The 72,089-nt window shown below is 37.8% G+C and overlaps 1 protein-coding gene across 1 annotated transcript; it reads left to right on the top strand.

Annotated features, from left to right (window-relative positions):
• The first annotated feature begins 29,521 nt into the window (after positions 1–29,521).
• Bpnt2 (3'(2'), 5'-bisphosphate nucleotidase 2) lies at positions 29,522–59,987 on the top strand. The gene is made up of 5 exons (XM_069990761.1): positions 29,522–30,148; positions 43,751–43,913; positions 45,075–45,170; positions 53,616–53,777; positions 55,523–59,987. The coding sequence occupies exons 1-5, from the start codon at positions 29,765–29,767 to the stop codon at positions 55,792–55,794; spliced, it is 1,077 nt and encodes a 358-aa protein (XP_069846862.1). The 5' UTR covers positions 29,522–29,764; the 3' UTR covers positions 55,795–59,987.
• The last annotated feature ends 12,102 nt before the right edge of the window (positions 59,988–72,089 follow it).

Below are 72,089 nucleotides of genomic sequence, written 5' to 3'. Positions count from 1 at the left end.
ACACTTCTGTACATCTTCTGCCATCTTCCCTGACTAAATAGATGGCCTTAGATTAAATATAGAACATTCAGGGCAGGAGTTGAGAAAGAAATGCATGGTAAAAACAGTATCTAATAGGGCACTGGTGGCTCACTCTATAATACTAGCTACTTAGGAGGCTGAGATCTGAGGATCAAGGGTCAACGCCAGCCCCAGCAGGAAAGATTCCCTGAGATTCTTATCTCTAATTAACCACCGGAAAACCGGAAGTGGTGCTTTGGCTCAAAATGATAGAATGCTAGCCTGCTCAGGGACAGCAACCAGGCTCCTAGTTCAAGCCCCAAAACTGACATAAAAGAAAAGAAAGAAAGAAAAGAAAACAGTAAGAAGTCACAGCTTTGATCAGCTTGACCATTAGTTTGGTGATTAACTCCAGAAGTAAATTTGGCTGTTCTTCAAGATGATACGATGGAATTGTCTGATTGAAGACAAATTTGTTTATTGTTCTAAGATGCTTATCAGTGAATCTTGTTCAACCCTAGATGGTTGTAGAGCAATAGGGAATGGTTTAGATCAAACAGCACAGATTCAAAGGTAGAGTGCCAGTAGGGTTGGGGTGAGAATCCAGCTTTTAATTAATTAAATAGGTAATTCACAGGCCCAGCAAAGCCATCTTTTAAGTTCATATGAACATGTATTTGTGTGTGTGTGCGTGCATGTGTGTGTGTGTGTGTGTGTGTGTGTGTGTGTGTGTGTGTGTGTGTGTGTGTTTCGTGTAACTTGAGGTAGTGAACCGAACTTCTCCTGTGTCCTCTTACACCTTGCTGCCCTGGTTAATCTCTACCCAAAGAGAAATCACTTACCACTTGGCCAAAACAAGGAAAAAGATAGCTTTTTCCAAATAATAAGCAAATGATCTATAGTAAAACAAAAACACTAATAATTATGTTATCAACCACAAATAGCATTGTTACAGACCATGCCTATATCAACATATATTAATGATTAGCAAAAAAAAACCCCACAGTGCCATAATCTCATACTAGAAATGAATGTGAAACTCTCCATTTTGTTCTGCCTCCTTCATGGGCCCTTACCCACTGCTTCTCTCCTTGCCTTGCCTTGCTATTTTCCTTCTATCGTAAAGAATGAGCCTAAGAAAAGAAGATCAGGGAAAATGAAAGGGATAAGAGTCTTCACATCTGACAAGCCGCTTTGGATGCTGCAGTCTGTCCTGTAATTGGATGGGATTTGTGTGAAACTAGAACCCAGCAGGGAGTTTTCTTAGTAGTTTGTGCCTGCTACTCCCTTTCTCCCAAAAGGAAATTTTGTGCTCAGTTGCAGTAGCTTCATTTGGTATAGATTTTCTGGTACAGATTGTTCTCCAATCCATCTAACTTCAGTACTTGATCTTTATAAAATGTTTCAACTCAGTATTTGGAGATATGTAAAAAATAACAAATGCATTTCAAAGAGAGATAAAAGCACTGTAGCAATTCTCTCCTTGAACAGGTGCCAGGTAGTGGTTCCCACACTGATATCTGAACTAGGGATTCTGAGCTTCTCATTTCTTTTGACAGATTCCTACCATCTGTAAGTGAGGTCATCCTGATGCTTCTAGCCACAGATGAGCTGGATAAGACCAAAAGCAGCCAGAACAGAAAACAGTGGAAATGAATAGTTGTGTTGGCATTGTGTGTAAAACATCAACAATTGTGTGCTAAAAGCAACTGGATTTTCTCTCATTAAGTGTATAAAAGTAAATACATAGCTATGTTCTAAATCTTGTCTAAATAAAATGCTTTACTTCTCACCAGTGTAATCTGCTCATAATGTTTAGTAATACATTCCTTGAAGTGATAATACAAAAGGGGTACTTATTAAAGGTGAAGGAAAGAAAAATTGCAAATATCAGAAATGAGGTAACTTTTTTAAAAATTTAAAATGGTAAGATACATCAAAGTTGAAATTTGTTGCTATAAAATAGAATTGTGTATTTTCATTTATAATATCTATCCATAAGTAAGAGGTGGCTTGTTGAATTATGACTGGAGTATCTGTAGAATCTGAAGCAAATTCTCTCAATTCAGAATAATTGGAAAAATTCAGAAGAAATAAAGAAAAGTTCTAAGGAAATAGCAGAATCATTTAAAGGACATCATGGGGTATTGCATTAGTTACAATTTGTTCAGTGCTCTGTAACTACATCCCAAATTACATGATTTCCTATACACTAGAGGGGACATTTCCTGCTTATGCATCTGCTGGAAAGGAGCAAATTGGGAGAGAAACCTTTATCTATCCATATTAGTTCTTTGGGAATCCAAGGTGACAGACACTGCCTATTTTTACTATGTGGCTTTGATGTTCCTCAAGGTCTTCTTTATTTCATTTTTTTCTAGTTCTATTTCCTATTTCTAATTTCTATCTTGATTTTCTATTTTTATTTTCTATTTATTAATTTTTCTCCTAGAAGGAGAAGGATCATGAAAGACTCTAGTTAGACATGTGCATAAAATAACAATCATTAGTCTTTCAGTCTCTTTCCATGGATTTGAATCTGGTTCCATGACACCCAATTTTCACAGAAAAGATGAGAATTGTAGCCTAGCAATGTGTTCAGGGAGAAAGTAACATGAGATATGGAGAGCAATCAGTCTTTCCTACTCCAGCTCCATCAAAGTGTGTTTCTACCCTACATTCCTTCTCACCTGATCTTCTGATGGGCCTGTCTTTTGCCTGCCCTGAGACACTGCCATTAAATGCCCGTGGGATTTCATTCTTCTGATAAATTGAAGAGGAAGCTCTTAAACCTCATTAGGTTAGGGAGAATTATTCAGTATAACTGATACTTGATATGATTATAAACAAATATGAAGTATCATTCATACCAATGAAGTGTCTAAAAGGCATGAAATGTATGATCCACTTCATAATTACCTCAGACATTAATTACCTCAGACAAGTCTAGTCAGCTTTCCATATCTGTGATTTCCTGGTCTTCAAATGTAACCAATATTCAAATTAAATATTTGAAAGAATTTTATGTCTACTGAGCATGTGCTGTGCTCTTATCATTGCACCCTAAATAAGGTAACAACTATTCCTATAGTGTTTTATTTTAATAGGCAGTTTAAGTGATCTACAGATTCCACAGAAGAACTGCATGGATTTTCCTGAAATATTATTGCCACATCAGGCAATACTTCAGTATGTAAGGGAGTCCTGGGATTCACTCCTACTGAGACCATGGGTGTGTTGTTGGTACCCTACTTACAAAAGGATATGAAAGGGCTAGGAAGGTAGCTCAGTGGTAGAGCACTTGCCTTGCATGCATGAGGCACTGGGTTCGATTCCTCAGCACCACATAAGCAAAAAAAAAAAGAAAGAAAAAGCCGGAAGTGGCGCTGTGGCTCAAGTGGTAGAGCGCTAGCCCTGAGCTGAAGAGCTGAGGGACAGCACCCAGGCCCAGAGTTCAGGCCCCACAACCGGACCCCAAAAAAAACAAAAACAAAAAACAAAAGGATATGAGAGGAATACAGAAGCCCATGAAAAAGGAATAAAATAATTGGAGTTATTCCAGAAAAAATAAATAAGAATTAGTGAAGTCACAACAATCTGTATACGCACATTTGAGGAGGAAAAAAGCTTTTTCTGACTACAAAAGAAAGAAACAAGAAAGGTTACCCAGATCCCCACCACTCAAACACAAGCACTATGAAATACACCATTTATAAAATATTTCCCTCAGGATTATTTTCCATGCATTAAATCTAAAACATTTTTTATTGATCTTTTAAGTTTTCATTGTGGTGTTATTAGTAAGGACATAGCCTTTGCTCAAGTTTTAAGAATTCTTCATAAACAACAGAGCCTAACAACACATACTATTTCACTGTGAAGATGCATTTTGTAAACACTTGTTACTGAACATTTAAACTGCTCCCAAATTTTCATAATTGTAAATACCACTGGAATGCTTACTGGCATGCAGACAAAGTCTTTTTCACATTCATTCAATCAAAGAACTGTTTATATGGATAAGTGTTATTCATCAAACTAATGCTAAATTGCTTTCCAATATTTTTCTTCCACTAGTAAATAGACAAGAATCCATAATTTACTAATCCTTCTCCAACATTTAATTTTACTTAAAAATATTTTCTGAGTGAGAAAATTCCATGGATTTTTAAAATCTAAATTACTTTCTTAGTGGGGACAAAACATTTTCTAAGTTCAGTATCATATACATGATTTTACATACAGACACACACATACAGTCACACACAGTCTCTCTTTCTCTCTCCCTCTCTCTCTCTCTTTCTCTCTCTCTCTCTCTCTCTCTCTCTCTCTCTCTCTCTCTCTCTCTCACACACACACACACACACACACACACACACACACACAGAGGTATGTATCAATGTATATGTATCATGTATCACTATATGGCCAAGACTGATCTCAAAAATTGCAATCCTCCTGCTTCAATCTACCAGCTTCCTGAATGTTGGGATTAAAGATGTATATTATGAATTTTTTTTCATGGTTAAATGTCTAATCAGAGTTTTGCTATTTTAATAATTTGTCTGATATAATGACACTAGCCTTTTAGAATATCTGTACAATTTACTTCTTCCAATTTCTTTACACATTATTATTATCATCGTTAGGACTGCTTGGAAGAACAGCCCCTCCCCATCCCTTCCCCTTCCTTTATGTGAAGGACAACAGGCAACCTTACCAGAAAACCCCAGCCCTCCTGAAACTGGCAATCACCAGTAACTGTTAATCACCTGTCAATTACCCCCGACTGGGAGTCAGCAAAAGGACCTGAGGTCATGTCAAGGTCCAGTGCAGCCACACCCCTTCCTCTCCTTTTCCTATATAATCTCTCTTCTCCCATCAGTCAAACTATGTATTACCTGCTACATGCTACTCACTACCAGTCACATGCTATACCCTACTTTTGAGTGCAGGCCTGCAGTTTGGTTCTTCCAATAAACTCTCTTCTACCTGAGCCACGTGCTAGTCTCCTTTTGGCAAACCTTACAATTATTATTCACTATTGTTATAATTTTAATATAATCAAAATTAAGAAACTATTTACCTATGATGTGTATTAACCTAGAATTATTTTATAATTTAGATAAGAAGTATACATTGACATTTTCTTCTACCTTTTTAAGTGTTTTTGTTGTCTTTGTTCATTCACTTGTTTGGAAGCACTGAATGAAACTAAAATTTAAAGATGATTTGTCCCCAAATAGTTATATTTCAATATTAAAATGAATCCAATATGTACAGATGTGGCTTGGAGAAGCAAATTGGCTTTGCATGGCTTAAGTGGAGAGAATTAGAGCCAATGGGGTCTATGAAAGAATATTGCAAGTAGTAATGATATTTAGAATGTTAGACAACTCTCACAGTTTTTTCACCAAGTATTCCAGTAGACTAACTGTAAAGGATAGGTAAAGGCCTTTAGATGTGTCAAGAAATTAGCCCTAATTAAAATTACTTATGTATGAAATGAACCACTTTGGTGTTAAAGATGCAGTTAATGCAAGAGATCCTGGTTTATACCTATTGTCTAAGTATGCATATTTTGAGTTCTATTATCACATTTAATATTTTTCTGATTTAGACAATCCTGATTAGATGGTGCTTTCTTTTTTTTTGGTGTGTGGGGGGGTTCTGGTCATGGGACCTGAACTCTGGGCCTGGGCGCTGTCCCTCAGCTCTTCAGCTCAAGGCTAGCGCTCTACCACTTGGGCCACAGCACCACTTCCAGCTTTTTTCTTTTTGCTTATGTGGTGCTGAGGAATCGAACCCAGGGCCTCATGCATGCAAGGCAAGCACTCTACCACTGAGCCACCTTCCCAGCCCCTAGATGGTGCTTTCTTAATGAAAGTATTCAACTGAAGTGTAACAACATAACTTATTGGGCATGGAAGAAAGAATTTAGGCATTTTATTATGGGATTGCAGTAAGGATTTCTCAGAGTTAGATTCTCATAACACAAAATTATCCAGATAAGTCCTGATCCCTGAATCCTCTCCATAATTTGGTGAGAGCTCATGTGTATCTACTCATAAAGTGAGTTACTAAGTCATATTTTAGCTTTTGGTCTGATTTCTGTTTGTTTGTGCTGGCACTGGGACTAGAACTCAAAGCCTGGGCACTGTCCTGTAGCTTTTTTCACTCAAAGCTATCACTTTACTACTTGAGTCACATCTCCACTTCTGGCTTTCAGTGGGTCACTTACAGATAAGAGTCTCATGGACTTTCCTATCCAGGCTGGCTTTGAACTCCTAGTCTCAGAGCTCAGTCTCCTGAGCAACTAGAATTCCAGGTGTGAGCCACAAGCACCCAGAGATTATTGTAGCTTTTGCTTCCACTAATAGCCCTCACTGATGCCAACATGAGGCCAACACAATATATGCTAAGAACCTCTGGAAATGCATAAGTGAGTTGTAGCTTGCCTCTGTCTTGGCCAACACTCATCTACACTATGCTAGTGAGACAAGAGACATCTCCAGTAGGGAGTGAAGATACTTAAAATTGATTCACCAACAACTGTGAGATTTCTATGGCCTGTACTCACAGACCATTCAGAGTACTGAATCCAGTATTAGAGAAAGGTTACAGGTACAGTTCCCAGCAGTTGTATCTTAACTCTACCTCAGAATCTGACAAAAAGGATTTGAGCCCTAAGGATGATCAAACAAAGAGTCCCCACCACAAATAAACTTCCAAGTGGCTAGAGCAGTCTATAACCTTCTTCCGAGGATCCCTGAAGGATAATTAAGAGTGGGTACAAACATGACAACTTAAAGGAAAGAGAACTAAGCTCCTTGAGAACAGGGTGCATATAATTTTAGTTTAAGCAATAAAGGTGGAGAGCTTCCTAGACTAACCAGTTAAATCTATATAACTATTTTTTACTCAGGGGCTATGAGAAATCAAGTTCACATTGCACTCAGATAAGACTTCCTCCAAAAACCTAAAGAAAAGTGTACAGTGAGACTCTAGCTTCTTTAAGAGTAATTGGATTTTGACACAGCTGTATCCACTGAGTCAAGAAGGTAGGGCATGGTTCCAAAAAGAAAGTGCTGACCAATTAGCTGGGCAGAACCATCCAATAAGGTCCATGTTTTCACATGTTTGACAGGGTATAAACATGAGATCCTGCAAGAGATAAAATATTTCTTTAGGACCAATAAATTCCTTAAAAGAAAAGATGCAGATAAGGATCCTCAAAATGTAGTACAGAACTATGTTTATGGCAAGAGCAGAGCTGCATGCTACTGGTTCATAGGAAGCCTTTGTATTTTCTTGACGGACTTTGTCTTCTTATTCAGGGCACTCTAATCTCCTGGCTTTTTACAAGGACTTGGGCATACTTTGAAGTGTTAGCTTTTCTGCAATGTCTAGCTGTAGGTTTTTCCATTTCAGGGGCTTTCCTGGGATTACTAGGTAAAAGGGCACAGCCCTTTAGCTTCTTCCTTATAGTCCAACTTTATCCTCTGCTGAAATTCACAGTATCTAAAACTGGAAAACAAGAATAAAGCTCTTACCCGGATTTGCTGTTCTCTCACACCACAGTCACTTAAAGCCAGAGGAAGTGAGAAATTCCAGTTGTTCACTTGTGTGTATGGCAAAAACCTTAGTCTGACACTAGTGGCTCTCACCTTTAATCTTAGCTACACAATAGGCTAAGATGTGAGGATTGTGATTCAAAGCCAAGTTGAGCAGGAAAGTCCATGAGACACTTTACTGCAATTAACCACTAAAAAGTTGGAAGTGGGACTCTGGCTCAAGTGATAAGAGTGCTGACCATGAGCAAAAAACTCAGGGACATCACCCAGGCTCTGAGTTCAAGCCTCAGGAGTGTCATAAATGAATTTAAAAAATTTAAAAAAAAATTCCAGGGAGAAGTTCGACTCTGAAAATCCATTCAGAAGCACTTCATTCCTCCTCAGTATATTCTGAGAAGCGGCTTCATTTGTTTGTGAAAGTCATGTCTAAGTTCTCTTAAGACAAATTGTCCCTGAAATATAGTAGCTTTGATACTCAGGGAAATAAATACCCTTGATTTATAAATTCCTGAATAAGAACCAATTCTTACAAACAAAGATAAAAATATATGAGCCAAGTAGGCAGTAACAACCCACCAGAATTCTCAAGGGAATTTCTTGTAACATTTTGCTCTTTCTAAGTCTATAAAGCATCATTAACTCTGTAGAGCAATGATTTGTAAGCAGTAACAGTGACTTTACCTGAGGTTTTATCTTCCGAGTTTGTCAAACCACTTAATGTGAATACGTTTTTAGAGGATTCTCCAGTACTGTTACCCTCATGGTGAGGATTTGTAAAGCTCACACTTCTCATACCCTGTTGGCTAGTTCTAGTCACAGGGCACTAACTTAACTGCAAAGGAGCCTGGGAAATGGAGTGCAGCACCTGAGTGGTGTGCATTGAATCTTTCTGCTGTAACCATTTTCTGAGTTAGGGAAAACTAGAAGAAACACTTATAAGAGAGTCAAATTTAACAATATTAGATGTGGATGACTAATACTCCTATGCAATGCCAGATTATTCAGGCAAACAGTAGAAAATATGGAGCTATTCACACATCAACTGCTAGAGAATTGTTGCCTTTGACAAGAGCTTGCTAAGTTCATTTACAATCCTTTAGATCTCTGATTATAAATGATAAGTTTTATTGCTTTTTTACAGTCATCAGGACGGATTATAATGTACTTCTTAATGTTCTCAGCTTAATTCAAGCATGAAGGATGGTTTATGATGTTTCTACAACAAATCTTATTATTAATTGATTGTTTATTCCATCCAATATTCTCGTTTTCCCTGTTTGGTTTAATTAAAGATCTATTAAAGAACTACAATCATAGCTGAACTGACATAATATTTCTGAAGTTCTATGCTGCATGGTAAACACATGAACCATTTCTCTAGATTGAATTAGCTTTTTATTGTAACAGTAGGATTTTTATTATTATTTAGCACTTACTAATTTAGGGAGAAAATCATGGGGCTCAAAACTTATCTCATGCTTAATGATATCATTATAATTTTAGTAGGCAATATGTGATTAATAAATTAGATGATAAGCCTTTAGGAAAAATTACTTATAATGCTTTCAAGTCAATTGACAAAATAAGCTAATAAGTCTTAAGTAATATCAAGCTGATATGATAATAAAATAATAATATAATAAAGTAATGATAAGATTAACTCTAACTTTCTTTATTTACTTTGTAAATATTTTCTTAGACAAAATAAGCTAATAAGTCTTAAGTAATATCAAGCTGATATAATAAAATAATAATATAACAAAGTAATGATAAGATTAACTCTAACTTGCTTTATTTTCTTTGTAAATCTTTTCTCGTCTGAGCTGTTACTCACTCAGATTTAAGACTGATATTAACTCTTGAGTAGTAATTATCTATGTATATGTAATATATAAGTATCTATGTATATATAATGGCACTTGAAGCAGAAAGCCATATTTTGATGTTGATGAGAAGAGAGATGTTACGTTTTTAGTCATATACATCATGGTCCTCTGGAGTTGGTAAGGCTATTAAGGGTCATTAAAGTCATTTAGTTGACATCAAATCGCCACATAATTCCCTTTGTAATAGCATTGTCTAATGATGCTCCATTGAAATGCTTCTAATGAATAAGGGTCCACAATATCTTCAGGATATTTTAAGAGCAAAGTTCATTGTTGGAGTAACCTATTTTATTTGAAATAGAAACTTGTCTTTGTACAACTTCTTCCAAATGGTTTTAAATGTATCATCTTTACCTTACTAATTACTACATTGATCATCCTCTGAGTTAATGATTCTCAAATGGATAAGGATATTTGCTGCTCAAGGGGGAATTGTGTTTGCCTACATGTTCAGTAGAGTTCCCCCCCCACAAGGTTCTCTCCACCCCAAAAAGAAATTGTGCTTCTCTTCTGCTCTCATGAATTGGGACAGGTACCTGTAACAAAAGACAGATTAACAGGACAAAGACAAGTAAGTTTATTAATAAGTTCAGTGTACATTGCCCAGGAGAAACTTCAGTAGAAGTTAAGTCCAAGACTTGAACCCTGGCTAACTGTAGGAAACTGTAAGAAGGTAAATTTATGAGCCTGAACTATGTATTGTTTGTTTTTAGGTTCTTAGGCTGACATATCTAAGCTATAAGAGTTATTTCCAAATCTATGTATTACAGAAAGAATGTCCTACAACCAAAGTCTTAGTTCCAGAAAATCCAAAGCAGTCTTTCACCAGGAATCAGTCACATGTGATGGAGCTAGGCAGGAGTCCTGTCTACCTTTATCACAGTGGAGGTGGTCAGGATGATGATATGTAGATCTCCTCCAGATGCCTGTCAGGCTGTCCTTGAACTTTACCCAAATTGAATTTCCAAGTTGGAAGGGATGAGCAATAGCAACAGCAGTGTCTCCCAGCAGCTGGATGGGTGGATGGTCACACCTCCTGCTAGGTTGTCTGCAAATTTCTACATAGACTGGTTAAGGATACATTAAATAGGGTTGGCAGGCACAGGCACCACAGGCTTAAGGCAATTTTAGGCAGTGGCCCCTGGATAATTTTACTGGGGTGACAACTTTTGGTAGCCAGATATTTTAAATAAGGCTGGGATTTCCTAGACAGATATAGAAGGCTTAGGCCTGTACCCATCTCTCACGAGTGCAATCTCTACACTTACTCAACCTGACCTAGGAAAGGAAGTTCAAAGTCCCCTGACTATATGAGGACCAGTCATATGGAGCCAACTTTAACTGTTGGAAACTCCTTAAATTACAGGAGAAAATAGCCCAGGCAAAAACTAAGGGAAACTTAGGGAAAACATATTGTCTTACAGGAGAGCCTTCTTTGTAAACCTGGTTAAAGTAACTTAGTTAGGCTTTTGGTTCTTAAGGACAGAAATTCAGCTCTCTTACAGAGAAATCAATGGTTTGATTTTATGTACATAGAGCAATGGGGGATGAAGTAGGGAGAATAAGTCTGGCCATTGCCATCTTGGCCACATGATAGATAATAGGATAAGCCCTCCCCCCACCCATAGCCATGCCTGAATTCCTGGAGACAGGGGTGGGCGCTTGGCTGAGGAGTTACTGAACCTGTCAGTCCAGTACCTGGGACTGGGAGCATCCTATGACCCTGCACCCTGACCTGACCCTATTTAGGCACAGACTAGCTCAGGCACCATTACACCATGCCACATGTCTCCATGTTCCTGTCCTGTGTCCTGTCTCTTGGCTGTTCTCCAGGCACCATGGTGTCCCAATTCAGCTCTCCATTGGAGCCTTTGTAACGATTGGCTGAAAAAAAAAAAATCTTTATTCTGTCTTTAGATAGAAATGGAGGAGGAAAATGAACGCTCTTCCACTGCTGTTTCTTAATTTCATTTAAATCAAAATTTTTTATGTAAAAGAGGCATATTTTGGGGGTGACATAGTCTACCTTCCTTCACTAAGGAGGAATATCTTTTCTCCAGGCTAGGATTGATTTGGAGCAATTCTTCATGTTGATGAATTTATGTCCACTGGAATTAACACACTCTTCTAATAGGTTACCCTGATTTTCATATAGAGTTTCAGACATAGTTTTACAATTATAAAGTATAATTTAATTAAATTATTAACTCCCCTATTATTAGATTCTAACTGCCACAGTATAGCTATCACTTGAATGTTGAGTATTTTTAAGCTTTATAGACACATCAGTATACATACTTTCTTATTAATATTAAAAGGAAAATTTGCTGACTTTTCATCTGAATCCCTGTGAATCCAGTGGGAAGTCCATGGGTAACTTGGAGTTTACTAAAATAAAAAGAAAACATACATGCAAACTGGAAGTCAAGAGTAGTGCAAGTTTTTCCAAGTGTATTTTATCATCTGATTCCCAAAATAACTGTTATATGAATTATATGCTTCCTTTACAAATAAAACATATTAGGAGGCTGGAAAGTTGGCTCAGTGGTAGAGTGCTTGCCTTGCATGCATGAGGCCCTGGGTTCGATTCCTCAGCATCACATAAGAAAAAAGCCGGAAGTGGCGCTGTGGCTCAAGTGGTAGAGTTGAAGAGCTGAAGAGCTGAGGGACAGTGCTCAGGCCCAGAGTTCAGGCCCCACAACCAGACCAAAAAGAAAAAAATATTAGGGAAATGTAGTGATTTGCTAAACTTCTGTGTCTCTTTAGATAGTATATAATTGTATAAATGATCATGATCTACTGTGTAATAGGATAAGAGGGAACGAAATTATTCTGCATGATGGTTTTAAATAATTTTGTCTCAGATTCTTAGTAACCTGGAAGACTATGTCAAAGCATTGTTGTTTTCTTGTTCATTTTTTTCTTAGCATCAATTACTTGCAAAAGGAGGCTTTCTTTTTTGTGGTGAAATTTCTACATGCATATACAGTGTATCTAATTCAGTCTCACCATCCCCCAAACATGGTTAGTATTCATGGTTGTATTTTCATAGAACTATGGATCTCCATAGCTCATATAGTTCAAGGCTGGAGTCAGGGACTTCACATGGCTTCTTAAGTTAAAGATCATACAGACTTAAAGCCATGTATTCAAGAAAAATGTAAGTAAAAGTTTATAGGATATGATGACCATTTTGAGAAAATAGGATCCAAGTTCTCTATCTCCCTCACTACTGCCTCAAATGTACCTTCCAGCAACATTGCATAAACTTCCTCAGCAGTATGAGAGCTCTTCCATCTACCATACCATGGCTCCTACATCTTGGGTGCAAAATGAGTTGTTGCTGCTGCTGGTGGAATGTGACTGCCACAGGTTTCTTGAATGAACTTTTTCATATGGCTCAGGAAAGGTCCAACAAATACTAATTGCAGGGAAAATGCTTCAGTGTTTAAATCTGAGTATGTTCCCGATAATTACTCTTTAAGTCTTTCCTCATGTCCAAGCGGCTTATGACCGAGGACTTTGGCAAGACAGAAAAACCAGTCATAAAGCTATATGCAGACCATGAAGCAGTTTAATGGCTTCTTTACAGCTTAAAACCCAGCTAATCATGAGTCACCCAGGAAACATATTGAGTCTTTTTCCTGGAGTTTTGGTCTAAAAGTGTCTGTTTTTTCCCAAAGCTGCTACCTCAAGTAAAAAAAGATTGCTCCCTAGAAGGAGTAAGCAAAATATTCTGGATTAACTTGTCTTTCTTGGACTAAATTTATACATATAGAATCAGTAGTAACTTTTAATTTCCAAAAAGATTATATCTGTCTTTAGCAATGTTTTAGTTTAATCAATTTGTAATTCTTTTTTTCTTTTTTTATTGTGAAAATACCGTACAGTGGGGTTACAATTACATGAGCAAGGTAATGAGTACATTTCTTATCAAGCATTGTTGCCTCCTCCTTTGTTTCCCCTTCCTATCCCTTCCCATCTCCCCCCCACAACTCCCCACCAAAGTTGTAAAGTTTGTTTTCTGACATAACGTCTTGTATGTCTCATTGTTGCAATGAGTCCAGTTGTATCCCTATTTAAACAATTTGTTTTTTCCCTTCCCCTCCACAAAGTATACCAATATCAAATACAGTAAATTTTACATCTCTGAACTGGTTGTAATTTCCCTGTTAGAAAGATAATAATAAATAACAACAGAATAAATCACCACCACAAAAGCAGTTCAAGGCATAGATCAAATTAAATAATATAAAATATATTCTAGTTGAAACTGACCAAGCAGAAAGAGCAAAGAAGTAATCAATAGTTGAACAATATAACTGTCATGCAAATTAAAATGCTCTTTGGAACACTGTTATTAAGTTTAAATCTCTTAGCTGGGGACTGGGGCTGGCGGCTCATGCCTATAATCCTAGCTGCTTAGAAGGCTGAGATCTGAGGATGGAAGTTCAAAGCCAGCCCAAACATACTCTTATCTCCAATTAAAAACCAAAAAAGCTTGAAGTAGAAGTTCAGTTCAAGCAGTAGATGCTAGGCTTGAGTACATAAGCTCAGGGACAGTGCTCAGGCCCTGGATTCAAGTTCCAGGACCAGCACCACTCCCCTTCTCCCCCCCAAAATTTAAACCTCTTGTGTACAACAGACATATAAATGTCCCTGCGTATGTGGTCAATTAACAAGTATGCCAAGTGCCTGTAACTTAAACAGACATAAATGATCTGTATTCGTTCTATCTTTGGCAACTCAAAACAGTTGTTCTAATCAAACATATGGGTTTGTTTACAAAAAAGAGAGTAATTTTCTGCTGCATAGTTTAAAAGTTACAGGGCAGCTTCAGTGACAAGTTATTTAAAGTGTATCTGTTTACCTTGAGATTTCAGGTCTTACTTCTCATCAAAACTGGGGGGGGTTTCACACTGAAGTATTTGTCTTCATGGGAAAGCAGAGGGAAATGGTTACCTGCATTTTTTTGACATGTGCGTCTTCCTAGGGCCCCTGATTTCCAGTTTGAAAAGATATAGAATGAATGGGAGAGAGGAATGTTAAGTATTGGAAATATCAATCTCTTATGTGATTAGCTCAACTCAAGAATAGTGCAACAGAGGCATGCTAAGACCAAAGCCTAGCAAGATTTTTTTTCTTGGGTATTTTTTATTGTAAAGCTACTGCACAGAGGGGTTACAGTTACTTGAGTAAGGTAATGAGTACATTTACTATCGAGCAATGCCACCCTCTCCTTTGTTATCCCCCACACAATCCTTCCTTGCCCTCCCTAACAAGATATTTTGTGTGTGTGGGAAGTCTGATTTTGAAGAAGCCAGGGGAAAATAGGGAATACAGACACAGTGGAGAGATGTGCCCTGCTGAAGAATGGAGGAGGTTTAAGCTCTTGCTTCCTTGTGGGCTGTAGCCTTTGAAGGCTGACTTGGTTCCCAGCTACCATCTCTCCTAGTGAAGCATGTAAGGTGGCCATTTCCAACCACACCTTTCAGAGGCTGGAGATAGCTATCTGAAGTGCTAAGATGGAAAAGGCAACTTATGTTTAATAACTTAAGGCTGGGAGGAGAGCGAGTGCTCTTTTAATACAATAAGAGTAAGAGTATCTGTGGTCAGCTCTCCTAGCGGAGGAGGAGATAGTCAAGGCTTTAGCACTAAAGTAAAAAGCAAGATTCTATTTCGACTGCTATTTAGTTGTACTGTAGACATTTGCCAGTGCCATTGGTTTTTGCCAATTACTTATAGGCATAAAATTAGAAAAGAAGTAATTTAGCTCTACTTTCAGAAGATATAACTGTAGATAACATTGAAGAAGCCACAGAAAAGCACTATAAAATAATATTTGTTGACTGTAGAGAAATTTTTAGTCTTTATACAAATACTCAATAACCATCTAACAAAGATAAAAAGGAACCAATGACTATTTATGACAATAGTAATAGCAATAGAATACCTAAGCATAATTTAACAGCATAAATCTAATACCTAAGTCTGAACAAATATATAAAATATGATGAAAGATATAAAATATGCTTGAATAAATGGAACAACGTTTTGACTTGGAAAAGAAAGCTCAATACTTCAAGTATGTAAATTACCCATAAGCTATTTATATGGTGTATACCTAACAAAATAATTATACAACTTCTTCTAGAACAAGAAAAATAATTATATTTTTGTGTGTATGGATGTGGTTGTGTGTATACATAACAGATAAATCACAAAAAAGGAAAGAGGCAAAGAAATTAACATTGACTTTAGAAATGACTTCATAGTGTTACACAAAGATGTTTTCTAATATCTATACATGTTAAAACTCATAGCACTCTCTCTATAGGTACATGTCTGTCTTATTAAGGGCAAACAGACTAATAACTAATAACTAATAGAAAATCTAGAAATCAGTTTTACATGATAATTTGGTGTGTGACAAATATGGTATCTCAAACAAAGAATTATGGGATCAACATTTTATAAACAAAACTGTAACCACTGTGCCACACACTGACATAAATTAAAATATATTAGAGACTAAGGGTTAAAACCTAAAAAGGCACTATATCTTCCACTTGAACTCTTGTTTGGTTTTTGTTTGGGCTTGTTATTTTTCATGTAGCTCTCAAAATTTTCTTCTCAGAATGGCTTCATATTGTGATCCTTCTGCACTCAGTCACTGAAATAACTAGGATTGCAATCATGACCCACTACATTTCAGCTAAAATTTGAAAGTTTGGCACCACAGTCCTTTTGTCAAGGCTATGAGGAAATAGTATTCCTTGATGGTTAGAATATAAGCAGATATATTGATTCAACCATATCTGGGAAAATTATATATGCATTTATTGTATGACCTACCAATTCCAACTTTAAAAATCTACTTTACACATAGATCGAACAAAGCTATGTAAAGATATTTGTGTTGAGAAAAGTATTTGTAAAATACCAGTTATAATCCTAATATCGTTCTCTGAGCATTAGGTAACAAAGTTATGATATGCTCACAGGATAGAACATTGGTCTACATAGCCACATAGTGCATCACTGCTCCAAGGAATGAGGAAGACAGTGAAACACATTTCAAGATAGAATGATAAGAGAAAAATGAAAATTGTATGTGGTATATAGATAGTGTAGTACTTAAGGTTGTGCATCAGCTTGACTGGGCCATGGCATGCTCAGATATTTGGCTAACCATTATTTATCAACATGACTTATGAGGGCATTTCTGGATGACAACAAAATTTGAGTCTGTAGTGAGTGAAATAGACAGTCTTCCCCCAAGTGAATGGGTGGCTGGCCCTTATTCATTTATTTGGCTTCTGAATTTTTAAAAAAAGTACAGGAGGATATTTTTATGGTCCTAGCATTGTAGGTCAATATTTAAGTTAGTTCTCAATGTGTCTTAAGGAGATACTTAGTTCAAAAAGAAATATTTAGATTCACTGAATTCATTATGTTTAAAAATTGCAAAAGCTAGCTAGGCTGTTAGTGGCTCTTGCTTGTAATCCTAGCTATTCAGGAGGTTTAGATCTGTGGATCATGGTTTGAAGCCAGCCTGGGTAGGAAAATCTGCGAGACTCTTTTTTTTTTTTTTTTTTTTTTTGTCGGTCATGGGGCTTGAACTCTGGGCCTGGGCGCTGTCCCTTAGCTCTTCAGCTCAAGGCAAGCACTCTACCACTTGAGCTACAGCGCCACTTCCGGTTTTCTAGTGGTTTATTGGAGATAGGAGTCTCACGGTCTTTCCTGCCTGGGCTGGCTTTGAACCGCAATTCTCAGATCTCAGCCTCCTGAGTAGCTAGGATTACAGGCGTGAGCCACCAGCGCCCGGCTATCTGCGAGACTCTTATCTCTAGTTAATCACCAAAAAGCCAGAAATGGAGCTGTGGTTCAAATAATGGAGCCTTGAGTTCAAGCCTAGTATTGATATTGACATATATACGTGCGTTCTTCTCTCTCTCTCTCTCTCTCTCTCTCTCTCTCTCTCTCACACACACACACACACACACACACACACACACACACACCTCATACATTTTTGTTTCAAAAACAAGTTATCAAAGGGACAACTGGTTAGGTTGTATAAATCATCTCTGTCTTCCGTTATAATTGTGTTAGTTGGCCTATTAGGATGTATGCCTTTAATGAATATTGAGGCAATATCAGCTGGACCCAGTTGTTTAACATAACTCTTGCCTTCCTACAGTTTTCTTTCTCTATTCTTCCACTTTATTTTGTTTTGCTTCCTTCCCTCTACAAATTCTAAGCAAATGTTAATAAAACATTGACAAAAATGTCAATCATATATATATACATATATATATGTACGATATGTGCGTGACTTTAATTTTTGGAGTAGTTTAGGTTCACTGACAACACAAAAAGACAGAACAGGCCCCTGTCATTCTGTCCACGCAGGCATAGTCTCCCCATTATCAACTTCCCCCAACATTTATTGCAATTAATGAACCTGAATGTCGTCCACAGCCTATAGTTTACCTTGCATTGGTGGTAGTATACCTCCTATGGCTTTGGATGAACATCAGTGCATGTATTTATCATTATGCCTTCCTACAAAATAATCCCCCTGCCATACAAATTTTCTGTGCTTGGCTAGTTTATCCCTTCCCACCATTAATCCCTGGCAACCACTGAAATTCTCTACCATCTCCAAAGCTTTGCCCTATGTCAAATGATATACAGCTGGAATTGCATAGTAATAGCCTTTGAGGTTCTGCCATATATATTCATGGCTGGATAGCTTTTATCTTTTAGCTCCAGATAAAATTTCATTGTTTAGATGTGACACAATTTATTAATATACTGAAGGTCATACTGACAGCATCCCAATTTTGGCAACTAAAAATAAAGCTATCATTAAAAAAAAAACTTTATGCTGGTCTTTCCATGAGCATAAATTCTCAAGTCATTTGCATAAATATCCAAGAATTTAATTGCTGCATTTTATAAGTAACAGCATGTTTTGTAATAAGCTGAGAAACTGTCTTGGTGGGAAATGATGGCTCTATTATTTTGTACTTCTACCAACAATGAATGCATTTTGTCCCATATCCTCACTGATGTTTGTGTTTTGGATTTGTGCCATTCTTGTAGTTTTGTAATGATAAATCAGTGTTTTCTTTGGGGGGGAGGGTCCAGTCGTGGGGCCTGAACTCTGGGCAACTCTGGGTCTGGGCGCTGTCTTTCAGCTCTTCAGCTCAAGGCTAGCACTCTACCACTTGAGCCACAGCGCCACTTCCGGCTTTTTTCTTTTTTCTTATGTGGTGCTGAGGAATCGAACCCAGGGCCTCATGCATGCAAGGCAAGCGCTCTACCACTGAGCCACCTTCCCAGCCTCTAAATCAGTGTTTTAATTTGCATTTTGCTCATGACATAGGATATGAAACATGCTTACTTGCCAATTCTTTGTTTTCTTTTGTGATTTGGTGTCGTTAGTGTTTGGGGCCAGTTTTTATTTTGTTTTTGCAGGTCTTTGTATATAGTTCATGCTAGCCTTGCAACCATGGTCCTCCTGCCTAAGCCTTCTGTGGGCGGGGATTACAGGAATGTGTCATGCTCCACTTTCACCTATTTTTAGTTTGGTTTCTTATTGCTATGTTCTCAGAGTTCTTTGTGTATTTGGATGACAGTTCCATAGCAAATATATCTTTTGCAAAACTTCTCTCCCAGCCTGTGATTTCTTTCTTCTCTTGACATTATTGTTACAGTGCATAAATGTTTAACTCTAATTAAGTGTAGTTTATTAATTCTTTCTTTAATGGATCAGGCCTTTGGTGTTGTATTTTAAAAGTCATCTCCAAGTTCATAAACTCTCTTCTGTGTTATCCTCAAGAAATTTCCATTCATATTGTACAGCTAAGTTTGAATTATTTTAATGTATATATTTGGATTCTCTCTGGGTTTTTGTATATAGATATCCAGTTGTTCCAGTACAATTGTTGAAAATGCTCTCTTTGCTCTATTATTTTGTCTTTGCTCCATTGTCAAATATTACTGATTTACTAATATGGGTTTATTTCTGTGCTCTTTATTCTGTCCCATTGATCTCTTTGTTAATTCTATAATCAGTATTACAGAATGTTGATTAACTAAGTTTCATAGTAAGTCTTGAAATCAGAAGTCTATCTCTCAAATTGGTTCTTTTTCAATATAGCATTTTTTGACTCTCTATGTAAGTTTTAGCTCATTGATAACTACAAAATAAGTTGCTGGGAGTTTTGGAGAAGTGGTAGTATTGAATCTATAGGTCAAGTTAGGAAAAAGTGATATGTTGGGAATATTGTGTCTTCCTATCCATAAGCATGGGATGTCTTCAACCTTAATACTTTAAAATTAAGAAATATATTTTAGGCTGACACTGATGGCCCATGTCTGTAATCCTACCTACTCAGGAGACTGAGATCTCATGATTGTGGTTTGAAGTCATCCCAAGAAGGAAAACCTATAAGATTCTTATTTCCAATTAACTACCAAAAAAGCTGAAAGTAGAGGTGTGGCTCAAGTGATAGAGCAAAAACTTTACAATTTAGGTAGGTGGGGTGGGTAGAGGGTGGAGGGGTGTACCTGAAGAGGTGGGAGGGAAGGGATGGTAGGGGGAAAGCAAAGGAGGAGGCAACAATGCTGGATAATGTACTCATTACCTTGCTTATGTAACTGTAACCCCTTTGTACAGTATTTTCACAATAAAAAACTTAATTTAAAAAAATCCTCAAGGACAGCTCCCAAGCCCTGAGTTCAAGTCCCAGGACTGGCACAAAAGGAAAGAAAAAAGAAATATATTTTAAGTCTATGTTTTCCAAATACTTAGTATGTGGATAAATTATAAAATCATACCAAAGGTAGTGCTCACATTTAGTATAATTTCTCTATGCCATTTAATCTGGTCTCAGACCCAGAAACCTATAAAGGAATAGGGGGCAGCATAAATGGCTTTTCATTCTCTCATAACTGGCTCCAGCAGAGGGAGGAAAACTAGTGGGATACAGAAGGGTTTATATGATGGTCTTGGTCTGGTTCTACTGTGATCTGGATATTAAAAGCCCAAATTGTTATTCTCTCTTGGGGACATTTTGGAGGGTCTCTGAAGACCTCCAATGCTTATTCTCCCTGCTGAATTTCAACCCTATATTCTGGGTGGGCGTGAAATGCTGTTTAGTCTATGGCAATGTCTCATAACCAAAGCACTCCGTCTCAATCACCATGGCCTAGTAAGCAGGCAGACCTCATAGACAGTGCTACTTCAGAGAACCCCAGACAGACTAGGACATTGCAGTCACTGTGTCTGGGGCAAAAACCTTAGTATTTTGCTCTATGCTTTACCCTTGACTCTATGATCTAGAGCTACTCAATTTATGCCTCTCTTTTGAGTTGGACTTTCCAGGTCTCACATGCCAAACTCTCATCTTTATATATTTTTCTATACTCTGTGATTCTGCACTACAGAGACATTTTTGTTTTGTATGTTTTATGCCTTTTCAAAACCCTTCCTAGAACTGCCAATCCCCACTCCCAACAAATCCAAACTCTTTATTCCATCAAAGGTAAAGATGAAAGAAGCATTGTGATGTTGAGGAATCTGTCAGTCAGAAGCTTGCTTTAACAAAATCCATGCTCACCAACTCCTTGGTATAGGTGGAAGAGAATATGGATCAGATTTTTTGAGACCTTGACAGTAAATCGTAAGGTTCAATTAATTCTCTCTGGTTATATTCTAAGAATGGATACATCCTTCAGATCCTTGTTTACATCTTGTAGGTCTCAGACAAAATTCTAAGACAATTAAAATAGTACAGTTAAAATCCTGCTGCACATAGTTAATGCATGAAAGTACCTCTTTCTTCCTTCTCTTTTTTATTCTACTCTTCTCCTCTCTCTCTTTTTAGTCCTTTTCCTCCTCTTCTTTCCTCTACCTATCTCCCTCTCTCATATCACAAAGTATGATATAATCAATCAACAATGATATTTAGGCATGCTAGGGAAGATTCTGATGAAGTTATAAAGGAAGACTGTAAATCCTTGAAAAAAATGATCAGTATAATTTACAAAAAAAATGGCTTCTGTTTAAAACATGTGTTAAGAAAGTGCTTTTACTAACTGGCTCAACTTTGTCATGCTAGTCAGATCAGCCATGATGAAAGAGAAATATGGGAGCTGCCCCCAAAGTCAGAACTTTTAGAGAGGGCAGTTGGAAGTTATGTCAGCCTTGGTAATAAGAGTAGCCCCAAGTACACCACAAAATAGTGGCCCAGAAACCAAAGTAAAAGCCTGGAAAGGTGAGAGGATACAGAGAAGGGAAACCCATATCAGCATGCCCAGTTTGCCAGGCAACTTCTGGGCATGGTGATACAGGAAGCCTCTACCTGTCAGCCAACCCAATAGCCACTGGGTCAAGCAGACTCATCCAATTCCATGTCCTCGAGGAAGGGACTCTAAGGGTCTCAGGAAGATAGACTGGAAAGAAAAATGTAGCTTTCAGAATGTGCAAGAAAGGCAAGTTAAAAAAAATGAGAATTTGAGGCAAAGGATCTGTTTAAATGCTTCACGGTTTTGATTTGTTTGTGTAAGGCCACGTCATGTTTGGGGAGTGTGATGAATGCTGGGAATAAATAATTAAGATAATACAATGCTCAACTGGACAGTAAAGATGAGCACAATAGAAAGTCAGACAATGGATGATAAGGGTAGGCAACAGTGGGAAGAAAGCCAAAGTTAGGAGGCCCAGGACACTGCTTAGATTTGGGTAGGCAAAGAAGGGAAAGTGCATAGCAGAAGGGAAAATAAGTTCTTTTGATAAAAGTAACATTCTTTGTTACAAGTCTCAAATCAGTTAAGGAAAACAGAACAATTCTTTTTTCTTAATCTTTGTTTTCTCTTTAGACTCAGCCTCAGGATCTCTTCCGAGATGCTGCAGTTTTTGTTGAAGTCTGCTTAAGTTCCCCAGTTAGGAAGCAAATACCAAATACCAAATACCTTAGTGTATATTTGTTTCCTCTGTCAAACTGGCTAAAACTTTGCTAGAACTGACATATACACATGACTCTCTTTTAAATGTTGCTCTAGGTTTTCTTATCGAGGTCGATCTTTGAATAACCATAGGCCACAAATCCAGCCAGACTAAGGGTCTGTATTAGTTTCTCATGTACCCTTTTAAAAGGAATATAGATTCTCCCATTTCCTAGCCATCCATACTTAGCCTCATTAGAGTCTTTTCTCCCTCCACCCCTTATTCTGAATTTATTTCCACCTTCATAAATCCATGGGTAGAATGAGTCTGTAGACCATGCTAGACAGCAATAAACATTTCTAAACTTCTAAAAACATGGCACCAGGACAACTCATTTGGGTTTATAGTTATAATTTGATAATTTGACAACTGTAGAAATACAGATGTCAAGTCCATCACCATTTATCTCCAAAGTTTTATATTAGCATCACATACAAGACTTGTTGTATAAAAGACTCAGTCCTTTATTCCTTGTTTCCCTTCTCCTTTCTCTTCCTTTTCTTCATTTACTTCCTTTATTTATCCCTGACCCACTTCATTCTTTCCTTTCTTCCTTTTAAAACATCAGATGGAGGAATATAATTTATATGCTAAAATTCACCAATTCCAAGTGTTCAACTGTTAAATTTTGGCAAATGTACAGTAAGGCAGCCACCTTATAATCATACTGTAGAATGCTTCCATTCCTCTACCAGTCCCTTGAGCCCCCTTGCATTCAATCCTTTTCTCCCAGGTCCTTGGTACACTTGGCTCTTTTTTTGAATATGAAGAGAGATGTTAGCATCTAAAATCAATATGGTAACATGAATATCCCCTAGGGTTACTTAATCTAAAGTAGTTCAACTTTCTTGGTATTTCTATGCTAGCATTCTGAAGAATCAGAAATCGTTAACGTCAGTCTGCTTATCTTTTCTGCTCACTTATGAAGAGCCAACAGCAAGAGTCTCTTGCTTTGTTGATATGTTTTTTTTTTTATGTCAAAGAAATGTCTATGCCATGTCTCCAAATATATATCATGCTAATTGGCATTTCCTTGTAGGTGGAAAGAACATTCTGAGTGTAATTAGAAAGAGATACACAAATGCAATTAAATATAGTAACCTCTACCTCTCACTTCCTCTTATATTTATTTAATATTTGTTTGTTTGTTTGTTTGTTTATTGTTGGTCCAGAGGCTTGAACTCAGGGCCTGGGCACTGTCCCTGAGCTTTTACACTCCAAGATAATGCTCTACCACTTTGAGCCACAGCTCTACTTCTGGTTTTCTGGCTGTTAATTGAAGTTGAGTCTCCTGGATTTTCTTACCCCGGCTGGTTTAGAATCTCCTGATCCTCAGATATCAGCCTCCTGAATAGTTAAGATTGTAAGTATGTGTCACCATTATCTGGCTCTTACTCTATTTTTTTTTTTTTTGCTATATTTTGATAATCTTTTGTGTCTGAAAGATTATCAGCTTTGTTTTGTTAATGTGGAGATAAGAAGAGATAAGAAATAATGAATGATAAGGAGGCAGTTTGAAGCCAGACAGCCAGGGAAAATCCTTGAAACTTTTTTTTTGGGGTCCAGTTGTGGGGCCTGAACTCTGGGCCTGGGCGCTGTCCCTCAGCTCTTCAGCTCAAGGCTAGCGCTCTACCACTTGAGCCACAGCGCCACTTCTTGCTTTTTTTTCTTTTTGCTTATGTGGTGCTGAGGAATTGAACCCAGGGCCTCATGTATTGCAAGGCAAGCGCTCTACCACTGAGCCACCTTCCCAGCCCAGTCCCTGAAACTTTTATCTCTAACTAACCACCAGAAAACTTTTAGTGCAGCTGTGGTTCCAAGTTGTAGAATGCTAGCCTTGAACAAAAAAGTGCCTAACCTTGAATGAAAAAGCTCAGGGACAGTGCCTAGTTCCTGAGTTAAAGCCCCATGACAGACCAGACAAAAAAAAGAAGGAAAGAAAAAAAAAGAAAGAATAAGGATGGATAAGAAACCTGGAGAACTGATAATGGCAAAATAAATAGGACGAAATGAACAAATGTTTTTATAAACCATTTCTTGTGCATGTGCCAAGCACTAAACAAGAATAAGCCATGGGTATTTTCTACAACTCGCAGTCAATTAGGACAGCCAGGTAGCCAGGGAGAGGCCTGCTGTGATCCATCTAAGGTTATAGCCAAACTTTCGTTATAGAAGCAAGCCCACGTAGAATAAAGCCAATGAATGCTGTGGCCAGGGAAGCTTCCTGGTTATTGTGGTCTCAAAAACCTGGTTTAAAAAATAAGAATAAAACCAGAATTCATCAGGGAAAGATTTCTGATCTCACTAATAAGTGGTTCATAAAGTAGAAATAGGAGAACATTTAAAATTAAGTGGTAGGATAAAGGGTGAATACTTTTGAAAAGCATTGCAAATATATATGTAAATAGAATATAGAGCTTCAGTGAAAGCTGTTGATCAACAGAAGGTTGGGGAAGGAAAAAGAGAAAGCTCTGTGGGGACTAGCATACAGTGAGGATGAAAGAGATGAATACTTGGAATACATTGTTTGCCTCTTTAAAAAAAAAATCAGAATAATGCTACCTGTTGACATTTGAGGGAGGAGTTAGGTCTGAAGAGTGATGACAGGGGTGAGATTGAATAGAATATTGAAAATATGGGAAAATAACAATAAATACCTCCCTGAATAACTAGTATAAGCTGAGAAAGAGGGGGAGAGAGAGATTGAGAGAATTTTATATATGGAGACAGAGAGAGAGAGAGAGAGAGAGAGAGAGAGAGAGAGAGAGAGAGAGAGAGAGGGAGGGAGGGAGGGAGGGAGGGAGCGCTGGATGCCAGTAGCTCACATCTGTAATCCTATCTTCTTAGTATTTCCTTAGGCTGCTGAGATCTGAGGATCATGGTTCCTAGCCAACTCAGACAGGAAAGTCCATGAGACTCTTATCTCCAATTAACCACCTGGAAGTGGAGCTGTGGCTCAAGTGGTAGAGCACTAGCTTTGAACACAAAAGCTCAAGAACAGGACCCAGGCCCTGAATTCAAGCCTTAGGACAGACAGGTACAATTAATTAATTGAGTGGTATTATTCAAAAGCATTTAAGAGCTGGGATAAATTTAAATGCATTCTGAATTTGATTATATGAAAAATCTAAGTAATTTAATTGAACATAAAAAACTAAAAGAGAGAAGAAATGGGCAGAGAACGAGAGAGAGAGAGATCATCACCAATGGAGCAAGTGTTGTATTATAGGTTGAAATATTCAAGCTCTATGTTCTGCAGGTTAATGGTCTAGTAGCTTCCCTAGGAGGGTATTGTCATATATATGTGGGCATTGGATGGAAATTGTGCCAAGTAGAAAGTGGAAGACTAGAGTTGTTGATCTGGTTTGGCTATTGGGTAACTCATTCTAATCACCTATAAAAATCAGTAGGTGGAGGGAAATTCTCTATTTAGTACTATAATCTTCCTACATTTCAGATTTGATTTTCATTCAACAGGTGTTGCTTTGTCATGAGGCCTATCAGAATGTTCTGAGAGAGTTTATCAGATAAGCAGCAAGGGTCATACCTCTCATATCTCCTTGCAGGTGAAAACAATTCAGGCCATTACTTTTCCCTCTGGCTTTGCCCATGTGTAGATGGCAAACAAAAGAAATAATGATACCTGGCTGAAAGTACATGACCAGATCCAAGGAAAACTCTGACAGAGGCAATTTCACGTGAAATACAGCCAAGATGATGACCAAATTGGAGCTCTTAGTGATGGCATGAACATGATACCTGTATGAAAAAGTGGTAAGTGAACTACGTCTGTATTCTTTGTACCAATGAGTCATTCACAACCTGCTTCCGGATCCAATGAGCATAACAGTTTTATAAGCCCTGAGACACAGAATGACCCTACAGTGGCTGAGCGTGCTTTTGGGGTTTCTACTACTATAGAATCTTGCTTACCTATCTGACTTGATGTGGTACATATGAATTAGGGAATGAAATTATGTTCAATTTTCTCATGACAATACCTAAATATTCCCTCTATTTGGCAAAAAGCTACTGCTAAGATCAGGGATATAGAAGAACATTATAATGCTAATATATCCCTTTACATTAATAGAAAAATTTATTTAATTCTAAATGTTGAAGAAAATAATGTTAAAAGATATAGACCAAGTTTCAGAAACAGATTGCCCACAGTCTTACTCTATGAAAGAAATGGTTCTCAAATATTATTACCTGCCAAAAATAATAGCAGAAAAAAAGTACTGCATCTATTGAAAAGCAGAATTATTATTTCTATAATGTAAAAATGTAGGAAATTCTTAAAGGAAGAAGATGGAAGAAATATCTTCTTAAAAGATTTATATTTTAAATAAGAAAATGCTATGAATTTGGTTTTTGTTTTCTTTTTTCGGGAAGATACTAGAATCACTTTTGGCAAAGGCTCAACTAGACATTCATAAATCATATTGCCCTCAATGTACTCACTGTTCAAAGGGAAGTACAAGTAAAGTAACTGTTCAAAATTTTTAGTGGTTTTCCAGGGTAAATTTGGAGTCAAGCCACTCACCATTTAAGATTCTAATAATGTTTCAAAAGCGAGTGTGGTGGAAAACATGAGGAAAGGTGGGACTTGTAATGAAATCAAATGCAAATATTCAGAAGAGGTCCTCTGCCTGATATAATGGAATGCCAGTTAATTGAGAAATTTCAAAGTGGGAACTCTAGAATAAAGTCTAGACACCTTACACATTTGAACTTAAAGGATGTGAATGTAAGTTCATGTACCCACCTCTACAAAAAAAAGGCAAGGGCTTCGCTTTAAGTATAATCACCAGTTGCAGTTTCAAGGTTTCTTCAACCCATTGTGTAATGTAATCTCTTAGATTATCAGTTTTGCTCAGTTGTAGAGTTCTTGCCTTAACTGGGGTAAGGCTTAAGAATCTATTCCCAGTACCCACTCACTCCACAAATCCATATGTAATTAATGTTTTCTTCTTTGCATAGGTTCTCTTAATAATTGAATGTTAACAATATTATCAATGCAGAGCACCTCTTAGAGCTAAAATTTATAATCTTTTCATATGTCTTGGTATTTTCTCCTGTAGTTGAAATGCTCCAGAGCTTTTGCTCTCTCCTCCTCATGACCTCAAGTCTTTTGGTGATGCCACAGTGCAATCTAAGGTAGTTCTATTTGTATATCACAACCTGATCTTTACCTGTATTCCAGAGTTCTTGTGTAAGCAGTTTTGCTTAATTGTGATACTGTTGTTAACAGAAAGAAGATGCAAGCTCCTTAAGTTCTGGTGTTGTAACACTAACACTGTCCTTTCCCTGATTCATTTATACTTCATTTTGTGCTGTGCTTTTTTTTTTTTTAAGCTACTTATAAAAAGCTGGCAGGGAAAGCAAGGGATGAATAGTCAATATTGATTTTATCTGTATAAATATATGCAAATTCTAGAGATTTCCCAAATTCTAGAGATTTCCCAATTTTTAAGGAAGTATGAAGATCAGGCTATACAAATCCTGCTTAGCAATGGATATTCAGAACTTCTGTATAGTTCTAATTTTTGAGGTGGTTAATATTAAATCTTACTTAAATGTTCTAAAATTATAAACAATACAATGGGCTGCATTTTGTTAATTGTATATAAACGTTGTAACATTTAAGAATGAAACTGTAGCCAGGTGCCCTTGGTTCACGCCTGTATTCCTAGCTACTCAGGAGGCTGAGATCTGAGGATCACAGTTCAAAGCCAGCCCAGGCAAGAAAGGCCGGGAAACTTTATCTCCTATAAACCACCAAAAAACCGGGAGTGGCGCTGTGGCTCAAGTGGTAGAGCAGTAGCCTTGAGCTGAAGAGCTGAGGAACAGCGCTCAGACTTCAGACAGCGCCCAGAGTTCAAGCCCCATGACCGACCAAAAAAAAAAAAAAAAAAAGAAAGAAAAAATAACTTATTCAAATTTAATAAATACTACTTTTCAAAGATTAGTGGAATGATAGAAGGCTATTACTTCTGCGGAATATGTCTCTATTGTGGCACATTTGGTGGGCATTTATTGACTCAAAGATTTTGCATTTTAGATCTACTGATTGTCTCGGGACAACCTTCAAAAATCAAACGGATTTCGTCAAGCCAGTCTACCCTTCTCTTGACTTCTGGGAGGAGGGAAGGACTAAACGATCAGTGAAAGTGAGAAAAGTCTGCCAAGTTTACTTCATTAAGGGAAACGCAGATCAAGCTATGCTTTTTCCGTTTTTTTGGAGATGATGTGTTCTGGTGGGTGGAGGCAAATGGGAAAATCTACACAGATACAAGTGGCTAGGTTACAGGGCCAAGCATGCTTTTTCAGTGTTTTAAAGGATGATTTATTCTGGCGGGGGGCGCGCGCGCGCGCCCACACACACACACACACACACACACACACACACACACACACACACACACACACACACACACACACACACACACACACACACACACACACACACACACACACACACACACACACACACACACACACACAGAGGCGGTTACAAGGAGGCTAGCCAAAGAAAGAGCCAAGTAAAATCCCTCCACACCTCCCCCCGGCCTGGAAGGACACGGAGGCAATTAAAAATATGGACTCGTGTCTCAGCCCAGGCTGGTGGACAAGGCTCATTAGATCTCTCAAAAAGGCTTTCTCTCTTTTCCAACGTTCCTCAGTACTCTGAGCGTGACCGGGGAGAGACCACACTGCCACCACGACTTCAGTCCACCCACACGTGTGGTACAAGGGAAGATTTCACCCAAATACCCCTCAGTACTGCTTCCTGCGTGAGCCAGTCACAGCCCCCAGCACTGCAGGGAAAACCCGCACCGCAGGCGGCCCCAGGTAAGACCTCAGCTCAGCCCCGCGCGCGGCCGGAGCCCAGGGCCCCCAGCCCCCCCCCACCCAGGTCTGGAGGCGGGGCATGGCGCGCCCCGCCCCCGACCTCGCCCCGCCCCCTGCGTAACCCGGATACACACCCACGCTACCCTTTCACCTCTCGGTCGTTGGCTAACGTGGAAGTCCGACCTGCCGGGGCCGGCGGAGCGATCCCGACCGCGTTCCCCGGGGAAGTCGGGGCGCGCGGGAGCGGCGCTCGCGGTCTTGGAGGAGCGGCTCCGGGAGGGAGCGATGGGGCGCGCGGCCGCCGGGGAGCGGGCGCCGGCGTAAGTGCACGCGGCACCGGCCCGGAGCGCGGCGGCGGCGGCGGCGGCGGCGGCGGGCGCGGGGAGGCCTGAGAGGGCCGCCGCCCGGAGCGCCCCGGCTCCCGCACCATGGCCCCCATGGGCATCCGCCTGTCCCCGCTGGGGGTGGCGGTGTTCTGCCTGCTGGGGCTCGGCGTGCTCTACCATCTCTACTCGGGCTTCCTGGCCGGCCGCTTCAGTCTCTTCGGCCTGGGCGCCGAGCTGGGCGCGGCGGGGCCCGCAGCCGCGGCCGACGCGGGCGCCGTGGTGGATTTGCGCGAGATGCTGGCGGTGTCGGTGCTGGCGGCGGTGCGTGGCGGCGACGAGGTGCGGCGCGTCCGCGAGAGCAATGTCCTCCACGAGAAGTCCAAGGGGAAGACGCGCGAGGGAGCCGACGACAAGATGACCAGCGGCGACGTTCTGTCCAACCGCAAGATGTTCTACCTGCTCAAGACCGCCTTCCCCAGCGTGCAGGTGGGCGCGGGCGGGGAGGGCGCGGGGGCGCGGGCCTCGGTGCCCGGGGGCGGGGGGACCCTGGGATCGGACTCCTCGCTGCGCCCATTGAGCAGATGGAGAAACTGAGGTGAGGAAGTTTAAGGTGCGGAGTCATGGAGATTACTTAACTAGAAGATCTGTATGCCAGGCTCTTTTGGAGAATCAACCTGGTTGTGCATCAGCTGTGAGTACCTAGGACCGTGAGATCTGGCCTTTGGGTGGGATGGGATGCCCAGAGGCTGAAGAAATGAATTGACCCAGGTTGTTGGGTAAATGAAGGGGGTGGACTAGAACCCCCGCAGGCCTGGGCTCTGCCTTGATTTCATTAGGAAGGAGGTAAAGAACTGTTATGAATCTTATTGCAGAGATGGTAGTGTCAGAGCATTTGGGGGACCGGGTCTTCTTAATTAAGACCTCCTTAACGGCATGTAGTTCGGGTCCTAAAAGGAAACATCTGGAAATATGCTTCCCAGCAAATTCAGTCATGAATCCCTGCTTTGCACTTGATTTACATTCTCTATTTACATCAGAGAATGAAATTTAAATGACATTTACCTTTTCTTTGGTTTCTGGAGCAATTGACGTTTTCTTAAGGAAATCCAGACATTTTGAATCTGTTATTAAATATTTCTGGAATTCATCAATGGAGCTATCCTTCAGTGGAATGTACTTTAAAGTTTTTTCTCTTGAAAGTGTTGTGGTTCCAGAGGAAGAGTTTAACGTAATGTAGCTTGTGCATAGTGTTACCTACTAGTAAGTTTAGCTACTAGAAACAAAAAGTGTTTCCAATGGAATTTTGTTAATTAAATAAACAGTGATAAGTAAACCCAAGCTTCTGTGGAACATATCTGACCTTTTATTGTTCTAGGAAGATTAGGAGACTATTGTCTTTGTAGCATTTGTCTTATGTAACTCTCCTCATAGGCTTGGACTCTGTCTTTCTTTTCTCCTTTGCCCATCTACTTGCCCTCACACTTCCTTTCATTTTTCCCACATGAAACATTACCTACCAGATGTGATTGGCATTAACATAATTTTTTTCAAATGTCTTTTCAAATAAAACCCTTGTGTATATCTGCTTTCTCTTCTTCTTTACTCTGCTTTACCATCTCAAATAATACTTACCTTTGTTTGCATCTAACAGTATATTCTAGGTGGCTGGATATTGGCTACATTTGATCATTCCAGCAACTTTAAGTAAATTTCATTTATGTTCCCACTTTCCAAATGGGATATGTCTGAGTATAGTTGATCATGCCTGTAATGGTAGCTATGGAGGAGGATAAGAGGATCTTGGTCCAAAGACAGCCCTGGCAAGATCCTAGCTGAAAAGTAACTAAAGCAAAAAGTAGACTAGCGGTGTGGCTAAGCCCCTGCTTAGTGTACTTAAGGTCTTGAGTTCAGATCCCAGAACTATCAAAAAAAGCACACTGTCAAATGGGAAATCTTGACGAACATAACAGTAGTCTACAGCATACGTTAGCTTTGTAGCTCTTCATTTTAGGTAGACTATTTGAAGACTACTTAAAAGTTATACTATAACTTCCTGGGAGTGAGATGGGGGGGGGATATAGAGCTATAGAAGCTTAAAGGTACAAATAGTGCACCTTAGCAAGCAAAGTATGTGTCTCTATGTATGTATGCATGTACTTAGAGCTTGAACTCAATGGCCAACAAGAAAATAGCTGCCAAAGATAGTGTGTAGCATTTTATTAACCATAAAAGCTGAAGTTTTGGGTTTGCAGATTTAAAATCTAGGAAAATGACTTTTTTTGTTTGAATGTTTGTATGTGCATCTTTAGTGTTCAGGTTGGGTTTTGATTAGTGGCAGAGAGGAAGTTGTGTTTGATTTTAGTGTCAGAGTAGGGATGGTGTCATATTGGCCTATCTCCTTTTACCCTAGTTTTATGAGACTAGAGTAGAGGTCAGATGTTGCAGCCCTCTAAGTAGAGACTCAGATTTTTTTTTTCTTTTTTTCCTCCTCTCCCCTAATGACCAGATGCACAACCTTCAATGCTTAGTTGTTTTTGGAGCCTCATCCCAAAGGCTTTGTTAACTAACTTAACCATATTCCACTTAGTTTATTTCCTAATGGAAAATGACCATTGAGAAACCACAAGTACTCTTGCAAAAGAAAAAAAAAAAGCCCATGTCCTGTACAAATGAGAGAGATCTATTTTCTTTCTCTCATTACTTTGATGTCTTAAAGTCTGAGCTTCACCAGTTAATATTCTTTCATCAGTAAAAGATATACCAGGAGTCATTCTAGAATACTTGGAGACAGTTTTGTTCCCCTAAGAAATATTTATTTGGCAATGTCTACAGAAATCTTTGGCTGTCACAGCCAGGGATGGAATCTTAACTAACAACCAGTGGGTAGAGAGGAAACATCCTAGAATACATAAGACAACCTTTATAACAGAATTAATATGACCCAATTTGTCAATTGGTGACCAGATTGACTTCAAGAGAAGTATATACTATCCCAACAAAAGTCAAATTTGACCTTGGATTTCTCATTCTTTCTCAAGTCATAGGTCTTGAGTGTACCTTCAGAGAAGCTGGTCTTACTCCTAAGCAATTGAGGATGCCTGATGGCTCAGTATCAAAGTAGTAGTAACGGTAGCCATTTTTATGACATGTTCCCTGATTATATCCTTGTGGATAATGATAAAACTGAAGGATGAATGTAGTTTTGTGGGATGGGTTTGTAGTAACAGGACAAATTTAAGATTATTACTTCTATCTGATGTGTACGGGACTCCATCTATGAGGATTCTGCCCTCAGCTTGTTTATTTGACAGTAACTTATTTGAAGATTAAGCATAGTATTACTAATTGGTAGCCGAAAGTTGGGGCAGTACCTTTCTTGGTTTGAGGGATGGGAGTTTAACTCATTTCTTTGAACTGAAGTGATGGCTGGAACAGTTAAGAAGCACTAATACAGTGCAGAGAATACCTTTGTTTACCTCCTGTCTAGTCACCAGCTTAGGTCCTGGTTATTTCTTCCTCTTCTGCAAAATCAAGATAACTCTTAATAGGTACAGACATAAGCACTATAGACAAAAAACAAAACAAAATCCACCTAGTTCAAAGGAGCACTCCCAACAGATTCAACACACAACAAATTCAAGTATTGCAATGAATTCATCTATTGGTTTGATACGCTTTGGGAAGAATCACAGTGGAAATGATTAGGAAGAAGGAGTTTGAATGTGATCTTTAATACTGGTATACCAAAAAGAAGCCAGACTTAAGCTAATTTTTCTTGAGGCCTGTAATATGCCATACTCTATTCTTTGGGTATTTGGACATGATTGAGACCAATTAGGAGATTGTGAGAATAGTCCATGTGGGAGAAGATCAAACTCAAGGCAAGCTTTTAGCAAGTAACTTAACTTTTTTTTTGTTGGTTGTGGAGCTTGAACTCTGGGCTTGGGTGCTATCCCTGTGCTCTTCAGCTCAAGGTGAGCGCTCTACCGCTTAAGCCACAGCACCTCTTCTGGTTTTCTAGTGGTTTATTGGAGAAAAGAGTCCACGGACTCTTCTGCCTGTGCTGGCTTTGAACTGTGAACCTCAGATCTCAGCCTCCTCAGTAGCTAGGATTACAGGCGTGAGCCACCGGCGCCTGGCTCTGTAACTAAACTTTTTAATGTCATTATTAATTGATCTGTAGAACAATGTAGGTTAAGAAATGTAACCTTTGTTTTGCCGATAAAGGAATTGACAGTTGGAGGGGCTAACCAATATACAATGATTACACACTAGAAAACCACCATAGGCTCACTGTGATTCATTGAGAATCATCTCGCACACACCTGTCTTAATTCTGAGTACAAGCAGTATAAGAGGAATGACAAAAGTGTACTTAGAACTTTAAAAGTGTTTTGAAGAAATGGAAGTACTAAGAGTACATATTTGGGGATAGTTTGAAGTGAGAAAAGTGAATACAGGGACACTGGTTAAAGAGATTACTTCAGTGAGAGACAGTGTTCTTCAAATTAGGATTGTATTTATAGGAAAGATATGGTAAAGAGAAAAATAGTTGCATTAGAAAGGGGTCTTTTAAAAAAAGATAAGCACTTTTGGCTGGAGGTGTAGCCCAGTGATAGTGTTTGCTTATAATGTGTGAAGCCCATCCCCAGCACCCCCACCCCACCTCTGAAAAAAAAAAAAAACTAAATAAAAATAAAAAGGGAGGTGTGTGGTAATGACAGGATGGAGGGTTAGATTATGAGGGTCATTTTAGACTTGTGTTAGAGATGTCTTTGGTGTGTCCAAGGGGAGATGTTAAGGAGGTAGTTGAATATATATGAGTAAGGCTGTCAAGAGACTTCTAAATTGGAAGTACAATTTAGTAGTCATCTGTGTTGCCATGTTAATGGAAACTGGTTTGGACAGGATTGTGTAGGGAGAGCATATAAAGGATAGGGGAAAATCAATGCCTGGGACCAAGGAAGGATAATGAAGACTAAAAGCATCATTTACCAAGAATAATAGCAGTCAGTGTTTATTCAACGCTCACTTAGTATTAAGGACTATACTCAGTTTTACTCTCATACCTACTTTGAACACAGGAAATCTATAATTAATCTCTTCATCATAGTTCTGTACTATATCATTGGCCATCTTTGTGAAAGCTTTCTTGGTAACATGATGTGGAGGAAGCAAAATTGAAAATGGGGAAAGGTAAGGAATGGAAACATGTAAAAGTAAGTCCTTTAAGAAATTTGACTTCTAAGGAAGTTGGCAATGGTGTTAAATTAAGGGAAGATAGTTTTTGTTTTGTGCATGTGTGTGGTACGTGGTATTTATTTTTAAGATAATAAGACAGTAGAGTATGTTCATTTGCTATAGGCAGTCCAGGCAAGAATGTCCATAAGACTCTTATCTCCAGTTAACTACCAGAAAACCAGAAGTGTCACTGTGGCTCAAGTGGTAGAGTGCTAGCCTTAAGTGAAATAGCTTAGGAACAACATTCAGGCCCTGGGTTCAAACCCCCATGATTGACAAAAATAAAAAAAGCCAGGAGCTGGTGGCTCGCACCTGTAATCCTACAGGAGGCTAAGATCTGAGGATCAAAGTTTGAAGCCAGCCTGGGCAGAAAAGTCCCTGTGAGACTCTTTTTTTTTTTTTAATTTAATTTAATTTTATTTGTGAACATACTGTACAGAGGAGTTACAATTACATGGGCAGGATAATGCGTACATTTCTTACCAAGCATTGCAGCCTCCTCCTGTGTTTACCCTTCACATCCCTTCCCAGCCTCCCCCCTCCCCCCCAATCCTAATCCTAATCCTCCCCCCCCCCCCCCCCCCCCCCCCCCGTGAGACTCTTATCTCCAATAAACTACTCAAAAACCAAAGTGGAGCTGTGGCTCAAAGTGGTATAGAGTGCTAGTCTTGAGAAATAGAGCTCAGGGACAATGCCCAGGCCCTGAGTTAAGCCCCACAACAACAACAACAAAAGTAAATAAAATATTTAAATAACCTTAGTATTCAGTAAGTGATTATTGAGCCTTGGCATGGCTTTGCTTGGATTTTGCCTACCATGTGCATGAAACATTTTTCATTTGCAAAATTATAGGCTTCTCTACCTGGCCTCATACTTAACAATGCCTTCTCTAGGCTGTGCTTCCTTTCCTCTTCGAACCTGGACCTAACATTCTTCATGTTTTTTTCTTATTTCATGTATTCTCCCTACTTTCCAACTCATATGTGAGATTATTTGCTCCAATCCCGCAGAATTGTTGATCTATAGTTAAATTAGGAATAAGAGAATCAAACTGACTTGAAGTACTTATATGCATTTCTTCTGGCTTTTAAACTGCTTAGGAATATTTACATTAAATAAAAGAGAAAATGCATTTAGCCTGGAAAGTCTGAGTAGGTAGAACTAAAGCAACCACAAATCTTGGAATTCTAACATAGTCCAAGGTAGCTGTCCTGTATGCCGTGACTGTGACTCTATGATCTTGTTCATGGCAGGCAAAGAGAAGAGATTTAAAACTTGATCTCAGTCTTAGCCAAGATGTGCATCCACATTTTGTCATATTTCACATTTTCTGTCCACATTTCATTATCTAGATCCTTTGTCATGTGTCTCTGACTGCAAAGAAGATAGGGACTATAATTTACCATATGCCCAGAAAGGAAAAGAAAACTGGATTTGTGAGCTATAGATATGTTTAGATAGGAGACAAGTTAAAAAAAGAGAGATCCAAGCCAGGCACCAATGACTCACACTTGTAATCCTAGCTACTCAGGAGGCTGAGATCTGAGGATCATAATTCAAGGCCAGCCAGGGCAGGAAAGTCCATGAGACTTTTATCTCCAATAAACCACCAGAAAACTGGAAATGGCACTGTGGTTTAGGTGGTAGAGTGCTTGCCTTCAGCTGAAGAACAGCTCAGAGATAGTGCCCAGGCCCAGAGTTCAAGCCCCATGACCTACAAAAAGTGGGGCGGGCACTCACTTGGTATGCTTACAAATTAAGAAAAGCCTAAGGAACGTTTAGACAGTTGGCCATACATAGATCCAACATGCGGCGTAATATATGAGTAGAGCTTAAGCTCAATTTGCAGTTTTCTGATTTCTAGAAGCTTTTCATGTTACCCCGCAAAAATCATAGGTTCTCTATAAGCCTCATTTTTCATTCCTCCCACTGGGCTTCTTTGGGAATGGGCAAGGCAGCATAAAGGTGGTGATTGGTTGAGGCTATTGTCTATAAGTAGATGTAATGCAAGCTTTTTGTAAGGTTGCAGTTGATTTCTCACACTGCCTTTCCTTGTTGAAGTCTTTGAAAGATAAATAGGCAGTAAGCATAAGGAAAGCAGAGTAAACAATAGAAGATTATGAAGAAGAAATGAAAAAAAGTACTGCAGCTAGAATAAGAGCCTCAGTCAAGAAATGTTTATTAGCCAAGTGCTGGTGATTCAAGTCTGTCATCTGAACTACTCAAGAAATTGAGACAGAGGGTTGAAGTCAGCTCAGACAGAAAAGTCCACAAGATTCCACCTCCAAAATCAACCAGCAAAAACTGGGCTGGAGGTTTGGTTCAAGTGGTAAGCTGCCAGCTGAGCAAGAAAGCCTGAGGGAAGGGGGTGGGGGAGAGATTTTCACTGAACATCTACTTTGGTATAGACAGTGGGAATGAGGATTACAGTAATGAAGCAAATGAAGAAAATTTTCAGAAATAAAACTCTTTTGGAGAACTGATCATTTTAGATACTACAGGCTTTGAGAAAGAAAACATATGGGAAGAACATCTGGAAATCTTACTTTACCCTTGGTAGTCAGAGAAGGCCATATATGAGATGCTGTCATTTGAACTAAGATCTGGATGATACGAAGTAGCCCACGATATAGAAACCTGGGGGATATGTATGTGAGAAGGGTATAAAAAGTACAAATGCCTCTGAAGCCAGTGGTTAAGTCTGGAGTGCAGAAAATAAGTTTGCATGTGGAGAGAGGTACTGAATAGTTGTTCCTGGCTTCAGATCATCTGTTGATCCTGATCATGATGATAAGGAGTCTGGATTTTATCTGCATAATGAGAACCATTGGAATATTTAACTTGGAGTGACATGGTCAGCTTTAAGAAGAGTCAGATTGCTTGCTTAAGAAGGGAAGCTCTGGAAAGCTAGAAATTTTTCTTTGGTTCATTGATGTATTTTAGTGCCCAAAGGAGTTCAGTGTATGGTAGTTATAAAATAACTGTTGAATGAATGAGTCAGTGATTCAGTACACTGTTGAAGGCTAAGAATTCATATTAGATTATAATAGCTTAAACTAGCCTTTTTTTTCCCCAGAATGTTGTGCATATGTACTTAAAACTGGGAAGTAGATTTTTCAGGACTTACTCATTTCATATGCATTGTTAGTTAAAAAGGGTTAATTTAAAAAGGTTTTGAATTTAGTGTATACCACAAAGGCTGTGTATACTGGTGGACCATGGATTTTTTATTGGTAGATGGTAGTAGTAAAAGAAGTTGCACAAAAGCAGGTTGTGTAATTGAGTTAATGTTCTTGTCTTTCTTCTTGATTCTCAGTGATCTTATTCAAATAAAGTTCTACAATGTGTTGATGGGATATTGTTATTTTTGTAACCTATACTGCACAAGATTAATGAAATGCTTCAACTTTTCTGAGACTCATTCATTATTTTATCTGTTTCTTTTGATGTTATTACTGAATTCATTCAGTATATATATGTATCTTATTCTGATTCTGAACTAATATGCTACAAGATTAAGTCTTGATGTCTGCATATTTTTACCTTACTTAAAAATATTTTGACTTTTGTATTTTTGCTATATTATGTAAGTTTTGGAGTGGCTTTTCCAATTTCTGAGAAGTGAAAAAAAAAACCTAAGAGTATTTTGATTAGAGTTGCAATAACTTTGTAGTTTATTATGGGAAAATTGACATTTTTTGTCTTTATATTAAAATTAAGCTTTCCTTTTATGTAGGTTTGTGTAAGTGCCTTATAAAGAGGTTTTATTTTGTCCATATGTCTTGCATAAACTTTATTTCCAGATAGTTTATTTTTGTTATTAGCTTACATGGTTTTCTTTTCTCATTTTTGGTGCCTGCCCTAGAGCTTGAACTCAGGATTTGAGCACTGTTCCTGTGTTGTTTTGTTTTATATTTTTGTTTTTGTTTTTTGTGGGGGGTTGTTTTTATTTTTAATTTTTGCTTAAGACTAGTATACTACCACTTGAGCCACAGCTTTACTTTTGACCTTTGTTGTACTTAATTGGAGATAGAAGTCTCACAGGCTTTCCTGCCCAGGCTAGCTTCCAACTATGAGCCATAGATCCTCTTAGCCTCATGAATATCTGGGATTACAAGCATGAGCCACTGGCACCCAGCACATGATTTTCTGTTTTGAAAATTAAAAATTTGCTACTGATATGTACAAATGCAATTAATATCTTAACTAGAAATTTTATTATATAATTATAAATTGTTTAAATTTTTATTCAGGTTCTTTGTATTTTCTCATTGCTCAGGTACTCAGCTGCACATTATGGTTTTATTCCATCTATTTGATTTTATTTATGGTTTTATTTCATTTTATTTATCTTTTTTGTACCTCCCCACATCCTTCTACCTCCTTCCAGCTTGCTACAATCATTAGGACCCTCTGCATATTTATAATAGATGCTATGATAGGAAGCAGATGGCTCTGTATTGTGGCCTACAAGGTCCTTCACCATCTGGATTCCATTACTCCTCTGACCTCTGTCCTGTGTCTTTCTCATTAACTGCCTCTCTGCTGCTTGCCTCTTTGCTGCCTAGGGAACATACCAGGCATACTCCTATCATAGGGTCTACAGTTGTTACTCTGTGAGCTAGAATGCCAGAATTCATGCCAGGCTCCTTTTCTACAAGAGCTTCCTTAGATACCCTCTCTTTTTTTTCTTTATTTATTGTTGGTGTTTTGACAGAGGGTCTCTGTTTAGCCCAGGCTTACTTCATAATCCTACCTTTAGCTTCCCGGATAATGGGATTACAGGTGATGGAATTACACCATCTTGTCTGGCTGTTGCTTTCTTCTTTGTCTTCTTGTTCCTCCTCTTTCTTCTCTTCTTTATTGTAGGAAAAGTCAATATATCATATAATTTGCTGCCTATAATTTAGTAATTTTTACTAGATTTGACAAATCACACAACTGTCATCATTGGTAAGTTTTAGAATACTTCATCACTTTAGTAATATCCTTGTGCCCACCCACTCACTATTAATCTTTCTTATTAATCCTTTCCCCAGACAGCTACTAATCTGCTATCTGCCTTTATTTCAGTACCTACTTTTGTCATTAGTAGAATCATATAGTAAGTATTTAGTATCTTTTTAATATTTTTTATTGTAAAAATATTGTACAGAGGGGGTACAGTTACATGAGTAAGGTAATGAGTACATTTCCTATCAAGCATTGTTACCTCCTTTGTTTTTCCCCTACTATCCCTTCCCTCCCCACCTCCCCACTTCTCCAGCGTCTCCTTCCCTCCCTCCCACAAGTTGTAAAGTTCATTTTCAACATAGTGTCTTGTACATCTCATGGTTAAAATGGGTCAATCTGTATCCCTATTTAAGCAGTTTGTTTTTTCCCTTCTCCTCCCCAAATTAGAAAAATGTGTATATAAGATGCAGGGCACCGAAATCAAATACAGTGAAAACAGGGTTGATACCATGGGGAAAGAACATACAAAGGAAACAGAAAAATCACAAAGTACCTCATAAGTACGTTAAAAACAATAGCAAGAAAAAAATTACTTATGTCCCTGTCTTGGAGTTCATTTCAGTTAACATGTTATATTAAGTGAAGTAAGCCAGGCCCAAAGAAACATAGGTCCATGGTTTCCCTTATTTGCAGTAACTAGTATATGTCTAGGACAAGCAGAAAAGGTCAAAAGCTTTGTACATATGACCATATAAGTATTTAGTATCTTGTACCTGACTTCTTTTAGAAAGCAGAGGTTCATCAGTGTTCCTTCAGGACTCAGTACTTCATCTCTACTCATTTCAGTCCTTCATTTATGGCTGAATGACCTAATGGATATATCATAATATAGTTACCATTTATCAATTAATGGATATTTAATGGATATATCATAATATAGTTATCCATTTATCAGTTAATGGACATTTACTTATATAGTTATCAGTCAATAAATAGTTACTGAGTTAACAAGCTCTTCAGTGACCAGTTGAAATCTTCCAGTTATTGCTAGTAACTGCTGAGTTTTATGCTCTTAGTGCCTTTTTACTAGTGTGTTCTTAGTGCTGTAATCACTCTGGCACAGTATGGCATCGTGCAGTATTACAAAAGACCTAGGGGCTGGGAAGGTGGCTCAGTGGTACAGTGCTTGCTTCGCATACATGAGGCCCTGGGCTCAATTCCTCAGCACCACATAAACAAACAGAAAAAGCGAGAAGTGGCACTGTGGTTCAAGTGGTAGAGCGCTTACCTTGAGCTGAGGAGCTGAGAGACAGCACCCAGGCTCAGAATTCAAGACCCAGGACCAACAAAAAGAAAAAATAAAAGAAGAAAAACCTAGAAAAAGATCTTGTCAGAAAGTAAAAGACGCCAACAGCTTTCTTCCTTCAAATGTTAGCCCTTAACTGAAATCTTTTGGGGAGCATTTTTCTTATGTGTGTATCTTATAATTAAAGAAAAAAGAAAATCTTTTAATGGAGCCAGTATTTGAAATAGGATTGACAGGTTTTTGTTTTGTTTTGTTTTGTTTTGTCAGTCCTGGGGCTTGAACTCTGGGCTTGGGTGCTGTCCCTGCGCTCTTCAGCTCAAGGCAAACGCTCTACTGCTCTACTCCACAGCGCCACTTCCGGTTTGCTAGTGGTTTATTGGAGATAGAATCTCACAGACTTTCCTGCCGGGGCTGGTTTTGAACTGTGATCCTCAGATCTCAGCCTCCTGAGTAGCTAGGATTACAGGTGTGAGCCACTGGTGCCCGTCTTGACAGGTTTTTATTAACTATTAAAATGTAATAAATTATTAGATTTGCTACACTGGGTATATCCTAATTTCTAAAGGTAAATTGAGTTCTAAACACTTTGAAAACTCATTAACTTACAAATGAGACTATGTACCAATAAGCTTACTACTTAGCAGTGTTCTGTACAAAAGACAGAACAGGGACATACTTGACAATGTCAAGACATGTTTGGTTGTCAAAACTAAGGGATGGGGCAAGGCATAGTAGGACACATTTATAATTCCAGTTACTTAAGAGACAGAGATTCCTAGTTATTCAGGAGGCTGAGATCTGAGTGAGGATCGTGATTCAAAGCCATCCTGGGCAAGAATAGGTTCTTAGTGACAATTATCTCCAATAAACCATTGAGAAAAAGCCAAAGTGATGCTGTGGCTCAAATGGTGGAAAAAACAAAAAACAAAAAAACAAAGATTGGAGGATTGAGGTCCATAGCTGGCCTCTGGGCAAAAATAATGAGACCTTATCTGCCTAGCAAGCACAAGGTGTACAGTCCAAAACTCCAGCACCCCGCAAAGTTCTTTAAAAAAATTAGGGATGGTGCTGTTAGTATCTATTAGATTCTATTATTTAGCCAGGAATGCTTTTAAACATTCTTCAGTGCACAAGATACCTCCACAATAAATTACCCAGTTGAAATTGTCCATTATATCAAGGTTGAGAAGTAACTCAGTTTTTTGGTTTTTTGTTTTTGTTACTGTTTTTTGTCGGTTGTGGGGCCTGAACTCTGGGCCTGTGTGCTGTCCCTCAACTCTTCAGATCAAGGCTGGTGCTCTACCACTTGAGCCACAGCACCACTTCCGGCTTTTTCTGCTTATGTGGTGCTGAGGAATCGAACCCAGGGCCTCATGCATGCAAGGCAAGCACTTTACCACTGAGCCACCTTCTCAGCCCTGTAACTCAGTTTAAAGAAATCTAATGTATGCATTCTTTTGTCCTTTTTTATTTTTTTTTTTTTTTGCCAGTTGTGGGGCCTGAACTCTAGGCCTAGGCACTGTCCCTCAGCTCTTCAGCTCAAGGCTAGAGCTCTACCACTTGAGCCACAGTGCCACTTCTGCCTTTTTCTATTTATGTGGTGCTGAGGAATCGAACCCAGGGCCTCATGCATGCAAGGCAAGCACTCTACCACTGAGCCACCTTCCCAGCCCCTAATGAATGCATTCTTAATAGAATGTATATATATATTCATATACTCTACACTTTTACATATCCATAAACCATTTATTTTGTCTTTATTTTGTCTCCTGCTATATAAAACAAAAAATTTGACTTTACCTCATTATCCTGTGAAATGTCCTTGCTGTATAGTTAAACGATACCATTTTTATATCTATTTGATTGCTTATGTCAACTTTGTATTTTATAATATAGCTTATTATAACCTTCAATTTTCTAGATTTGCTTTTCCTTATGTGCTAAAGGTATAATCACTTTCCTAGAGCATTTTTTCCCTTTACCATTTGTAATTTTCTATTTTTAAGTTACATTGCTTTTTGTAAAGTACATGTCGCTTTGCTCCTTTTAAGACTTCTTTGAATCTCTTAACTACAGTTATATTCAGTATTCCAAAACAGTAACTATTTTCATATTTTAGAACCTTAAATATTTTATTTTGCTTGTTTTTAATTTTTTGTTTTTATTTGTTTGGAGACAGGGTCTTGCTATATAGCCTGCTGACGTGGAGCTTGTGCTCTGCCTGCCTCCGCCTCTAAAGTGTCAGGATTAGAGGTGGTGCTGCCACCACGCCCAACCTTTATATATATATATATATTTTTTTTTCCTCAATAAACCACCACTAAGCTTTAAATTCCTTCCTTCTTTGATGCTCAGTTTCATTTTGTCTGCATTTGAATTCTCTCTATTAAGCAAAAAATTGAACTTGAATATTGACGGAAAGTATTTAAAGACAAATGCCACTGTAATTTTATTTTTATATATTTTTATTTTACAGTGAGTGCCCTGAAATAAAATTAAGAATTTGTTTCTGTTATTTCTGGCTAACATTTCTTCTTTCATATTTTCTATTTTTCTCATTTTTCAACTGTTCACAATTTTTGGTGCAGATAAACACTGAGGAACATGTGGATGCAACTGATAAGGAGGTTATCTTATGGGATCATAAGATTCCTGAGGATATCCTGAAGGAAATAACTACTCCTAAAGAGGTACCAGCTGAGAGTGTTACTGTCTGGATTGATCCACTTGATGCTACACAGGAATATACAGGTAATATACACTATATGCATGTATATATTTATATATATATATATATATATATGAGACAAGTATACTAGTAATATGCACTATATACTATATATAGTGCATATTACTAGTATACTTTATATAATGTATATAGAGAGAGTGATTTGGCTAAACTGAGATTTTTTTCCAGTTAGATTTTAAGACAGGAAAGCTAGGTTGGCCAGGAGTAAGTGGCTCATGCCTGTAAACCTAGCTACTCAGGAGGCTGAGATCTGAGGATCATGGTTCAAAGCCAGCCTAGGCAGGAAATTCCGTGAGACTCTTATCTCCAGTAAGCCACTCAGAAACCAGAAACCCGGAAGTGGCACTGTGGCTCAAGTGGTAGAGCGCTCACCTTGAGCTGAAGAGTTCAAGCCCCATGACTAACAAAAAAACAAAAAACAACTATTGGACCTGGATTGAGATTTGAACCTTGTTTTGTTTGCCCCAAAATATAGTGACAGTAGCTCAGAATCAGTAAAGGAACATCTTTTTTTTTTTTTGTCTGTCATGGGGTTTAAACTCAGGGCCTGGGCGTTGTCACTGAGTTATTTTTCTCAAAGCTAGGCTCTACCACTTTAAGCCTATATATATGTATGTGTTTGTGTATATGTGTGTGTGTGTGTGTGTGTGTGTGTGTGTGTGTGTGTGTGTGTGTAAATTATCCATATAATATATGAAATTACAATATTTTACATGAATAGCTAATAGGAATAAGTTTTTTTTACAAGAAGTTTTTTTAAACTGAACTAGATTGATCACATAACATTTAGTGAGTGCATCTCTACATGATGAATGTTGTACCTGCCTAACTTGATTTTTAAATTAAATCATAAAATTAAAAGTTATTTTGATGTATAAGCATGAATAATGTGTTTTATTGTCTGTATTGTGTATGTAGATGAAAAAACTGAATTTAAGTAATTTGACCAACAATATATAACTAATAAAACTGTGGGTTAAGGATGTAACCCAAATGATCTCTGTTTAGTCCCTGAATCTGGCTCTCATCCCTGGACTCTGTTTGCTTTTTGAAGATTGTTATCTTTGAAAAGCATTTCTTTTGTATGAATTTATAATAAAGTGACATATATCTTGAATTTATGTTCAGTACTTAGATAATTATGTGTATGTGTTTTTTCACAGAGGATCTTCGAAAGTATGTCACCACTATGGTGTGCGTGGCTGTAAATGGTAAACCTGTTCTAGGAGTTATTCATAAGCCATTTTCTGAATATACAGGTATGACATGTATGAAAGTTTTCAAGAGTAATGTTACTGAACTGTTGAACTATTTGCCATCATGTTAGAATCTCACCAATTAGAATCTCAGCAATTATTGAAGATTGTCCCCTACTTTTTCATACCACTTCATTGGATACAGTGAATATTTTATAGTTGGTACTGATAATACATGACAAAATATGGCTTCCCAAACAATTTTTATTCCCAAGGATGTCTGGGCCCATCAGTGAGAGTTATTTTGGACATAAGAGTGTATGGAAGATCATGCATTTGAGCTCTTGTAACCTTGCTAGCATCAGCAAATACACAGACAATATTCTGCTATCACTATAGACATATACTAGCTATTAGTTAGCCAGAGAGGCTAGCTGTGGTCTTCCAGGTAGCAGTAATAGTACTGGTTGCAAGTTGAACATGACCACACTGGTTCTCAATACAAGAGTGGTATTGGCCTCAGCGTCGTTGCTGACATCCTAAAGGGAATTGTCATAAATTCAGTTAGTAACTCTCATCAGCAACACAGGGCAAAGGTTATGGATCTTTGACTCTATTCTTACCTGAGATAACAAGATTCTTATGGTAACAATTGCGCTGTACCAAGAGCAAATTATACTGGATTACATAAAGTCCTTAAATTTAGGTCTACTTTATAGTAGCCTAGGGCTACTGTAATGAAAAACCATAAACTGTATCTTGAAGAATAGCATTGTAGTTCTTACAGTACTAAAGGATAGAAGTCCAAAGTCAAGGTGTTGGCAGAGACATTGCCTGTAAAGCACTGTACTTTCATGTTTTTCTCTTAGTGTTTGGTAGTTTGTCAGAAATCCATAGAATTCTTGCCTTATAAATACATAACTCCAACCTGTGTTTCCTTTATCGTATAGCCCTCTTTGTGTATGTCTGTGTTTCTTCTCCTCTCCTAATAATTAAACCAGTCCTGTTGGACTAAGGGAATATAAGTCAGTGTGGCCTCATCTAACTTGTTATGTCTCAGCGATTCTATTTCCAGGTAATTACAGATTCTGAGGTGCTAGAGGTTAGAACTCCATTATACTATCAGGGGAACACGATTCAACCTATAATAACGTACAAACTTTGGTGTCATGAGATTATATTTAAGAGTAGGACTTTAACCCCGGTTTTCACTGTATTTGATGTTGGTATAATTTGTGGAGGGGAAGGGAAAAAACAAATTGTTTAAATAGGGATATAGGTGGACCCGTTGCAACAATGAGGTGTACAAGATGTTATGTCAAAAAACAAACTTTACAACTTTGGCCAATGGGAGGTGGGGGGGAGGACAAAGGAGGAGACCACAACAATGCTTGATAAGAAATGTACTCATTACCTTGCTCATGTAATTGTAACCGCTCTGTATACGGTATTTTCACAATAAATAAAAAAAAATTAAGAAAAAAAGAGTAGGACTTTAAACCAGTGATCTTGTCTGTATAAGAAATAGAATGTACACACACATTGGTTAACATCGTATGAAGTTAAGAGACAGACACCAGAGTAAAGCCTTGAAGAAGCTAAGGATTGTCTGCTACCAAAAGGAAGAGAGGAAAGGGTATAGAACAGATTTACCCTCAGAGCCTCTAGGAATTAGGAACTAACCCTATTCATTAACATCTTGGTTTTAGATTTTTAGATAAACTTCTTTTGTTGCAAGCTACTGAGTTTATGGACATCTTACACTGCTGTCCCAAGAGTATGTAACTGATTATATTGGAGTTATTTATTCACATTGCCAAATGACCAGGATCCCAAATTTTAGCTGCGCTGAGACAGGCTAACATGTTATTTGAGTGTTGGCTCTGTATTTCAGAATCATACTTACTTTGTCCTATCTGTCTTTATCTCTTTTCATAATTTAGATAGTTCTCAGAGATATCAGCTATTAAAGGTTTGTGGCATTAGTGTTCTGATATTCCTTAAGATACTAATTGTACATCTTACCTGTAATGCTCATTGAATTTGTTAGGATACAATTTAAGCTGTTAATTTAGGCTGAAGTGATATTTGTAAAAATGTGTAGGAGTTGAACAAAATAGTTTTATTTCTCTCTTCTGTGAACACTGGCCTGTCCCTCCTGCTGCTTTTGCTCCCTGTGTTAGCAAGATTCTCTGGGAGTGCGTGCGTGTGTGCGTGTAAGAGTTTTGTTACAAGGAAAGCTAAGTAAGAAATGCAGTGGCTATCCAAGTGGCTATCCAAGGACAATGAAGAAATGGCTATCAAGTACAACTTACACTGTGTACTTAGTACACAGGAAATAGACTCAAATTTAATACATTCCTTCAGAGCATTCAGTTAAATTAATGACAGAGGCAATGCCAGGAATTTTATGCAAATCAGTAATAGATCATTACATATATATTTGTTTTGACTATATAAGCCTTAACAATTGTTTAATAACAATTTGTAATTAATGTTATTTTATTTGAACTTTTTGATAAGTACATGATAAAGAAAGACTTCATTTTTTATATGTTATAGATAAGAAAATGGTTTTAACCTTTTATGAAAACCATGTAGATCAAAATATTTCTGGAAGAACTAACACTTGATTAGTAGCAATTACTTAGGCTGCAGCAGCAACTGCTGCTGCTGCTTCCTCCTTCTCTTCCTTCTCGTTTTCCTTCTTTGTCCTCTTTGCCTTCTCTTCCTCCTTCTCTTCCTCTTCTTTCTTCTTTCTTCTTATTGGCCAGTCCTGGAGCTTTAACTCAGGACCTGGCTATTGTTGCTGGGCTTTTTTTGTGCATGGCTAATGCTTTCTCACTTGAGGAACAGCTCCACTTCTGGCTTTTTTTTTTTTTTTTTTTTTTTTTTTTGATAGTTTCTTGGAGGTAAGAGTTTCACAGGCTTTCCTGTCCAGCCTGGCTGCAATTCTCAAATCTCAGCCTCCTGAGTAGCTACAATTATAGGTGTGAACTCCTGATGCCAAGCTATTTAGTATTTTTATAGTTTATAAAAGTAAATTGAAAAACATTTTATAGTCTAAAAATAACTGGAAGGGATATAAAATGGAGGTTTTCATGACTCTTAAAAACAAACAAGTTTATATTTGTTAAGCACAGAGTTTGAGTCTTTGAAACCATTCTTTTGATACTAACCCATGTCAGATGGCATTGCACATAAATCTGATTACAGTGGCTCAACAAATAAGGGCGTTTTCTCACCTAACAGGAGGACCAAAACCACAGATAAGAAACAACTCCTCTCGTTGCTTTTTTTTTTTCTTCAGTAGGTTTTTTTGTTATTTGTATACTCACAAGGTAAGTCTGCCCTTTCCTGGTTCTTTTCCTCAAGAAGGGGAAACAAGAGGAACAATCCTGAATAATGTTTGTGTTAGAGAAAGATAACATTAAGCTCTATTCATTAAATCTCTGCTCTGTTTCATTGAATGAATGTCAAATATTACCCTTAGCTAGAAGCAGAGCTGATTTCACAAAGAAAATTGGAACCTCAATAAAGGAAACAAGGAAGAAAGTGATACTAGATAAGCAAATAGATTTACATTTTGGATTTTGGTTTCCCTATCTATTTTAGGGGAAAGAATAGAGATAAGTGGCCATTTTCAAACCTTCATTGCACAGGCTTCATTTGCCAAAGGCTTACCCAAATAAGCCAAAAGTCTAACAAGAACAGATAAGTGTCTTTATGAACTAACAATAGAATGCCACATTCTTGTATGATACAGCTTACAAGTCCAATGTGCTGAAGCATAATAGCACATGCCAGTCATCAGGTTTGCTGAAAGAATCCAAACTTCATAGGTACCTATGGACCTCTGACCTCCCATTCCTGGAGGAAGGTTTACTCTGTGGCTTTTGTTGGGAATGTTACTGTTGATCTTGGCAGGGTAGTAATACTGAATAAAGTATTCAGTATTTATCATATTTAGCTATTCTTGGCTATAATGAGAACTACAGATTGCTGGCAACAGTTATAATAGAGTTGATTAAAATTCTTACCACATAGTCTGGGACTCTGGGCTTCATCTTCAGCACCACAAAAATATTCTTATCACCTGATTATAATTCCTTGAGTTTGAAATCCCTAGAAACAAGAAATACTTGAATAATATTTTAGAGAAGTAATATGTAAATACTTAAGTAATTGTACATTCACTCAGTAGAAATATGTAGCTATTAAAAATAAATTACATTGTCGAAAATACCAACCATTTTTTTATTTCTTGCTGTGCTTTTTTTAAAGCATATCTTGCTCGTAAATAAATGCATTCTAAAAACAAAACAACGCATTCTAACCTTTCCACTGTTACTTCCTAGTAGTCATTTATGTTTAAGCATCTATTATTCTTTAAAAAATACGTGTTCCATAAGGGACACCCTTATATAGGTTTTTTTCTTAATAGGATTTAACATTTATATAGGATTTAACATCACTGAATTCGAAAATTTTTACCTAGATTTTTATCTCTAGTGTCAACAGATATGCTGTTTTTATCCATTTACACAATGCTGACCTCTAGCGGTAGAGTATTATAAGTTCACTCTTTGTGAAAATGGTTGAACATTTGTGAAAGAATTGAATTTTTTTACTTCTTGTATGTGTTTGGCTGGTTACTTTAAACTCTGCTATCCAGCCAATCACATTTAACTGATACCCTTCAACTCTGTAGTCAGCTGTGAGAGTACATTTACACACCTTTATTTTCATTCTCTTATTCTTTGGTGTACTTTTAGATTGTCATATTCATGCTAGGCTAGCTAACAATGCATTTATGAAGAGTTTTACAATCATCTCTTGGTTAGGTGCTCTTCACAAATTACTTCAGAAGAGCTGGCCCATGAGTGCAGTATTAATTGAAAAGTACACTGTAAAAACCATTTTCCATAGCATTGCTATTTGAAAGTTTGACTACTTATAGTAGCATCAGGGAGCTTCAATAACAAGTTGAGTGGTGTAAAACAATAGAAACTTACTCTGGAAGTTCCAGAGACCATAAGTTGATATTAAGAAAAAAAACAAGACAACAGGACTATACTTCTGCAGGCTTAGGAGGAATAGCCAACCTGCTTTATGGTGGCTATAGATAGTCTTGCCATTCCTAGGCTTTGTAACAAGCTGTACCACTTTACCCTGCCTGTTTTCATCTAGTTATCTTCTCTGTCTCCTCTCCTTAAAACCATCAATCTTTGGATTTAGGGCCAATCCTAATTCAGCATCACCTTAAACAATTACATTTGCAAGGACCCTAGTTACAAATGAGATCATATTCTGACAGTCCCAGATTGTCCAGGATTTTAGTAGAACTCTATTCAATTCATTATGCACTTTTTTTTTCTTGACTAAAGCATGTAGAAACTCTTGAACTGAATGTGGATCTTTATGAGTTGAATCTCACTGACTAAAAGACTCATTATACTCTTATTTTCTTTCCTTTGTAAGTGGCTTAATCTTTTTGCTTGGACTACATACAAAAGAACTTTATTTCTAAAAATCTAAGATTTAACTGATGTTTCAGAATCAGTACTCTGTGTAGATTCCAAGCTATTCAGTATGCTTATCAATAGAGATTTTTAGGACCTTAGCTATTTTAAGTACATTTTCTTAAATCATTTAGACAGATTTCTTGTACCAATTTATCCATCTTTAGATACTCAGTGTTGACTTTTACTAATATCCTTCTCTGTCCCTTTCCCTGGAGTTCATTTTATCTACTTAATTGGTTAAATTACTTTTGGGTTTCCAGTTGTTTGCTAAACTTTTGAACAATTCTGTTTTCTGTGCATTTTGTGATTTACTGATAGGTCTGCAATGATTTTGTCCCTTTTTTGTTTGTTGTTTCCTATGTGACATGACTTCATTTCACATCTTTTTATTGTCTGCCCAACTTTTCTGAATCATTACTTTTATTTTTTTAATTGGTATTTCTTTCATCTGTTGCTTGCTTTTGTTTCCGCTTAGGTTGTTAAATACTTTTCCTCTCTTTTATGAAATTTTCAAGAAGCTTGAAAAGTTATAATCTGCATTGTTTGTATATATGTGTATCTTCATATACACATGTACACACAAATACACATATGCAGTTTCATATTTCTTTTTCAAAGTTTGGGCCAGATACTGTGGGACTGATGAGCAAATAATGGCTAATTGGGAGTTTGATCATTCTCAGATTAGGAGCTTGCTTTTCTGTTAGTATAGGGAAGGCTTTATTATCAATTTTTGTTTTGTGTGTTTAATGTTTCAGGAAGTCTTTTCTTCGTGGGTTTTTTTTTCTTTTGGTCGGTTGTGGGATCTGAACTTTGGGACTGGGCACTGTCCCTCACTCTTCAGCTCAAGGTTACCACTTGAGCCATAGCACCATTTCTGGCTTTTTTTCTGCTTATGTGATGCTGAGGAATCTAACCCAGAGCCTCATGTATGCAAGGCAGTTTACTCTACCACTGAACAAATCACCTTCCCAACCCCAGGAGGTCTTTTCTTGAAGCCTTTCTTTAGCAATAATTTCTTCACCAAAGATGTCTTTTATGGTCATCCCTCCCCTTCCCTACAGCGTTCTCAGGATTATATTCTGGCTCTGTGTCTTCTCCAGGCCTTTTCTTCACAGTGCTTTGTTAAGTCAAATTGTAGGCCTGCTTTCACTAGTTTCCAATTTAAATAGGCCTTTTCTTCTCAAAAGGAATCCTAGCCCTTTTTTCTGAATTCTACCACCACTAAAAGTCTGTAGCCTCTTAGCATCTCTGTGAAGCTCCTGCTGTAATTCCCGCAGCATGGTCATATCCAGCTCTCTGCTGACTCCGCAGTCATTTTCTTGCTAGTTCATATATTTGTGTTTGTGACTTTCAGTGTTGTCCTACTTACTATCTATGTGCAGACTATTGGTATTTATATCTGCTTTCTTTGTGGCTGTGTATGGTTTTTAGAAGGTGACAGGAAAAGAGCTAAGAGGCTGCTATCATCCTTAAGGAATTTAGAAACCAAGACTGTCAATTTTTTTTTTTTTTTTTTCTGCAGCCAGGAGTAAGTTAATGATGCAGCTGCTTTTGTTGCTAGCCATGGTGGACTATATTTTACCATACAGTGAGTGAATGCTAGGACAATGATCTTAATTCTGAGTAAGGTTGCTCTCTTCCATAGTTTAATAGTTAGTGAGAAACATTTCCAAACCAAGAAAAACTTACCAAGCTATATCTGGGGTCTCCACCTTCACCCCTTTAAAATTCTGTTCTGGTTTGAAATCTAACTTGTTTTCTTTTTTATACTTCTTGACAAAACAGACAGGTGAACCTAACTAGCATACTTCTTTAACTATTTTCTGTTTATAAAGCCACGTAGGAAAGCTAATCAATATGTAAATAAATGAAATCATGAATACATTAGAAGTGGAAATACTTATAGGAGAAAAATATGCCTTAAAATTTGAAATATCCAAGGAAGTTATGCTTACATTATAGGCAAGGCTTCCCTAGAATAAGACTTTGAGTTGGCATCAGCAAGCAGGATATTTAGTAGGAGGTGGTTGGGATCAAATTTTTATAAAGGAGAAAAAGAACTTCATAGAGTAGGGAGAAGTTGGGTTGTGGTGCAGTCCCAGAAGAGGCTTAGCTGGTACCCCAGGGGAGCTCTGAAACACAGCCGTTCTCAAGTCAAATAATAGCCATTTTCTCTGACTGCCTGAGTACACTTTCCCTCCTTTTTAAAGCTTTGTCTTAATATATGACTGACCTTTTGGGGGGTGGGTGGTACTGAAGGTTTGAGCTTAGGACCTTGTGCTTGCCACGCCAGGTATTCTCTACTTGAGCTATCTCCCCACCTGTTTTTGCTTAAGTTACTTGTTAGATAGGGCCTTCTGCTTTTGCCTAGACTAAGGTCCTTCTATTTATACGTTGATGTAGCTGGATGGAAGTTGTCTACTCTACACCGAGATTATTGGTTGAGATGGAATCTTGTTGCCCAGACTGGCCTCAAACTTCAGTCCCCTTAATGAAAGGCCATGCTGCTTTGCTGTTAAAAATAAACTTTCAGCCAGGTTTTAGTAGTTCACTCCTGTAATCTTAGCTACTCATGAAACTGCGATCTGAGGATCATGATTCAAAACCAGCCTGGGCAGGAAAGTATGAAACTCCTATCTCCAACTAACCATCAGAAAAGCCAGAAGTAGAGCTGTGGTAGAGCACTAGCCTTGAGTACAAAAGCCAAGGGACACTGTCTAGGTCCTGAATTCAAGCCCCAGGAATAGCACAAACATAAATAAATGAATACATAAATAAACAACTTTCGTACTTAAAAAATATAAAAATTCTCTGGAAAAAAAATGTATAGAGTGACTTTTTTTTCAGTCCCTCCAAAGAGCATAGTGTATAGAGTAATATGTATAATACGTAAGTGGATTGAGGATAATGGGTTGAAAGTTAAAATCTTCAGTGCTATTAATGAGTGAATATTTGCTTTTTGTTCCCATTTGCTTTTCAGCTTGGGCAATGGTAGATGGTGGTTCAAATGTGAAAGCACGTTCTTCCTACAATGAGAAGATCCCACGAATCATCGTATCCCGTTCCCATTCTGGGATGGTCAAACAAGTTGCTCTTCAGACATTCGGAAACCAGACTACAATCATCCCAGCTGGTGGTGCTGGTATGCTTTTTGTTCTGTGTGATTTCAGAGAAATTTTCTAGACTTCACAAATCTGTCAGGAGACTGACAGAAGGCAGAAGGAATGAGCAGTGTTGACTCTCAGTTTCCTACTTCCTCTAGGGTAGTTTCATTGGCATTGGCCTTGCTAGAGAGAAACAAACACACCAGTTATTTCTCTTCCTCAATTACTGCAATGTAAATTCCCATCAATGTTTAGCTGTTGCTTTTTTTACGCTCTAACCTCAGAAGAATTGTTCTGTTAATTGATGATGTCAGGAAGATGAGGGAAGATCAAGGGTGCTTTCTATGGCAGGAGGATGCTCAGTGTTATCTGTCTGTTATTAGAAGAGCTATTCTGACTCACTTCTTTTTTGGGGGGGTGGGGTGTGGGTCCGGTCGTGGGGCCTGAACTCTGGGCCTGGGCGCTGTCCCTCAGCTCTTCAGCTCAAGGCTAGCACTCTACCACTTGAACCACAGCGCCACTTCCGGCTTTTTTCTTTTTGCTTATGTGGTGCTGAGAAATCGAACCCAGGGCCTCATGCATGCAAGGCAAGTGCTCTACCATTGAGCCACCTTCCCAGCCCACTTCTTTTTTTTTTTTTTTTTTTCTTTTGTAGGTTGTGGGGCTTGAACTCTGGGCTTGGGCACTGTCCCTGTGCTCTTCATCTCAAGGCGAGCGCTTTACCGCTTGAGCCACAGTGCCACTTCTGGTTTTCTAGTGGTTTATGGGAGATAAGCGTCTCATGGACTTTCCTGCCTGGGCTGACTTGAACTGCAATCCTCAGATCTCAGACTCCTGAGTAGCTAGGATTACAGGCATGAGCCACTGGCGCCCGGCTCTGACTCACTTCTAAGAGCCCTAACGTCTTCAGTCTTTGAACCTGTAGGATGAGAAAGAGTCAAGTATTTGGCAGTTCACTCAGTCTACTATATTCTTGTATTTCTTGATGATAGATCAGAGGTCAGCCTCTGTCATATATAGTCTCTTGGGTATTTTTAATTCGTTTTTTTGAAGCGTTTTCAAAATACTAAACCTTATCAAAATAGTAAAAAAAATACATAGTGAGATATGTACAAAAACAGACCATAATGTAGATTTGGCTCAAGGGGCAATTTGATGGCTTTGATCATGACTGCTCTTTATGTGGTGAAGTTAACTGTTAGCTTAATTAATTCAGGTAAATAACACATTATTGGTCAGAAAACATTGTGTTGGAATATCTTTATAGCACAATAATCAAGAAGAAGTGATGCTTACTAACTTTTCATTATCTGCATCCAGAATACCCAGTAAGGATAAAATAAACTAGATTTTAGACCCAGTTTCGTCTGAACTTTCATTACCTAAGTACTCCCTTATTACAGAAAGGACTTAAAAGTGGTAATGTCAGTTCTTGGCCTCTTTTTTGTCAGGCCTACTCAGGTGTTTTAAGTAATAGGTGTTTACCTTTAATGTAATATGTCATTTCAGAGAAAATAGCACGTACTATATTTGTCCTTCCATAAAGAACCACAAAGGTTTAAAATTTAAAAACCATTGACATTTAGTTACACTGCAGACTAGTTTAATGAGCTTGCTCCATTGAGTTTATTTCTGTTCTCTTAACATGTAAAAATATTTTTATTTAGACATAATTTTAGACTCTACATTCCCTGTCCTTTTCAATAGTGTACTAAATGAAAAATATGTGCTCCTTCCTTTGTATCTTTTGAGTAACCACTTAAATTCTGTTCTATCTTTTTAGGTTATAAAGTTTTAGCACTCTTGGATGTGCCTGATAAAAGTCAAGAAAAAGCTGACCTATATATCCATGTGACATACATCAAAAAGTGGGATATATGTGCTGGCAATGCCATCTTAAAAGCCCTTGGGGGGCATATGACTACATTGAATGGTGAAGAAATCAGTTACATAGGCTCTGACGGCATCGAAGGGGGCCTCCTCGCTAGCATCAGAATGAACCATCAGGCTCTGGTCCGAAAACTGCCAGATCTAGAAAAGACAGGACATAAATAAGTATAACTAACTACAGGGGGGCAGTATCCCCAGAGCTGAAATGGTCAGCCTGAACTGCTCAAAGTGTCAGAGGGTTGGTAGAGACTATGCATGGTTAAAGGCCATCCTGAACTTTTTTAAGTATTTATGAAGCATCGGAGACTTATTTTCCCTATAATAGGATACAAAGTCAGGGAAAGTGGGTTGCTTCGTGTCTCAAGTATTGTCTTTATTTTTGAGACTATTTTCGTACAGTTGTCATACACAAGGCGCATATATATTTGTGAATTAAAATCTATAGCTGAGTCTACATTATGAGCCACCATTTTCACACATCATGAATCTTCATTATTTGTTAATATTTTCATATACAAATTGGGTTGAAGGAAGGATTGATTTTGTGTAGATGTTTGATGTAACTTGAAAATAAAGTAACAGGATTTTTACTTCTGATGGAAAGCACAAGAAGCTTCACATTCATTAATATGCAACATGTGCTCTATTCATCTACTGTTTCTATGGATTAAAATAGAAAAGTCCACATTTTTTTCTCTGAAGTTTTAACAGGTTCACCAGCCAGTAGAAAATATACACATGATGGTTTGCATTATAATTGATGTGTGTATGTGGTGTGTGTGTGTGTGTGTGTGTGTGTGTGTGTGTGTGTGTGTGTGTGTGTGTGTGTGTGTGTGTGTGTGTGTATTCTGTTCTGATAAAGGAAATTGTTTTACCTATGGGTTCAACATTTCTGTCATTGTATTGTAGATTTGCATTTCTCTGTGGAAGATGCATGTTTCCATCCCTCCTGACCAGCATTTAGTCTTGAGTTTTAGGTTTCAGATTTAACACTACATTTAGGAATAAAATTAACCCCATAAGGCATTGCAAGAAAGTAAATAATTCTGTTATAACTGAAAAATCACTTGACATTACATGAATTGACATAGTTTTCATTCATTTTCAGGAACTTTATTTTAATATAAAATTTTAGAAACTTTTCCAGGATTATAAAGACAGTCTGCTTTGGCTATGGTTGCTTTCACTATAAATAAGTACTGCTAGTAGATGTACCTAGCCTAACCAAACTCTCACAGTAGTGACTTTTGAGATACTCTGTAGATTCCCTTCAAATTAGTAAAATGAAATTAAAATTTTTTTAAATTTCCTATTCAGTTTTCCTGTTGGTTAGCAAAAACACTGGAAGATTTGCTTTTTGAACTTTCTTTTATTTGAAAGTATGCTTCTCTCACTATGATACCTAGAAAACTAATGAAAACAATTGAAACTGTTATTTCATATATCTTCAATGCCTTATAGGCCATAACACTGATTTCTCATGCTTGCTTTTTTTCCCCCTCAAACAAAATTGAAATCAGCTTGCTTTCTATTTTCCCAGGTGAAGGTAAAATTGACCAAAGAATGTACATCCTAGCCTGGTAGAGTGTGCATATTTAGGTTTGCATGTTGTTTAAAGTCCTTAGTTCCTCATTAGAACTCAATCTAAGATGTTACAAATGTTTCCACTCAATATCTTACACTAGTAACAAATATATTAGGTAGGCCTTTGTTCAGTGAAAATTCCAAGTTTAATGGGTGGAACATTTGATAACTTACACTGGACTTGAAAATTTTGAAAAGAATGTCAGACAGTTCATCATTTTTACTTCGTAATACAATAGGACAGGATTTTTTTTTCTTTAGGAATGGCAAAGGCAAATGCTGTTTCCAGAGTTTTGGCATTTATTTTTTTTTAAATTGTGGTATGTCAAAGTTAAGGAAATAAAACTGGCAAATAGGAAGTGGAATTTAACCGTAGTTTAAAAAATATTACATAGAATCTTTGTGATTTAATTGAAGTAAAAGTAGTTCATATTAGCAAGCATGATTGCTCCAGTTTAATTTTAGTTCAGTAATGTGCATAGCCAAGGATATGTACAGTTATGAAATGTGCTGTGTGTAAAAATTAAGATTGGCTAAGAGTTGAATACGTTATTTTTATAATTTTGGGGGGTATAGTCTAGTTACTAAGATTTTAAGTACTTTTTATAGAAAGCTCATTTTTAAAATCTTTATTTTTAAGAGCCATTGATACATTACAAGAAACAGTATTTATACTTATTTATAAGACATTATTGTGCCAGCACTTACCTGTAAAACACTTTCACAAGAGTGTAATATCTTCTAGAATTGCAGAAAAGTATTTCTAAAACACAGCAAGATAAATCCAACTGACTTTTGGTGACATTCGTTGCCCAGCTTCTGCCTTCCTTTTCCTTCATCTTTGCCCTTATTTGGAAGGTAATTTTCCCTTAAAGCTGCGTTTTATGTGTTACATTTAATAGAAGCAGGGACATCAGTAATTTAGTGTTCTGTCATTTTTTCCCTCTTCATCTCTACCATGTATATGCCTCCTTTGCCTGTTCTTTTCCTTTATTTCTGCTTTTCCTTATTCACCAGTATACCAGATAGTACTTTATCCCCTTCCCCAATTTTTATTTTGAGGGGGTTGCTGGTACCCAAGTTGGAACTCAAGGCCTTGTGCCTGTTTGGCTTGCTTGCTTGGCTGGCTGGCTGGCTGGCACTGTACTACTTGAACCACACCTCTAGTGTGGCTTTTGCCAGATACAGAGTCTCAAGGACTTCTCTGTTCAGGATGACTTCTAACTACAATCCTACAGCCTCTTGAATAGCTAGGATTACGGGCATGAGCCACCAGTGCTCAGCTCACTCATAGTTTTTTGATGTACCCCCTTCTCAAGATTGCTTGCTGAAATCATACTATAAAACTGAGGCTGTGCTGCAATTTCCATGAGGAAGGGAAGTGCATATGTTTCAAACTCCATAGAAAGACAGAAAAATGACCTTTAATTACAGAAACCTTTACATTGACAAGTTTAATCCAGTACTAAAGTCTTTACAGAGCATTTCTTGCCAGCCATCTTGAGGATATAAACATAGAAAATGTAATTTTGAATAAGTAAGCCTGCTTTCTGTGTTCTTTTCATACTTGTAACCCCCATTTCAGTTGAGGTTACAAGATCCTACTAAGTGATCATAATTATCTTTGGTTTGTGATTGTCCTCTTCCCCCAATTGTAATATTTCTTAATTTTAAATTGGTAAAATTGAGATAAATTATGTATAATGTACAATGAAGTAGCAACATAATTTTTATGTTCTAAGTAACAGTTGTGCAAATTCTTCCTGTTTGCTGGATATTCTCTTAAGCATTTTGTAGATTGTGTCAGAGGATGTAGAATGAGGTCATGGGTAAGAAGACAGTGGAAAGGAAGGTGGAGGGAGGGTGGAGGTGGAGGTGTGGGGAGAGCAGCTGAGGGGATATGCAGGGCAAGCTTTTGTCCTGGTGCCTGGGGTCTGCCCTTGTCTCCCATGCTAAATTCAAAAATTGGGTTTCACTCAGACTTTGAGGGCAACAACTGTCTCTGATAGCCAGGCCTAAGTGTAGGGTCCCTCGCCACTCCAGAAAAAGTACTCAACTTTTCCTGGTAAACACCTTGGAGACTGCCTTCCTGAAACAGCCTGACTGGTTAAAGCAAGGTTTGTTGGGAAGATTCTAGCTGCACTTGGCCTATTGTAGCTCAATATCAGTTGCTTCTCAGTACATTCACTTTTATTTTATAGATTGAGTTTATGATATATTTAATTATAATCTACAGCAAGAACTGTGTATAAAATAAACCTAATCTGTGATTTCACTTTTTAAAAAGTTGTGCCTTAATAATAGGGCATTGTATGTTAATAAGGGAAAACAGAACCTTATTTTAATAGATGGGGAAAATAGGAACTTTTGCCATTAAAATTTAAGTTCCTTTAATGTTTTTAATATTAGAGTTATGGGAAATTCATTTAAATTAAAACTGATATGAAATTATTTTTGCATAATCTTAACATTTACAACTAAACATTTTTATAAGAACTGGCATCTTGATGTATATAAGTCTGAAATGATACTCATCTTGATTTTTAAATTAATATGAAACCAGGATGGATGACATTTTTACAAATTTTACTTTCAAGTAAATCATTCAGTGTGCTAATTTATGTCTTCCCCTAGTCTTCTGGCTTCATTTTGATTAAAGAAACAGCTATATTCATGTAGCATGTCAGTTTATTGGTGTGTGTGTGTGTGCGTGCGTGTGTGTGTGTGTGTGTGTGTGTGTGTGTGTGTGTGTGTGTGTGTGTGTGTGTGTGTGTGTGTGTGTGTGTGTGTGTGTGTGTGTGTGTGTGTGTGTACATGCCATAGCAAAACAGTTCCTAAGAAGAAGATGTTGATGCTATGAGTGAGGAAGAATCAATCTGTCCTTTGGAAGGAGGCTTTGGTTTTACTAGGTGCTGGTTAAATTAATGTTATGTCTTTGGAGGCTGGAAGGTACATACACTCCAGCTTTCCATTGGCAAAGCTTTTTTTTTTTTCTTTTTAAATTGATCAATTTTGTGGAGAACTGAACTTTAAATGGTTTTCTTTGAAATAGTTCAAGCCAAACTTTAAAGTTACAGATGATGGTAAAATTAAAACAACTTGTTATATACTGTGTAAGAGTTCTCTAAAGTATTAGAATTAATGTCATTGGTGTAAATTACAAAAGCAAAAACTGTGATGTTTTATTAGTAGTGTGTTCCATTAAAATTCTTTTTAAGGTGTAATACAAATAGTGTATTTTTCTTCAGAAATGATTTGTCCCTCTAGTTTTTACTTTTTTTTTCTTGGTATAGCAAAAAAGGCATATTAAGTCATGAGCTGAATTAACCTATAAAAGGTTTTCTCTCTTCCCAGATCAACTATTGTAACCTTCATTTGTGCAGTGGTAAAGAGGTAACATTAATTGGCTGCTCTCAGTAGCCACAGCTCAATAGGTATTATTGTTATTATTATGAAGGTAGTCTCACAAAAGAGACCGTGTTTTGCATTGCCAGGACTGCCTTCTTTCTGACAGGGTGGCCCTGAGACGAATGCATATACACCCAGCCAGGGCCTTCCCTGAAATTATGAAATTGTGTTTCATCCTTTTCAAGCTTTGCTTTCTAGAACTTACCCATCCTTCCTGTTAACCCGTTTCTCTCTCTCTCTCTCCCTCTCATCTGTCTGTCGCGGGGCCTGAACTTTGGGCCTGGGTGCTGTCCCTGAGCTCTACCACTTGAGCCACAGTGCCACTTCCAGCTTTCTTTTTGCTTATGTGGTGCTGAGGAATCAAACCCAGGGCCTCATGCATGCAAGGCAAGCACTCTACCACTGAGCCACCTTCCCAGCCCCAACCCATTTCTTAAAATAGGTCAACATTAAAAAAAAAACTTTCCTTTTGCATATTTAAAGCCACAGAGGAATTAGAACCTCTCCGGTTGGGTAGACATGCCTTTCCAGTTTTTATTTATTTTTTAGCATGCTCTGGCACTTGCCAACACTTAAGTTAAACGGGTCCAATTTCAGCCTTCACTAGGAAATGAACTCTATGGCTTTAGAGCAGGTTTTTGGACCTTATTTCTCACACCACTTTTATATATACATTTGTTACTAGATTATAAATTTCTTTAAGGATAGGATTGCATCTTCTGATACTTGGGTTTTTATCCAACCCCAGTGTCTTGCACAAATGAGGTCTTAGTGTGTGTTGAACTTAAAAGGGTTTCTGTTAATGTAAATGTGTTTCATCCCTCAATTGAATAAGCTACTTTTCTTTGCAAATACTTGTGGTTATTATTCCACACACACTAAATTATTTTTCAGTTTTGCCTTTCCTTCAGATACTACCCCATGACCAATTAAATGTAGAATATGTGATTGCTTCAAATGACATAATTATCCCAAACTATGCCTCTGGACATACTTTGCCAAAAGAAATTTGAATTCTTAAAATAAACTGGTCATGTCTAAGAGATGATGTGCCTGAAATTTTTTTCTTCCTTTTTATGCTATGGTAAAATAGAAAGATGTACAATTTATTGGACTTCAGCATATCCCAAGTGCAGTTGTGCAATCCTTACCACTGTCCATGTACAAAACCTATTTCACATTTCCACACAGACACCATACCCACTAAACAGTGGCTCCATTCTCATCCTTACCCTACCAACCCATGGTAAACTACATTCTGCTTTTTGTCTGTGAACACATCTATCTTTGAACTCTTAAAATTGTTATTATGAAGGTAATTACAAGGGTGTTATAATTACATTTAGGGAAAGCACATTTTGGACAGTGTCACCCTTCCCTGGCGCTCTCCCAGTTTTCCCCTCCCAGCCTACCAATAAGTTTTCAGTGAGTATCTCTGCTGCATTTGTTCACCCTTTGGTCCTTAATCTTTGCCTCCCCTTATCCTCCCAAAGATAGAAAGCAAAAATAGCAACAAAGTAAAAACCTCTTGTTTTAATTTCCTGGAGTTCATTTTGATAAGTATTATTTTATATGATCAGATCAACATAGGCATTTCACTTTTCTGTTCCTCTCTTAAGAGTGTCCTACTTTGGTCTCACTGGGTGTGAATACCTATAGAGTCCTGTATAATTTGTCATGCCCCAATGTATTTAGATCTGGTCTCACATGAGAGAAAACATGTACCATTTATCTCTGAGCTTGGCTTATGTCACTTAACATGATTTGTTCTAGGTTCATCCATTTCCCTGCAAATGACATTTTATTCTTTCTACTGGCTGTGTACAATTACATTGTGTATAGATACCTCATCTTTTTGGATCCACTCACCTATTGTAGTGCATCTGAATTATTTCCATAGCTTGGCTATTGTGGATAGTACATCAGTGAACAGGGATGTGCAAGTGTCTTTATGGTATGCTGGCTTGTGATGTTCTGGGTAGATGCCTAGCTACGAGTGATATGGCTGGGTTGCAGGGAAGATCTCTGTTCAGTTTTTGAGGAACCTCCAGACTGCTGTCCAAAGTCCTCCAGACTGCTGTCCAAAGTCATCATATTAATTTACATTCCCACAAACAGTGTAACAGGGTTCCACCAAATCCTCATCAACATTTGTTTGAATTCACTTTTTTAGCCAGACTAACATGTGTGTGATGGAATCACAGCATTGTTTTATCTTTATGGGCGTGGGGAGGTGAAATGAACATTTCCTTGTATTTTTTTAATTTTTATTTTGTTTTGCCATTCTTTTGTTGAGAAGTCTCTCAACTTCATTTGTCCATTTAGTGGGTTTTGTTTTTGTTTTTGTTTTTGTGGGGGGAGGGAAGTTTCTTGAGCTATTAGGCCTTTGTCAGATCTCCCAGTCTGTTGGCTGTCTTTCTAGTTTAGGAACTGTGTTCTTTGCCATGCAGAAACTTTTTATTTTGATGTAATCCCATTTGCCATGTCTCCTATCTGCTGTGCCCCTGGGACTCTTCAAGTATCTACCTATGCCTATGAATTCTAATGTTTCTCCTATCCCCCTTACAGTAATTTCAAAGTTTCAGGTATGACATTGAGATCTTTGATCCACTTTAGTTGATATTTGAGCATAGTAACAAACAGGGATCCACTTTTTAGTTTTCTGCATATGGATGGCGAGTTTTCCCAACACCAATTACTGAAGAGGCTATCATTTTTCCACTGTGTAACTTACCAAATGTCAGATAACTGTAAGCATATTGAACTCTTAATTTTAAGGGATTCTCTGTCTCCTTTCACCATACAAAATATCCGAGAATAGATTTCCATGACAAAACTTTTGAGTTGGGTCCTTTGTCAGGTTTTGCAAAAGATGGAGGGTTTGAAGTAGAAAAGAAGGAAAGGTGTTTTGGTTTTGTTACTGAGACAGAACACCTGAGGCTAGGTACCTGTGCCTATTTAGCTTATTCCAGAGGCTCAAGGGTACCACACCATTTCTGCTGCACTCTGGTGAGACACTCATGGTGGGACTGTGTAGAAACCTAAAATTCTATTGCAAGATGGAGACCAGAGTGAGTCAAGTCAGGACCAGGATTATAACAATGTTTGCTGAGAGCTTCCTTAATCCTTTCTGAGGACAGGCACCTTCAGTGTTTAAGTAGATCCCACCACCTTTTTTTTATTTTTTTTTTATTTTTTTTAATTGTATTTTATTTTATTTGAGAACATACTGTACAGGGGGGCTACAATTACATGGGCAGGATAATGCATACATTTCTTACCAAGCATTGCAGCCTCCTCCTTTGTTTACCCTTCACTTCCCTTCCCCGCCTCCCCCCTCCCCCCACCCAATTTTACCCCCCTCCCCCCACCCAATTATACCCCCCTCCCCCCCCACACCGACATTGTAAAGCTGGTTTTGACATGACATTTTGTACTTCTCATTGTTGCAACAGGTCCACCTGAATCCTTAAACGACTTGTTTGTCCCCATCTCCTCCACATGTTATACTGACATCAAATATAGTGAAAGCGGGGGTTACACTGCCACCACCTTTTTTTAAAAAATCAACAATTCTTTGTCTGCCAAATTGAAGGCTAGATGCAAAACAATGGCAAAGGGGCCACACAAACAGGTGGGAGTTGCAATCCTAATGTCAGATAAAATAGATCTTAAAAATAGCAAGAAGAGATAAAGAAGGTCACTGCATACTAATTAAGGGATCTTTCCTTCAGGAGGCACCAAATAACTGAGCACCCAAATTTATCCAAGAAACACTTCTTTCCCTAAAATCACACATAGATCCACAGATATTAATTGTTGGGGACTTTAACACACTATCCCTGCTGGATAGATCAACCTAGGAAAAAGTCAACAGAGAAACCTCAGATCTAAACAACTGCATAGCTCAACTAGACTTAACAGACATCTACTAAATATTTCACCCAGCAGCATCAGAATACATATTCATCTCAGCAGTACACAGAACATTCTCCAAAATAGACCACATTTTAGGTCACAAAGTAAATGTTTCTAAATTCAGAAACACTGAAATTATGCCCTGCATTCTCTCAGATCACAAGGAAATAAAATTAGAATTCAATACCAAAAGCCACCAAAGAAAATCCTGTGAAACATGGAGGCTGAACAACACATTGTTGAACCACCAGTGGTTCATAGAAGAGATTAGAAACGAAATTCAGATGTTCATAATATTTAACAAAACTGAACACACAAATCACCAGCTCCTCTGGGACATGGCAACGCAGTACTCGGAGGCAAGTTCATAGAGATGAGTTTCTACATCAACAAATGGGAGAGATCTGAAACCAACAATTTAATGAAACATCTGAACTCCTTGAAAAAGAGCAGCAAGCTAAACTCCAATCCATTAAGACAGAAACAAATACTTAAATCAGAATTAAATGAATTAGAGTCTTAAAAAAAACATAGAAAGAATCAACAAAACAAAGAGTTGGTTCTGCGAAAAAATTAACAAAATTGACAGACCCTTAGCAAATCTTATCAGAAAAAGAACACACCCAAATAAACTCAGAGAATCAAATATCACAACGAAAAGAACCAAGATTAAGAACATTATAAGGGAATACTTCTCAAACTTATAATAAGTTTGAGATTCTCAAACTTATGATAGTAAGTTTGAGAATCTGGAAGAAATGGATGATTTTCTAGCAAATATCGACATGCTGAAATTAAACCAAGATGAGTTAAGCCAACTTAACAGATCCATATCAAGCATCAAAATAGAAACAGGAATACGAGACATCCCACCCAAGAAAATCCCAGGACTGGATGGATTTACAGCAGAATTCTACAAGGCCTTCAAAGCAGAACTCATACCAGTACTCCCCCATCGCTTCAATGAAATTGAAAGAAAGTTCCCTACCAAACTCCTTCTATGAAGTCATCATAACCCTCATCCCAAAACCAGGCAGGGACTTATCAAAGAGAACTATAGACCCATTTCTTTGATGAACATTGATGCAAAACTTCTCAACAAAATTTTGGCAATTGACTTCAACAACTCATCAAGAAAATAATACACCATGATGAAACAGGATTTATTTCAGGGATACAAAGCTGGCTCAATATATGCAAATCAATTAATATAATTCATCACAACAAGAGCAAGGATAAGAACCACATGATTATCTCAAAAAGCATCTGACAAGATCCAACAACCCTTTATGATGAAAGCTCTGGAAAAACTCAGAATATAATAAAGGCTGTGTATGACAAACTTATAATGCCAGCATTATACTTAATGGAAATATACTAAAGCCATTTCCTCTAAATTCAGGAACGAGACAAGGATGTCCACTCTCTCCACTTCTATTTAGTATTAGAATGCCTAGCTAAGGCAATAAGACAAGATGCAAACATAAAGGGGATCCAAATAGGGAAAGATGAAGTAAAACTCTTCCTCTTTGCAGATGACATGATCTTGTATTTAAAAATCCCACAGACTCCACTCCCAAATTACTCAAGCTGATTTGAAACTTTGGTAAAGTAGTATGGTGTAAAATTAATCTTCAAAAATCAGTGGCTTTTCTGTATGCCAACAATGAGAAGAGCACGGCTGAAATCAGGAAAAACACCTTTTGTAGTAGCCCCACAAAAAGTAAAATACCTAGGAGATAATAACTAAAGTAGTGAAGGACCTCTATGATGAAAACTCCAAAAATCTGAAAAAGGAAATTAAAGGAGAACTAAGGAAGCAGAAAAACCTCCCCTCCTCCTGGATTGGGAGAATTAACATCATGAAAATGGCAATACTGCCAAAGGCTATCTACAAATTCAATGTGATACCTATCAATATCCCAAACTCATTCTTCAATGAAATAGAAGAAGCAACCCAAAAATTCATATGGAACAATAACAGATCCTGAATAGCAAAAACAATCCTTAGCAGAAAGAATAGTGCTGGAGAAATATCAATACCAAATTTCAAACTCTACTACAAAGCCATAGTAATCAAAACAGCTTGGTAGCAGCACAAGAACAGACCTGAGGACCAATGGAATAGAACTGAAGACCCAGAAATGAACCCACAGACCTATTGCCACCTAATCTCCAATAAAGGAGCTAAAAGAATACAATGGAAGAAAGACAACCTCTTCAGTAAATGGTGCTTGAAAATTTGGTTAAACACTGTAGAAAACTAAAGCTAGATCCTTATATATCACCCTGCACCAGAATCAACTCCAAATGGATCAAAAACCTTGAAGTCAAAGCATACACCGTGAAAACATTACAGGAAGGAATAGGAAAAACTCTAGGACTCCTTGGCACAGGCCAAAATTCTCTTAATAAAGATCTAGAAACACAAATCAAAGAAAGGTTGGACAAATGGTATTGCATGAAACTGCAGACCTTCTGCATGGCAAAGGGCATAGCTAGCAAGATCAATAGAAAGCCCATGGATTGGGAGAAGATCTTCACTAGCCATACAACAGACAAGGGTCTCATATCTAAAATATACTAAGAACTCAAAAAATTAAATCCCCCAACAACAGATCCTCAAAGAAACAACTGCCCGATTAACAAATGGGCTAAAGACAGACTTCTCTGAAGAAGAAATAAGAATGGCTAATAGACACATGAAGAAATGCTCAACCTCTCTAGCCATAAAAGAAATGCAAATCAAAACAATATTGAGATTCCACCTCACCCCAGTTAGAATGGCTATAATCAAGAAATCTAATAGCAACAGATGCTGGAGGGGATATGGCCAAAAGGGAACACTACTGCATTATTGGTGGGAGTGTAAACTTGTTCAAGCACTCTGGAAAGCAGTATGCAGGTTCCTCAAAGATGCCACATAGAGCTCCCCTATGATCTAGCAATCCTACTTGGGGGCATATACCCAAATGAAGACAAATATGGCCATACTAAAGCTCCCAGCACTATGTTTATTGCAGCATTATTTACCATAGCTAAGATATTGAACCAACCTAGAAGCCCCTCAGTAGATGAATGGATCAAGAAAATGTGATACACACACACACACACACACACACACACACACACACACACATACATACATACATACATACATACATACATACATACATACATACATACATACATACATACATACAATAGAATTCTATGCCTCCATCAGAAAGAATGACACTGCCCCATTTGTTCGGAAATGGAAAGCCTTGGAAAAATTTTTATTAAGTGAAGTAAGTCAGTCCCAAAGAAACTTAGGCCCTATGGTTTCCCTTATTTCTAATAATTAGTATACATAAAGGATAATCTGATAAGATTATCAGATGAGCTGAAAAGCTCAAAAGCTATGTACATATGATCATATAAGTTGATGCTAATTGAACTCAACCCCAAGATATGGACACAAGATTTCTGTCTTTCTTGTTGTTGTGATTTTTTTTATTTCCTTTGTATGTTCTTCCCCCTATGGTATATCCCCTGTTGTAACTGTACTTGATTTTGGTACCTTGCATCTTGTATATACAGTTGTCTAATCTGGGGAGGGGAAGAGGAATAACAAAATGGTGAAACAAGGACACAGGATGACCCATTGCAACAATGAGACCCACAGGATAGTATATTGGAAACAAACTTTACAACTTCAGGAAGGGGTAGTGTGGGGTCAGGGAGGGAAGGGATAGTGGGACAACAACAAGGGAATGATTGACAAGTATTGTACTCATTGCCTTACTCATGTAACTATAACCTCTCTGTACAGCATCTTTATAATAAAATTTAAAAAAATAAAAAACTACTTCTAAATAAAAGTAATCTTGATCTGCATTGTAAAAAAAAAAAGCTTCCACTTTAGATTTTTATGGCAAGTCCCTATTGCTCATGTCTATCTGCTACCTACCATACTGAGAACCTTGGCTCCAGCGCATGAACACCTGGGAGCTAAACATTCCATCCGCATGGCAGGATGGTAATGAAAAGTATGAGAGAAGATCTAAGGGCAATCCTACAACAGTGTCAATGGGAATATAAACTAGTACAACCACTCTAGATGGCAGTTTGATGGTTCCTCAAAAAATTAAACAGAACTTCCCTATGATCCAGTGATTCCACTCTTAGGCATCTACCAGAGCACTGCAAATCAGGATACAGTTAAGACACTTTCACACCCATGTTCATTGTTGCACTATTCACAATAACCAAGTTATCAAAACAGCCCAGATGCCCTAAAAGGGAAAAATGAATCAAGAAAACATAGTACATATATACAATGGAGTTTTATTCATCTATCAGAAAAAATATGTCTTTGGCAGAAAAATAGATAAACTAAGAACAAAACATGTGAAGTAAGCCAGGCTCAGAGAGACAAATGGGTCATGTTTTCTCTTACATGTGGAAGCTATATAAAATACAAATATGCATGATAATAAAGGACTCAATACATTTACACACAAACTGACTAAAGGATGCTATACTTAGTGGAAGAATCCAAAGGTCTAACCCCTCTGAACAACTAAGATATTGTTTATCAAAATGAATACCAGAAAGTGGAAACAAGTTTTAGGGGGTAGATCAAAGAGGGACACAGGAACAGAAAGAGCAATTGTAGTCATTATATTCAAGGATACATCTTTTTTTTCTCTCCAAATTTTTGCTTGTTAAATTTCTTAAGAATTTCTTATCAAGGTATTTGTTGATGTAGCAGATGATCATCTCTCTCTTTTTTTTTTTTTAACAAAGTAGAGTGTAAACATGGCAGCTGGTTCTCAAAGCTGCTATGTACTGCTCCTCTAAAGCTCTCCCACCCTTCCATTTCCAGCTATGCTGAATGCCATAGTTACATACAGAAGCAGAAAAATAGGGGATTTGTAGAGTATAGATCAGTAGTTCTCAAAATTTTAGGGTTCAGGATCTCGTTATATTTTTTTCTTTCTCTTTCTCTCTTCCTTCCTACTTTCCTTCCTTCTCTTCCTTCTTTCTTTCCCTTTCTTCTTTCTTTTCCTTCCTTCCTTCCTTCCTTCCTTCCTTCCTTCCTTCCTTCCTTCCTTCCTTCCTTCCTTCCTTCCTTCCTTCCTTGTTTCCTTTCTCTTTCTTTCCTTTTTGCCCTTCTTCCCCTTCCTTCTTTCTTCCTTCCTTTTGTCTTTCTCTCTTTCTCTCTTTCTCTCTTTCTCTCTTTCTCTCTTTCTTTCTTTTTTTCTTTCTTTCTTTCTTTCTTTCTTTCTTTCTTTCTTTCTTTCTCTCTCTCTCTTCCTTTTCTTCCTTCCTTCCTTTTTTTCCTTCCTTCCTTTTCTTTCTCTCTCTCCTCTTCCTCTTCCTCTCCCTCTCCCCCCTCTCTCTTTCTGCCAGTAAGTACTAAGATTTGAACTCAATGCATCACATTCTTGTTTGACTTTGTCTTAAAAATTAAGACCACCAAAGATGCTGGACACTGTAGCTCACACCTCTAATCCTATTTACAAGGCAGTGAAGATCTGAATATTCCAGTTCAAAGCAAGCCCAGGCAGACAAGTCCATGATGTCTTACCTCTGATACACCAGCCAAAAGCCAGAAGTAGAGGTCAGTTCAAATGGTAGAGTGCCAGCCTTGAGCAAATAATCAAGAACATGAGGTCCTGAGTTTAAGTATTGGCATGCACACACACACACACACACACACACACACACACACACACACACACACACACACACACCCCATCAAAAGTTGGCTATATATTAATTGTAGATATGATAGAAATCTATTGTAAAATACTTTAATTTCTATTTGTTAGAAATGAAATCTGAAAAACTTAATATGTACAGATGCTCTTGACCACAGGATGCTACTGCATATTCCTTGTTCTCCATGTCATCATGGTGAATGCTGTTTCTGGCTTGCTTATGACCGTACTGGACCACTCATCTGAAAAAAAGATTCAAATTCAAAATCCAATCACAGATGCAAAATACTATATATATTACTTTTACAAAATAATGACAGGGACCCTATCACATAGACCATATTTACTTTATACTTTTATTTAAACTAAAAAATACTAAATTGCACAATGGTATTACTGAGGACTACCTATATTACTCTCAAACATATTTCTAATAATACTCATCTTAAAATAATCATAATTCTATTACACATTAATAATTTTAATACAAAAACACTTTTGCAAGGAAGAATGGCATTTAGCTTAATGAAGACAACCAGGTCTTCATATTCATTATCTATATACTGAGAGAGAGAGGAGTGGGGGGGGAGAGATTTCCAGGACCAGAGCTTGAATTTAGGGACTTTTTGTTGCTTGGCTCACTTGCTCCCAGATGATTGTCTACCACTTGATCAAAACCACTATTCCAGCTTTTGCTAGTTAACTGGAGATAGAGTGTTACAGACTTTTCTGTACAGGCTGATTTCAAACTCTGATCCTCCAGGTCTTACCCTCCTGAGTAGCTGAACATGAGACAACAGCAGTGTTATGGTGTATTCTTAATTTGTATTTTCTGATTAAATGCTGTGAGGAAAACTAGTCTTGCAGAGATATGCAGTTGCTTTTGTAGTACTTTTTCAAACAACCAAAGGTCTTCTGCATTGATATTACACCCAACCTTGGCAAACAGGAGCTTAAGTTGTTAGTTGTATCTTAAACATTTCATAGTCTGTTCATTAAAATTCATTCACCTCTTTTCTCCATTGAATAGATAAAACTCATTCAAGGTTTTATGATACTATACATTTGATCACTTGGAAGATATTAATTAATTATACAAAGCTTCCACACACTGAAACATTTCCTTATACACTGTCAAAAACATCACATTTGTTAAATCACCACTGTGTCAGAGGAAGCCATCAAATTCAAGATGCTGATATTCTCCAAAATTTTAGTATTCTTTTGCAAGTACAGACTTTTATCATAAGAAACAAATATTTTTGATTATATTCCAAGAAGTAACAAGCTCATTTCAGTCTATTTTTGGAACAAAATCTGCTAAATATGCAGTTCCGATTGATAATTATGTTGCAACTACACAACATCATTCCTCAGTATGCCATTTGTTCAGAGTGTGTAGCAGATATATCTTAGGCACACACCCTACATGATGACCCACAATGACAAAATAATACCTATTCAAGAATTGTGATTTCATAAAAGTAAAACTTTTGGTGTATTATGAGAGATATGAATTAAGTGAAAATCTCTGTAAGTGTGTGGGTTTGTCAACCAAGAAAACACTTGCTACTGGTAAAATTTGCTGCTACTACCTTGATTCATTCTAAGTTCCTAACATGTTTGCCCATCTTTGTTTATTAATATTAAATGCAAATATGTATGGAATGAAAGGACAAATATAGTTTTAATCGTGGGGAATGCCTGAAGGCACCTGCATAGGTCTTAATGGGGGCATTCATCACACTTTGTGAGTTGCTCTTGCAGACAGACAATGGCATTAAGTTAGGGATGTTTCAGTCTTTAGAGGATCAATAGAGGTAAAGGGTAACTGCCAGTTAC

This window comes from Dipodomys merriami, unplaced genomic scaffold (assembly GCF_024711535.1).
Source record: "Dipodomys merriami isolate MVZ:Mamm:240054 unplaced genomic scaffold, mDipMer1.0.p SCAF_4, whole genome shotgun sequence".
In the NCBI taxonomy this organism is placed as follows: Eukaryota; Metazoa; Chordata; class Mammalia; order Rodentia; family Heteromyidae; genus Dipodomys; species Dipodomys merriami.
This window is presented reverse-complemented; position numbering and strand designations above follow the sequence as displayed.

Coding starts and splice junctions, on each gene's coding strand:
- Bpnt2 (XM_069990761.1), top strand. CDS start 29,765: ATGGCCCCCATGGGCATCCGCCTGTCCCCGCTGGGGGTGGCGGTGTTC. Junction 30,149..43,750: donor CCGCCTTCCCCAGCGTGCAG/GTGGGCGCGGGC, acceptor TTTTTGGTGCAG/ATAAACACTGAGGAACATGT. Junction 45,171..53,615: donor GCCATTTTCTGAATATACAG/GTATGACATGTA, acceptor TTTGCTTTTCAG/CTTGGGCAATGGTAGATGGT.